Here is a 57,456-nt window from a genome sequence, read left to right on the forward strand (position 1 = left end):
ATAACAGGAATATCATTAATCACAAAGTGAAGTTCGATAATTTGTTCCTCTATAATATTATTACAGGGTAAGACCGATTACTTAATATTACTCTTTATACACTTGTAGCACTACTGATATTTTCCTATCAAGGATTGTTATAAGCAACTTACTTGGAATCTACTCTCGAATCAGCAGTAAGAGGAAAGTATTATACAGAGGCCGAAGCCGACAAGATAATTAGCTGTGCTCCCTCTTTCCTTGCCTCAAATTAGGTCTTTCAGAGAGTTTGTCATTGCTATCAGTAAAATTGGCCTCCTTATGAAACCTACTTATCGGTTGTATAAATTCATTTGAGCCTAAGAACATGGACCCTTGTCGAACCTGTACCTTCAAGCAACTGTGCACTCAACTCAATTCACTAGTGTAGATAGTTCAATCCTTTTCGCCTACTTGAAAGTCTAACCAGTCCTGTCCAGGAGCAAGCCGAGTATAGAGAATCAAGAGGCACAAGGAATCTCAGCAACAAGCGCGGATCAGAGAGTGAAGTCGAGTTTGGGGCAGAAGAGAAAGAACCAAGCTGAGGTGGAAGTTCGCGATCATGACAAACAAGCAACTTGTAACCCAGACTTGTTGGTAAAGCATGACTAGTTCAACCTGCATCAATCAAAGAACTTGGAAAGCATTTTCCTTATGATGCGATGTAAAAACAATAAACCAACGTCAAAAAGAAAACGAATCAGCTCCATAAGGGAGTACTTAAAATTGAAATTAGATGCGATTTCGAATAGCAAACATAGTTCAGGATAAACCAACAACATTGTACCGAATTCGATAAGCTTAGGAAACTAAATTGCGTAAACGAAACACTTGCATGAAAGCCTATATAATATAAGGCCGACTAGGGACGAGATAACTTAATCGACCTCCTCGATCTTTGGACCAGCGCCGCTGCCACCAGCAGGAGGAGCATCATCATCCATACCACCAGCCATGTCAGCACCTGCTCCCTGGTACATCTTGGCGATGATGGGATTGCATATGCTCTCCAGCTCCTTCATCTTGTCATCGAACTCGTCGGCTTCTGCCAACTGGTTGCCATCGAGCCATTGGATGGCCTGCTCGATCGCATCCTCGATCTTCTTCTTGTCAGCAGCAGCAAGCTTGGAGGCAATCTTGTCGTCGTTAATGGTGTTCCTCATGTTGTAAGCATAGTTTTCCAGAGCATTCTTCGATTCCACCTTCTTTTTATGCTCCTCATCTTCTGACTTGTACTTCTCCGCTTCCTGCACCATTTTCTCAATCTCCTCCTTGCTGAGCCTACCCTTGTCGTTGGTGATGGTGATCTTGTTCTTCTGTCCAGTGGTCTTGTCTTCAGCAGAGACATTCAAGATACCATTGGCGTCAATGTCGAAGCAAACCGTGATCTGAGGAACCCCCCTAGGCGCAGGTGGAATCCCAGAGAGCTCAAATTTTCCAAGCAGATTGTTGTCTCTGGTCCGGGTCCTCTCTCCCTCATAAACCTGGATCAAGACACCCGGTTGGTTGTCTGAATACGTAGAGAACACCTGTTCCTTCTTCGTGGGAATGGTAGTGTTCCTGGGAATTAAGACGGTCATAACTCCTCCAGCAGTCTCCAGACCAAGAGAAAGAGGAGTGACATCCAACAGAAGCAGGTCTTGCACCTTCTCGTTACCCTCACCGCTAAGAATAGCAGCCTGAACAGCAGCACCGTAGGCAACTGCCTCATCAGGATTGATGCTTTTGCAAAGCTCCTTCCCGTTGAAGAAGTCCTGCAACAACTGCTGAACCTTTGGGATTCTGGTAGATCCACCAACAAGAACCACATCATGGACAGTGCTCTTGTCCATCTTGGCATCCCTCAGACACTTCTCCACAGGCTCCATACACTTCCTAAACAGGTCCATGTTTAGCTCCTCAAACCTGGCTCTGGTAATGGTGGAGTAGAAATCAATTCCCTCGTACAAGGAATCAATCTCGATCGTGGTTTGTGCCGTGGAGGAGAGAGTCCTCTTTGCCCTCTCACATGCTGTCCTCAACCTCCTAAGAGCCCTAGGGTTCCCACTGATATCCTTCTTGTTCTTTCTCTTGAACTCTTGGACAAAATGGTTGACCATGCGGTTGTCAAAGTCCTCACCACCAAGATGGGTATCACCAGCAGTGGCCTTGACCTCAAAGATACCCTCCTCGATGGTAAGAAGGGAGACATCAAAAGTGCCACCACCGAGATCGAAGATGAGGACATTCTTCTCACCAACACTAGTAGCCTTCTTGTCAAGGCCATAAGCAATAGCAGCTGCTGTGGGCTCATTGATGATTCTCATTACATTGAGACCAGCAATGACACCAGCATCCTTTGTGGCCTGGCGCTGCGAGTCATTGAAGTAAGCGGGAACAGTGACGACGGCATTCTTGACAACAGACCCCAGGTAGGCTTCAGCAATTTCTTTCATCTTTATCAAAACCATCGAAGAAATCTCTTCAGCTGCAAACTGTTTATCCTCCCCTTTGTATTGGACAACAATCATGGGCTTGTCACCTGGACCAGGAATGACCTTGAAAGGCCAGAGCTTGATGTCACTCTGGACAGATGAATCACTGAATCGCCTACCAATTAAACGCTTTGCATCTGAAAGAGGGAAAAAGACATGAGACAAAAAGATCAAAACCTTGGAATTCAAACAAAATGCAAACAAAACAAAAAAAACCTAACAGATGAGCATTTAGAGAAACAAAATGGAAAACCATTTACTGGGATTAATCGAGTAATGAAACATTCGACAATTAGTAACTTATAGCAAGCACCAGTGCTTTCACCCTCGTAGACACACGAAGAAACCAATCAATCTCAATATAATTATAATTTGGAAAAGCTTGACTATAAGAGGAAGAAAACGAAAGGCCTAAGTGATTAAAGTTTTTGTTTTTTATTAAACCAGTATTGGCAAAATAATGAAAGTACACCAGACAAGAGTGACATGTATTGCAACCTCACATGCAGCAACTCACATTAGAATACCTTCATCCTTCTATTCTACTAAAGTGGGACTGTTACCAAATTTTTAACATGCAAAAAAAAAAAAGTCAGATCTAGGACACCCACAATACAATTTTTGTCCTGCCAGATATGCTTGAAACACAAAAATATATTTCAAAAGCTAAAAACGAGATGAGGCAAGCTTTAATGACAAATTTAGATACCCATGAGAAGTTACTCGCAAGAGGAACTGGTGCCTAAATTCGAGACCTCACCACTAAAGCATAACAAAGAACTAAATAAATGCACATTCAAGTCATAAAAACTCAACATTTACAAATAAGAGGATTGTCAAGATAATACAGTCAGAAAGCATGTGCCAACCAGATGGAAAAAAACTCTTCATCGATACAATTATCATTATCACATAAAGATTCAATTGTCCCAAACTGTTAGTTAGCCAGAACATCAAAGTTTGCTTCAAGCTTCAGAATCCATTCAAGTATCATGTTAAGCAAGCTGTATACCTTATATATTAAAATATTACAAGTACTGCTTCTGATTAGTAGCAAAAACAATGTTAATCGTTTTGGCAGTGGTAATATGTAAAACATCAGCACAACTTAATATATTTAATAATATAAAAGTGAAATTAATAAAATAACCTAGTTTTTTCTACCATAAGATCTAACCGAATCCATATGAAACTAACAAGTCTTAATCATCAAACTTAAAAGGAATTATGATTCTGGACTATCATTATCAGACTTAAGTCAAATAGGGTTCAGTAAAGCAATTGGAACCACTAATATAAAGGATGTGCAGAAAATATTGATGCAACGAAGAACATATCCGTACCCGCGATTCATAGAGTGACGTGATTCTAACCAAATGATAAAAGCGTGAAGTCATCAGAGAATATCGACTCAAAGCCACAAAAAGGATACTTTTTGACTAGCGGATTATTTGGTTACGAAAGTCAACTAACCACAAGATGCACAAAAAAAGGCAAATGAATGACAACACTCAGAAATACATGTTACCCGGACATGAAAGATCAAGTAGAATATATGTATAAATGGCCACGATTTATCAGATATAGCCAGATCTAACCAGATCTAATGCAACTATAACTAGTAGAGGTTCCAGAACCACACAGATCTTTCAAATACAGAACTATAATCATAGTGAGAATATAACACTGACCAAGATCTAGGAAGTAAGCGTAGATCCAAAGAGATATACTATAACTAAAACGTCAAGACATCAAACTTTTCAAAAGCATGCCAGATCTAAAGGGGAATACTCACCAAAGACGGTGTTGATGGGGTTCATGGCGACCTGGTTCTTGGCAGCGTCGCCGATAAGGCGCTCGGAGTCGGTGAAGGCGACATAGGAGGGGGTGGTACGATTCCCCTGATCGTTGGCGATGATCTCCACCCGGTCGTGCTGCCACACCCCGACGCACGAGTACGTGGTGCCGAGATCGATCCCGATCGCCGGCCCCTCGCCCTTTCCTGCCATATCTCAAGTAATCGAGGACGAGAGCCGCGATGCAGTAGAGAGAGAGCGAGATTGCCTTCTCCGCCGCTAGGGTTTGTGAGAGGGAAGATTGAGGGATGGAGGAGACGTTATATAACGATTCTAGAGTTCTAGAATGTTCCGGCCGCTTCGTGGGCACCGTCCGATGGAACTGGCACGGTAGAGATTGACTCGTTCTTTAGGCGGGAAAGAGGCGCTCCTGTTAGGTGTGAAGGCACCACCGTATGCAAAGCGGCGCATAAAATGGTTGTGAAGGATCCTCATTTAGTTTGATTCTAATTAATTCTTTGCAATTCTCTTCTCTGGGCGACAACTAATATGAAACCCAGATATCAACGATAGGATCCGAACATAAAAGTTCCAATAATTGGAGACTATCCAAGCACCCAGGGTTGAGCTCCGCGTCAACAGCCTATTCCACGTTCAAAATCCCAAGCGTTAATATGTTCCACCTCGTCGACCTACCCGCCACAGATACCCTTGCGTCGACTGGCAGATGGCAACGTGGCCCGGTTGTTGTCCACTGTTTAGATCCAGATGGGCGTAGACGCAATACCGCGACACGAAGAATCGGGTCGTCGGATCGAACCAGGCATTGCGGGGAAAGCATAGCAATCTGCTGTCGAGCCCAAACGACGAAACATCAATGTACCATATCCGCGTCGTCATCATCCATTAAATTTAAGAAATTATTATGTTGAATTATTGTTGCATTGCTCAAATTAATACACCCAATAAATTATGACATTGACTTTTTCATCAAAATTATGATTAAAAACCCACTTTGATCATATCATAAAATTTCAATTATCATAAAAATATAATTCAGCAAATCGATCTTTTATTTATTAAGTAATATCCAAACTCCAATGACGGACGTTAATTACTCTTTACATAATAACATAAGTTGGGAATGACGGTCTCGATCGGGTGCAGAAGACATATACGATATTAGTGTTGCGTAATTCCTAAGAAGCGCAACTACTGTTATCTCAAACATCAAGATTAGTATTACGTAACGTGATTCCTCGTGTAATTATTGTCAACTCTAACATCGATTTAGTTTTATGTCAGAAATAAGATGAAAAAGTAGACGTGTTTACTACATTAATTTGCATTTAATCATTTTAGGTAGTATGGGCATCAATTAATACTCTTATTAGCACATTCATCAACATAATTTTAAAATATATATAGAAATACACTTTATTTTATCCAACCAATTTTGTTCCCTAAGGCCTAATTTACTATTTTTCTCTAGGAAATAGTAAAATTACACACATAAACGTACATATAAAGTTAATGATTTGAAATCTATCTTCAATTTAAATTTGAACATACATATAAATTTATTTATAGGTGTAAATAAGTTATTTTAAATATTGGATCTAGTTGAATCTCATATTTTGATAATGAAATCAATTGATAAGTGTTTATGCTTTAATATGTGTTTTGAGTGACGTAGGATGCTTCGATCATGATGAGACAATTAAAATAGGAAGAATCACGTTATGTCGGGGGAAAACATGTCAGAAGATTGGACGTTGAGCTGATGGATTGGTTGACGTGTCGACAAAAGGCTTCGGGCCATGGATTCGGGCATCAGGCCAAGAAGAGCGGATATTACGCCAAGGATATCAGAGTTATGGAGTCAACTGACCGATTGGGCAATAGGCCGCAAGAGAGGACGATGCGCCGAAGAATCAGATGATGCGTCGAGGGACCAATGACATGCCGGACAACATGATTAATGCTTAGTATTAATTGTCTAGATCAAAATATATTTTATATGTGCAGGATTAACTGATAGTAAGGCATGAGGTAAAATAAAGTCCCGGAGTCAAGGATGTAATTTCATTCGAAGTTTGAGAGTTCATCGGAAGTCCGGACGTTCGTCAGAAGTTCTGTCGGAACCAACCGAGAAGTCTCGGAGCTTGCCAAAGAAGCTCGTCGGAACTCGCCAAGAAGATCGTTATGAAGTCCAAGAGCTTGTCGGGAGTCCGTCGGAACATCGCTAGAAGATCGCTAGAAGAAACCAAGACATAGGGACTTGTTTAGATTAGCAAATGTCTTAGGAATCGTAGTTAGCACTTAATTGGGTTTGGATTTGGACCAATCTAATTAGAGGCCAACTAGGCCCATGTAAAGACTCTATTGGGCCCAATGAGAGGCCCAAATAATGCCCCAAAAGTGGCATCGTCGTGGCACAATCTTTGAGACTATGTCAGGCGGTGGTATCGCCAGTCTGAGCGATTGTACCGCCCCTAGCAGGGTGCCAAGCGGTGGTACCACCCAACACAGCACCCTAGGCGATGGTATTGCCAAACTAGGTGGCGGTACCGTCCAGTGCAGTGTCAGTGTCAGACTAACACTAACGGTGGTATCGCCCGTGCCCGGGAAACCCAGGATGAGATGTTTTTAGGCTCAATGTTTGAATCAACTTGAAGCCTATAAATACCCCTCTCATCCCTGGTTAAAAGACACAAGTATAAAAAGATTAAAAGTGAGAAAATACTATTGCAATCATAAAAGAAATCCTCCTCTAAATTCTAAGTTTAGAATTATGTTTATAGAGGAGTGAGTGCTTGTAAGGGTTGTCTCCTAAACTCGGTAAAAGGAGAAGAAGGGTGTAAGAAGAAGGTTGATCTTTGCCTATCAAAGGAAGATCAATAGTGGATGCCAATGGCCTCGACGGAGGAGGAATCGGCAGAGTGGATGTAGGTCACAATGACCGAACTACTATAAAATTGAAGTGTTCTTTGATTTGCATTTACTTTCTGTCATTTACATACGACAAACTGAATCTTTACTTTCCTACTGCATTCACTTCGTAAACTTACGCTTTTAAAGTTATGTTTTCGAAATTGGTTTTCATCGAAACTGGTTTTAATCGAAACGAAAAATTTTGAAGACGTGATTTTACCGCTGCACTAATTCACCCCCTTTCTTAGTGCCGCTCTTGATCCTAACAGATCTTATATGTATGGTAAATTTATGAAAAAAAAACTCATATTTAAACAAATTCTTAATTAGTTATCCAACTTTCAATAATTTTCATAAAGTATTTTTTAAAAATAATGATATTATCCATTATCGATCATTGATTTTAGTTAACATTAACACTAACCTACCCTTGTGCACCTCACCCTCAACACAAGCAAGCATTGGCCCCACTACTCTAACTCCACTCCCTTTTATCTTGTGCAAGCTCCCCCTTGCCTTCGTAATCGCAACCATAGCCATATTCTTCCTTGCTTGTAATCCTCTCCATCATGATTTTGTCGTTTATCGCTTGTGTTATAAACAAGGACAACGAGGGTAGGATGCACAGGGGTAGGTCCAACGGGATAGAGATGAGATAGTGAGGACAATGAGGGCTAGTAGTTGCTTATGCCATAGGTAAGAACAATAAGAGCGAGACTCAAATGGGTGGGTTCAAGGTTTGTGGAGGCAAGGGCGATGTAGGGCAGAGGTGACAACGATGGATCTAATAAAAATAAAAATAAAATGATATTTTTATGTAAGAAGGGGCTCAATAAGAATTTCTAGAAGTTCGGGTGCTTTACACAAATTTCTCTAAAATATAAAATTTTTAATAAAATTATCTTTATATATAAAAATATAAGGTGAATACTAAAAAAATCCTCTAACTTTGAAAACTTTTCATATAGCACTGAAACTTTAAAAAATTCTCGTAGAAAACCTCTTATTTCTTAAATGATCTTTTTGCCCTTAGTTTTCGTCGGACTTATCATTACCTTCACCTTGTATCGCCTCTATGTCATTCTTATCATGCTTAGCCATGACCTTTATATAAGGGCAATCGTCATCGGGCATTGCTAATCTCACTAGATTGTATAAACCAAGTGACGACGGATAAGCACTCATCTTCGTCACTCAGGCTAAAGGCATACAAGGGTGGAGTTGATAGGGTCAATACAGATGATAATAAGTTTAACTGTCAAATTTTTTTAAAGTTAAGATACTCGGAGACCAGAGTTTGAATTTAATTTTAGAATTAACCCAAAAAATATTTTAAAGAAAATTATATATTGAGCTTAGGAAGGAGGCGAAAACGGCATTTAAAGCACAACAACCTCCTCGGCAGTTCATCCGCCTCACCTAAACCGCATCAATGCAAGCGAACCGGCCACCCATCGCCCCCTCCTAAGCTTCCCTTATTTAAGCCCTCCGATCTCACATCTCCGCTTCAATTCCTCCTCGCGACTCCACCTCTGGGAACCATGGCGGGCTTCCTCTCTACTCTCCGACGGATCTACCTCTCCCTCTACAACTGGACCGTCTTCGTCGGATGGTAAATCAAACTTCATTTTCTCGTTCCTTTGGTTGTTTTGGGGGGTGTGTTTGTGATTTATACTGGATGGGTTTGGATTGTTCTAGGTTTCAGGTCCTCTATTTCGCCGTGAAGGCTCTGAGAGAAGGCGGGCCTACGACGGTGTACGATTCGGTAGAGCGGCCGCTTCAGCTCGCGCAGACCGCTGCCGTCATGGAGGTTTTGCCATTTATCTTCGTAAAAAATTAATTTTTTTAGTGATTTTCTGTTCCTTCGTGTTGATCTAGCTCATCTTTTCCTACCCCTACAGATTCTTCATGGCCTCGTAGGTGAGAACTAATTCATTTCCTTTGCTTACATCTCATTTTGATTGTTCTTTAAGAAAACAAGAGTTAAAATCTCTTTCCTCTTCCTTTGCTGTAGGATTGGTTAGATCTCCGGTCTCAGCAACTTTGCCACAAATTGGATCAAGATTATTTCTTACCTGGGGCGTCTTGTGGAGTTTTCCTGAGGTAATTATGTAGCTCATCTCAAAATTTATTTTCAATGAGACAGTGGTAAGACAGCTTAGTTTTATGGTTTTGCTTTAAACTGAAATTTGTAATTGGATTGCAGACAAGGACACATGTTCTCGTTAGCTCCCTGGTTATCAGCTGGTCTATTACTGAGGTAGTGATTTCTTTTAGTGTTAGCAGGTTTAATTTGTTGCATGGTTATATGGAAACTAATGATGCTCTTACTTCGTTTTCACCATTCATGGAAGCATTACAACATGCGTGTTGATTGAAACCAGTAGTTAGAAGCTATGAAGTTTTGAAGGGATCATGTGACGGTTAAAACCCATGAGCAAAATTTTCTTCGACAATTGGCATAGAATTTAATGTAGAAAACATAGTTGCAATGTTGTACTATTAAGTTATGCAATGCACCAAAGAAATATTTTTGGCTATCTTTTATAGTGCATGTGACATGGTGGTACAAGATTTTTGAATGATTGTAAACAAAATAAGGAAATTGACCTTATGGCATCCTTTTTCATTACTTAGGAGAACAAGGAACTAGGGGTAAAATGTGTTTTGGTTGCTTTTAGCAAGGTTGATATGTTGAATGTAAAATGCATTTTAGATTTGAGGTAAATGAGAATAATAATTGATTCAAGTGATTATTCCTTGTCACATAGGGATTGAATCATTGATTCAAGTGATTATTCCTTGTCACATAGGGATTGATAATTCCTTCTGGACAGGGATTGGCCTTATTTTCTATGTTATGACTTGCCAAGCCAAACCAAAGGTGTGCATTTCAGTGCCAGTGTTGTTTTGCATGTTTGCACAAGCAGAGTGGATAGTGTAGTTTCGTTCGTTGTGACATTGTTCACAGAAGCTTGATTTATTCCATTGCTTTTTTGTTTACCTGCTTACCAGCTGAAGTTATCTATGTTTTATGCTTTTTAGAATAATCAGCTAGAAAATCTGATGGGTTTTGCACCTTGTATGTTATCCTGGTAATAAGAGTTGGTCCTTTAATATGGAGTGTCTGTCTGTTAGGGAACTTTGGAAGTTCATTTTGTAACAATCCTTCGGGATGGTAGAAGGGAGGCAGGATAAACCTAGGTTACCAGGCTAACTATAGTTTTAGTTATATATAATTTGCTTCTTTGGGTAAACAAGAGATCATTTGAAGGATAAGGTTAGCTTCTTGTATTTTCATCCTGATAACAGGTTTTGATCCTTCGAAATATGGAATATCCATGTCTTTTAGGGAACTTTGGAAAGTTCTTTAACAAATTTTCAGGGTGGCAGAAGGGAGGTAGGATAATACTAGGCCACCAGGCTAACTTTAGTTTGGCTTATATATAATTTTCTTCTTCGGGTAAACAAGAGAGCGTTTAGTCACGGACTTAGCTGGAATTGCCTAAGTTGTGAGGTACCCTTGCGGCAAAGTCACGTACTTAGCTGAAGTTGCTTAAGTCGTGAAGCACTCTTGTGTTAACTCCTCAGACTTAGCTACCTAAGTCATGAGGTGCCCTTGCGACATATGCGTCTGCAAAGGTTAAGCCTAGTTGTAATCTCGTACAGGTCTTGAAGGACTTGTAAAACAGAAAGTTGATTAGATTGAAAACGAGCGACGGACAAGTCCCGACGTCTCGCGAAGAGGGAAGCTTTACAAACAATTCAGCGAGCACCTTGATTGCAAGAGAGAAAAGAGAGGAAGGAGAAAACAAGGACTTTAGAAGGTAGAACGAACAATTCTATGTCTACAAACGATTGTTCACCAGGTGTCAGGCGCGAAAGCAAGTTCTCGTCAAGTTAACGTATGAACTTGTGAAGATTGTTTAACGCCCGATAATATACCGAAGCCCCATCCAGCGTTGTGCCACCTAGGGTTTCCGGAGTGCTGAGATGGCTGACATTTTGGGTGCAGTTGCGGTTTGCAGAAAATAAGTCGTGGCACGCGAAAACGGAGCCATTTTAGGCAGTTCGGCTCGGTGCGACGAGCGGTCGCACTGCAGCGTTGCAAACTGTCGTTGCTTACATTTTCCAAGCAAAAACATATAAAACCAAGGCAAAACATGCTGCCATGTCTCTGTACAAGCATGCAAAAACGATGAACAGTTCGTTGAACGAAGTTGTTGCGGGTGCGCAATGACCGTTCGTGATATTCTCCCGCACTTAAACTGTCAACGCCCTCGTCGATGCTTGTTGGTAGTTGTTGATGACTGCTTCTTCATGTCGTAGGGCGCCTTCGGGCTCCTAACTGACTTCGGTTCGGGGAAGCTTTCTCCACTTCACGAAATACTTGATCTACTATGCTCCATTAGGTAGATTTATCTTGCGATCTGCTAAAATGGTTTTAACTCGCTTCTCGTAGGATGCTCTGGTGGGGGGTAGCCGAGTTGGAACACTTCGGGAGGCATCTTGCGGATCTGAATGGTAGGCTTTCAAGTTGCTGGCGTGAAAAACATTATGAATTTTGAGCCATGTCGGCAGTTACAACTTGTAGGAGACGTTGCACACCTTATTAATAATTGAGAAGGACCCTTCATACTTGTGCACCAATCCTTTGTGTACTTTGTTCATAAAAAATTGGAGTGATGCTGGTTGGAGCTTTACCAATACCAAATCGTCGACTTTGAACTCTTGCGGTCGCCTTCCCAAGTCTACCCACTTCTTCATCTTTTTGGTTGCCTTCTTCAAGTAAGCCCGTGCAATATATGCATTTCGATGACAGACTACTCCCAGTATACCCAATAGCCAATGTGTGAGGAGTTGACGGTTGTTGTCCTGTAATGATCTCGAAGGGGCTCTTGTTGGATGTAGAACTCTGCTGCAAGTTGTAGGAGAATTGGGCTATGTCCAACAGCTTCACATAATCTCGTTGGTTGGTACTCACGTAGTGCTGAAGATATTGCTCAAGGAGCGAGTTTATCCTTTTGGTTTGACCATCCGTTTGAGGGTGGAGGCTTGTGGAGAAGTATAACTTATACTATAACAATTTGAATAACTCAGTCCAGAATCGTCTCAAGAACTGAGCGTCTCGATCACTGATGATATTGTACGGGATTCCTCAATACTTTACCACATTCTTCATCATCAGCTTGGTCGTCTCCTCCACTGAACAGTGTAGGGGTGCAACAATGAAAGTTGTATACTTTTAAAATCGATCGACCACCACGAGTATCGATCCGAGTCCCCCTACTGCCGGCAAGCTTGATATGAAGTCCAAGGAAATGCTCTCCTACGACCTTTCTGTTATGGGCAACGACTCCAAAAGTCCTACTGGCTTTCGCTGGTCCACCTTATCTAGTTGACAAATAAGGCACGTTTGAACATATTCCTCCACATCCGTCCACATCTTCGACTAGTAGAAGGCCCTCTCCACGGGAGCTAAGGTTTTGTGAATACCCAGATGTTCAGCCCAAAGGGAATCGTGACACTCTCGTAAGAGTTCACGCCTCAAATTGTCTACTCGAGGAACATATACTCTATTCCCTTTTGTGTAAACGAGTCTTTTCTGGACCTTAAAATCGTCGTGCCTTGTCTTCTTTGATGAGCTGCATCAAAGTTACTGCTTGGGGATCATTGTACAGTCCATCCCTGATCCTGGAAAGGAAGTTGGAGTGCAACTGACTTTCTTGGCCTCTGCTCTCCAACTGTATGACATTCACTCGCTCCACTTTCCGGCTCAATGCATCGACCACGACATTTGTTTTTCCGGGCTTGTACTTCATTGTCATATCAAACTCAGTCAGGAAGTCCTGCCATCGTGCTTGCTTTGGGGAGAGTTTCTTTTGAGTTTGAAAATAGCTCAAAGCAATGTTGTCTGTCCTCAGCACAAATCGCGATCCGAGAAGGTAGTGCCGCCAAACTCGTAGATAGTGGACCACCGCTGTCATCTCCTTCTCGTGCATCGGATACCGTCGCTCGGTCTCGTTGAGCTTGCGGCTCTTGTAGGCCACCGGGTGACCCTCCTGCATGAGTACTCCCCCAATAGCAAAATATGAAGCATCTGTGTGGACTTTGAAGGGCTCCCCATAGTTCGACAATTTGAGCACTGATTCTTCTAACACAGCAGCCTTTAGATCTTTGAATACAACTTCACATTTGTCGGACCATCTCCAAGGTTGCTCCTTCTTTAGCAACTTCGTTAGTGGAGTTGCGCGCTTCGAATATCGAGCTATGAAGCGCCGATAGTAGTTGATGAAACCAAAGAAGGATTTCAGCTCCGACACCTTCTTTGGAGTTCGTCATTCCGCAACTGCTTGCACTTTTGATTTGTCTATCCGAATGGAACCATCACTGATTCAATATCCCAAGAATAAGATTTTCGTTTGAGCAAAGTAGCACTTCTCTCTTTTTACGAACAAAGTGTTCTCCTTAAGAATCTTGAAAATTGTTCGAAGATGCTCGACATGCTCCTCGAGCGTTTGGTTGTAGATGACGATATCGTCCAAGTAGACGACCACAAACTTATCTAAATACTCATTGAATAGTTGGTTTATAAGAGTGCAGAACGTGGCCGGAGTGTTGGTTAAGCCGAAAGGCATCACCAAGAACTCAAACGCTCTATACTTGGTCATGTAGGCAGTCTTCGCTTCGTTGCCTTCAACAATGCGCACCTGCCAGTACCCCGACCGGAGGTCGAGTTTGGAGAAATACTTTGCTTTGCCCAATTGGTCAAACAAGTCCGCAATGAGTGGGATTAGATACTTGTTCTTCACCGTCACTTTGTTGAGGGCTCGATAATCGATGCATAGTCGGAGGCTCCCATCTTGTTTCTTTTGGAAGAGAACTGGAGCTCCGAATGGTGCTTTGGAACTACGGATGAGACCACCGCTTAGCAGTTCATCTAACTGCTTTTTGAGCTCTGCCAGCTCTAGAGGGGACATGCGATAGGGTGGTCTCGTTGGAGGCTTCACTCTTGGCTCCAGCTCGATATGATGATCCACGCCTCTGCGTGGCGGCAGAGTCTTCGGCAACTCAGGTGGCATAATGTCTGTGAACTCCTTCAGAACGTTTGCCACCACAGCAGGTTCATGAATGACCTCATCGTCGAGTGGCTCTAGCTTCACAGCAGCCACGAATGTTAATTCGCCTTTTCGTACCCCTTTCTTCAGTTGTAATGCCGATATCTATTGGTGGTCCCTGGTTTTTCTCCGAGAGACGAGAACCACACAGGGGTCGCCACCTCCCATCATATATAGGGAGTTTAGGAACGACATTGGCACCAACTTCGCTGCGTGCATAAACTCCATTCTAAGAATCACTTGGAAGTCATCCAATGGCCCCGCCATCATGTTCGTGCTCCCGCTCTATGTTCCGATCTTGATGGGGACTCCCTTTGTCAGCCCGAAGATCCGCTTGGCCTCCAAGTTCACCGCCTTCATCCGACTTGGGTTCTTCTCCAAGATCAGCCCAAGTCGCTTTGCTTCTCGATCGACAATAAAGTTGTCGGTACCGCCCGTGTCCACCATTGCACGGGTTGTTTGGTCATTGAGTTTAATGTCCACGTACATCAGCTCACTACTCCCTGCTTTGAATCGTGCCCTTGTGAGAGTTGTCACTCTAGAAGTGAGTTCCTCCACGACTTCGTGCAAATGTTGCACGGAGTCTTTAGTATCGTCTGTCAATCGATCGACTAGGGCCTCAACCTTGTCGATTCGGGATTCAACTTCTTCTTGCGAGCTCTTTACCTCAAGAAGCCTTCGTTGGCCTTGGTAGAGTTCCTTCAAGCTCGCTTCAAGAACATCCAAGCGGGTTTCGGTCGCTGTGAGTCTTTCCTTATGACTCTTCTTCTCGGTTGGCACTCCAGATTGCGTCTCCTCTGCTCACGGAGAGTAGCCAATTTCTTGCTCATCATGTTCGCTGCCACGATCCTTCAAAACGGCTCCAACAACATGAGAGCGAGTTTGCACTTGTAGCCCCCCACGGCTGCTTGGGGCAATGTTCCGGCTTGCCCCGTCTTGCTCGATTCGTCGCGATGCTTGGCCATGGCGAGATTGCGAAGTTTCTTCGCTGCTTGCTTGAATTGCTTGCCTGCTCTGATATCACAATGTCACTGACTTAGCTGGAATTGCGTAAGTCGTGAGGCACCCTTGCGACAAAGTCACGTACTTAGTTGAAGTTGCCTAAGTCGTGAAGCACCCTTGTGCCAACTCCTTGAACTTTGCTGGGATTGCCTAAGTCATGAGGCGCCCTTGCGACATATGCGTCTGTAAAGGTTCAGCCTAGTTGTAACCTCATATAGGTCCCGAAGGACTTGTAAAACAGAAAGTTGATTAGATTGAAAACGAACGACGGACAAGTCCCGACGTCTCGCGAAGAGAGAAGCTTTACAAACAATTCAGCGAGCACCTTGACTGTAGGAGAGGAAGGAGAAAACAATGACTTTAGAAGGTAGAACGAACAATTGCAAGTCCACAAACAACTACTCATCGGGTGCCGGGCGCGAAGGCAAGTTATCGTCAAGTTAATGTGCGAACTTGTGAAGATTGTTTAATGCCCGACAATATACCGAAGCCCCATCCAGCCCTGTGCCTCCTGGGGGGTTCCAGGGTGCTGAGATGGCTGACGTTTTGGGTGCAACTGCGGTTTGCAGAAAACAAGCCGTGACACGTGAAAACAGAGCCATTTTGGAGCAGTTCGGCCCGGCGTGGCGAGCGGTCGCACTGCAGCACTGCGAACTATCGTTGCTTACATTTTCCAAGCAAAAACACACAAAACCAAGGCAAAACATGCTGCCATGTCTCTGTACAAGCATGTAAAAGCGACGAATGGTTCATTGAACAAAGTTGTTGTGGGTGCGCAATGATCGTTCGTGACAGTTTGGAGGAAATGATGTGCTTCTTGTATTTTCATCCGGTAATGTGAGTTGGTTCTTCAATATGGAATATCTGTGTCTGTTAGGGAACTTTGGAAAGTCATTCTTTAACAATCCTTCAGGATGCCATAAGGAAGGAAGGATAATACTAAGCTACCAGACTAACTTTGGTTTTGCTTGTACATAATTTGCTTCTTTGGGTAAAGTGTAAACATGAGAACATTTGGAGGAAAAGGTCAACCAGTGGCAAATGTGACAAGAGGGATGAAAACTTCAGCAAGCTTTCTAATCTAAAATAACTTTGGTTTTGCTTGTATATAATTTGCTTCTTTGAGTAAACATGAGAGCATTTGGAGGAAAAGGCCAACCAGTTGTGAACGTGATGAGGGATGAAAACTTCAACAAGCTTTCTAATCTAAAAGTTTGAGATTCTAATAATCGAAAAGAATGGTGCACCAGAATGCATTTCTGCTTTCTTGGAGTTTCACATCTTGGTAGTTTGGATGGCTGCTTCTTCTGTCAGTTAGCAGTCATCACTAACATAGTCATTGCCTTTAATCCTCTTCTTTGGTATTTGGTTCATCTTCTATAACAAGAGTTTTTTGTAGTGTGTGAGCATGTTGCATTGTTATTCCTAAACCAACTATGGCTTCACAACCAATCCTTCTCGTTTGGCATTACATGAACGTCATCATTATTCAGGCTGTTGAAAATATTCCTCTTACGAACCATAGGAATACAACTATTAAGTCAGTCTCTGAAGCCTAGATATTTGATGCACTATTTTGTCTATGTTCTGTAATTTTGCAGATTATTAGGTACTCCTTTTTTGGTATGAAAGAAGCACTTGGCTTTGCACCTTCCTGGCTGCTATGGCTTAGGTAAAGGTCACTCCAGACAATAGAACAATTGTCTTTTCTCCTCATGAAATTAAAATAAAGGTATTTTCTGCCTTCACTGTTTTATTTGGTTGTCATTTATTTTTGGCAGATACAGCACCTTCTTGATATTGTATCCAACTGGAATCACCAGTGAGGTTGGCCTCATATACATTGCTTTGCCCTATATTAAGGTAATTCAAATCAAGCATGTGTCATATAATGTTGTCGGTAGATTTGAGCTCTTTGTGATTTTTATTATTTTCTTTTAAATGTGTCATCTTGTTGAACTCTGTGTGCAATTGTGCAGGCATCTGAGAAGTACTGCATTAGGATGCCCAACAAATGGAACTTCTCTTTTGATTATTTCTATGCATCGATTCTTGCCCTTGCAATCTATGTCCCAGGCATGTTCCTCTGCATTTCTGTGTATCCTAGTCAAACTACTCACAGGCACAAACTTTGCTTTTCTGACTGGATAAAAGTATCTACAGGAAGTCCACACATGTACCAATATATGCTTGGGCAGCGGAAGAAGGCTCTCTCCAAGTCAAAGACAGCATAAGCCTGATCAAGCAGGGATGTAATAGTGTCCTTTCACCGACTTTCGGTTCATTGTAGCTGCAGTCTTTCTTCATGACACAAATTGATCTCTGGAGAATTGCTACGGGAAGTGCTGTTGATCCTTTAAATAAATACATTACCTTTCTTCTCGGTAGTGAATTTTTTTTTTATGTGTCTAGGTTAATTGTAAGAACCATATCCTTCATAAACTCCTGTCTGTTATTGTTGTAATTGCGACATCAGTATAGTTGGCAATCTCAAAGAACTCGTACTCATATGGAAACCACTAAAACACTTTACCTAATTGTCCGGTGGTTTGATGGTTTGCAGATATTACTTGTTCCTGCAGAAGTGTACTTAAGAGTCTGTTTGTTTATCAGCAGAATTGTTTGGTGAACTTTAGACAATTAAAGGCCTACAAGATTGCATATAAAAAGCAAGAAATCGACTCATGTGTCTCCATGATGGCACTTGCTTGTCATGTTTGATGTGGTGGAATGAGATGTTCATGTGAAATCTGAACTAGTGTTATCCAAGCACGACTCACCATTTGAACAAGGATGACAACATGAGCTTCAGTAGCCTGCAGAGGAAGTGGCACAGTGGTATGTACTCTCTGTTGCTTGAATCAACACAAGCAAGTGAGGTGATGGAAGATGCCATAGATGATGCATGGACGTGGAGCAAGTAACCAGAAGAGCTGGTGAGCCAGGCTCTCTTGATGAAGCTGGTGGAGTTGCCATGAAGGAGTCCAAGACTCAAATATGACAGCGGACACATGATCAGCCAGAGAGATGCCGGTGTTGCTTGCAGAGGAGTCCTACGGCATTTGTTTAACAGCATTGAACTGGGAAACCTTGATACTAACATTTCCTCAAATAAAATGTACCATGTGCTTGCTATCTATCTCCTGGAGTTGGCCATTGGGGTTCCCATAGGTCATTGCCTCTGTCTTGGGAATAATATCTTTATGGTGTACTGCATGCATGCTACTGTGTGATGGAAGCTATTAACACTACCCCTTTCCTTTCTGTCTAATGGTCCCTTTGGCGCTTGAGAGGCTGGTCATTGGTCCTTTGATTGTACACAGCTTCCATTTTTTTCGAGCATGGTGTTGTGTTTGTGAACACTGCTAAAATAATGTTGGTAACATATAATATATTTAAATAACTTGTTCAAGTCATTGTGCACTGCTCATACAATATAGTTTGAGAAAAGCAGGACTTCTATTCTGTGGCATCTGCTGCTTGTGTCAGATTTTTACTGCAGACCAAAACATGTGCTGCCATTACAACATGTTGGAGGTTTTGTTTCTGCTACATTAGTTCCTGGGAAAGTTACTAACATGGACGGACCAGTTGCTGTCTCAGGGACTTGGATCAATCAGAAGAAAGGAGCAGTCGAATTGCCTTTTCGGTGGTTGCAGCATTAACATTCCAAAGCTGATTACCAGGACAAAAGAGGCATTACCACCCCAGTGTGGGGGGGGTGTTCTTGGAGTCTCAGGACTCATGGAGGATGGTGGTGAGGCCAAGCACCATGTTTATGGCCACTCTGTTCTGGTCCCTCCCAACAATGATCTAGTAAAGGAGACTTTGAGGTCATAACCTTTTTTGATTGAGACCTCAACTCAACAAAGTTTCAGATGGTTTATTTGTGAGTGCTCCACTGCAGGCACAGGTAAAGAAGCTAATCATGCAATTTGCCTGTTTACCTGCTCTACCCATTTGATCTCTACATGTGGAAGCTGTAGTTTCTGATTCTTGGTCCTTTTGTTCAGAAGAGATGCTGTTGGTGATTAGTCTGAAAAGAGTGCTAAAGATATATCTTTGAGAAGGAGAGAAGGAGGGTAACTATGTCACTGTCACCCCTCACCATCAACACACAAACGATTCATGTAAGAGTGAAGGATCGAAGACTATCAAGCATGACATCTGTCACCCAAATTGATGGTTTATTGTCTTATGCAGCTTCAGATTCAGACGAGCGAGAACACAGAGAGAGAGAGAGAGAGAGAGAGAGAGAGAGAGAGAGAGAGAGCGAACTCCAACCTGTATGATAATGAGAGAGCAAGTGGTCCATTTGCTGCATTTTGATGCCAACTTGTCCTCTTTCTAAAGATCAACACCCACCTTTACCTAAGACTGAATCTGGAGATGAACACAGTGAGTGTTTAACCTCACCATATGCAATGATGAGAGAGGTGGCATTCTTTACCCTGTGTTCTTGACTTGTTGCTTGTGAGCTTCCTGTGCATGAAGCTATGGAGGAGGTTGTTCACAGTGAGGAAATCCACCATCAGTTGTCAGAGAAGCATGAGACTCTCACAAATGTAAGGCTTAAAACACTGATGCTGCCCATCCTCTTTTATCTTATTCAACTTGTCTGTCTCTTATAGGAATGGTATCTTTATATATATATATATATATATTTTCTAATCGCAAAAGGTGAGTTAAAAGATGATGAACTATAAACAAAACGAACGACGATGAAATAGAGAGAAGCAACATCGATGCAATTAGGGTTTCGACGGATATAATAAGAGGATGTGAGAATAAGGATACGACGGATAATTAAAAGATTATAAATAGTAAAATTATATTTTATTATTTTTATAAAAAATATTAATAGTAAAAAATTGACAATAACAAATTAGGGTTGCCAATAGCAAACTTCTTCCTCATCTCACTTGTTTAAAGGAAGTAATTTAGCCTAGATTGCAGATAAAAAAACATTTTTATTATGGAAACTATGTTTTAGATGAAAGATTCACTTATCATTATGGAAACTATGCTTATGATACATGATTAGCTTTCATATATTGATTCCTAAGCAATATTAGATACAGGTAAGTGATTTATTAGGATTAATCATGACATAAATGGCTATGTTTCAACTGATGTAAATACCAGTATAAGTGGCATGGGAAATTGCGCTCTCTTATCGGATGTGGCTCAGCGGGATCCGATCCATTTAAGGGGGTCATCTCTGGACTGATGAAAGAGAGGGGCCTCTGACAACACAAAACAAAAACAAAAACAAAAACAAAAACAAAACACAAAAGCTTGATGTTACCGTCAACTAACGGCCAAATCGGGGCTCATCCGGTGGAGGCCGCGTCCGTCGCGACGGCTTCTTAAACGGCGCCCCGTCACCGTTTGGCGTTCTACCTCGCTGCTCCCTCGTCCACCTCTTTCTCGTCCTCTCGTTTGTCATCCCTCGCGGATTACACCGCCCGCATGAAGACGGCGATCGTCGTAGAAGCTCCAAGGCTGTGCTATTCTTCCATCGTTTTAACCCTCTTCGTCTCTTTCGAGCTCCGAAAGGTAATCCTCTGAAGGAGATCCCACCCCAATCCGTTCTTTTCGTGGGTTAGAACAACGTTCGTTTGATCCATCTCTTTCTTGTTTTTGTGGGAGGAATTGGTTAATGGGATCTTTCTGGGGAGGAAGGGAAGGGGAAGGAAGGAATTTGATTTGTTTGGTTGGGGGTTTGGCGGTGGGATTTATGGAATAGAATCGTGAGGGTGTTTTATGGGATGCTTCTGTTGGGTCTTGTGGATCTCCAACCACACCGGATAGATAGGAACGGAAGAGGCGAGGAGGTGATCAAGCGGAGGAAGAGACGGAGAGGGGCGAGGAAGACCATGCCATGGGCGAACCCATACTCACCACCCTGTCCATGGAAGATAATCACCACCGCCGCCACCACCCTCCCTCCACCCTCCTCTCCATGGACCCCGCTGGCTCGCTGGGGATCGCCGTCTCCGCCCGCGACGACTGCGACCATGAGCTCTCCATCATCCAGCAGCGCCAGCAGAGCGTCCTCTCCGGCCCGCCTGACATCAATCTCCCGCTCTCGGTCGACAGGTCCCCTCCGCAGCAGCCCTGGAACCCTGACGCTTTGGACATGTTGGACGTCGGTCTCGGGCCTCAGATCTATGACCCCGAACCGGTCCTCAACCTCCCCAAGGCCGGTGCCGTTGGTGGCGCCGCTGTGTCTCGCAAGTGCGCCAAACGAGGGGACAGCATATGGGGCGCGTGGTTCTTCTTCAACTTCTACTTCAAGCCCGTGCTTGCCGAGAAATCAAAGGGCAAGGTCGTCCGTGACGCAAATGGAGTCTCAGGATTCGACAAGTCCGACCTGCGGCTTGATGTGTTCCTTGTCCAGCATGACATGGAGAACATGTACATGTGGGCCTTCAAGGAGCGCCCGGAGAACGTGCTGGGGAAGATGCAGCTGCGGAGCTACATGAATGGGCACTCACGCCTAGGGGAGCCCCAGTTCCCTTTCAGTGTTGATAAGGGTTTTGTGCGTTCTCATCGGATGCAGAGGAAGCAATACAGGGGTCTGTCAAATCCACAGTGCGTCCATGGGATCGAAATTGTGAGGTTGCCGAACCTCTCTATGGTCTCAGAGGCCGATCGCAAGAAGTGGATGGAGCTCACTGGCAGAGACCAGAATTTCTTGATCCCACCTGAAGCCAGTGATTTTGAATCATGGAGGAATCTTCCAAGCACAGATTTTGAGCTGGAGAGACCTCCACCTCCTTCGAAGAGCGCATCACATCCCAGTTCAAGGAAATTGCCAAATGGGTCAGGTCTCAATCTGTCAACACAACCATCAAACCATGCAGGTGGAGATTGCATGGACCTTTCGCCCGTGTGCAGCAAACGCAGAAAGGATTTCTTTGCCCATGCGGTGAATGAGGATGGTTGTATGTCTGGCACTCCATATTTGGACAGACCTCAAGATATTGAAGTTCATCCAGCTGAACCATCATGGGTAAATGAGTTTACTGGTGTAATGAGGCATGCTTGTGGGCCAGTGACTGCTGCAAAGACAATATATGAGGATAAAGACGGATACTTGATCATGGTTAGCTTGCCTTTTTCTGATCAACAGCGGGTGAAGGTATCCTGGAAAAACAATCTCACACATGGGATAGTGAAGATATCATGTGTCAGTACTGCACGGATGCCTTACATAAAGCGACATGATAGAACATTCAAGCTGACTGATCGTTCTCCGGAGCATTGTCCTCCAGGGGAATTTGTGAGAGAAATACCACTAGCTACACGGATTCCCGAAGATGCTAAGCTGGAAGCTTACTATGACGAATCTGGAACTGTTTTGGAGATAATGGTCCCTAAACATAGCGTTGGACCCGAAGAACACGAGGTTCGTGTTTGTATGCGCCCTCCTCATCTCGGTGCTAATGAACTTTTGTTGACTTGATAGGCTGTGATTTTGTATGTATTGGTTGGTTGCCATGGTCAATTTTCCATTGATTACTAACTCTGAATCATAAAAAGGAAAATATGAAATGAAAGTTCATCCTTTCCATGTGTGCTTCTCATGGAACAATGAACTTTGTTTCATTGACTGACTGGTATTTTGTGATGTTCAGTCATGATATAAAGTGGGTTCAGTGGACGTTTGTTCACTTATGAAACACGGTAATGATTTTTTGGTACTTGTTTGATTTCTCCAGTTTATTTCGGTACAAGGATCAAAATTTTTTTCATATTGCCTGTGATGATTTTGTAGGCACAACTGCTGATTTGTAAAATTCATCAGTGTATTGGCATATCAGCCCCATCAATTGTAGCTCTTTCGACAAAACAAACAAAAGCATTTTTGTAGTACAAATTGTTAAGATCAGTTTATGTTGGATATTTTCTTCTTATGTTATGTTTGTATAATTTTATGCAGTCTTAAAATGATGACCTATTAAAATTTCTGCTACTTTATGTTTCATTAAATTGACTCTTCTATATGTATTTCACTGGGGTGATTCCACATTTAATTGGCTTATTTCCTGATACAATGCTGCATTTGGGGGCAAGGATTGATGATGTAGCACATCTTTGTGGCTCTTCTGTCTGGTAGTCTTCAAGATTTTGACAGCATTCTAGTCTCCCATTGTGGGCTTATCAATTGTGTTCATGTGGTAAAGCATTTAGTGACACAGTAAATCCCACAGAATTGGCTTGATCCAATTTTGTTATGATCTTAAACTTAGAATTGAGACATGGGGAACTCCTTGAATCATTTTGCACATTTCTGTGCCTCAACTGCCCCTGTGCTGTCTTCTTGTTCTACTTGCAAGGGGAAGAACTAGATTTTCTAAACCCTATTTAGCTGTTGTGTTTTGGAGATGGATTTGTTCCTTTGAACATGAAAGTTCTTGTATTATCAATAGGATCTAATCTGATAAGATAACTCTCCGATAATTTAATTATCATTGAGCCCGAGTCATTGATCTACAATACACTCATCTGATAATCTAAATCTTTATCAACCTATTCTTTGCTCCCTCTACCATGTTCTGTCTCCTCCTTGCCATTGGCGATGGTAGGGGAAGCTATATGATGCTTGCTAATTACAGGCTCATTTTAATCTTCCACTCCACTTAAAAACATATCTTGTTATGTTTGCGCTTAATCGATGACAAATTTGGTGAAACAATTTAGTTGGTAGTCCTAATTCAGTCTGTTCGGCCGGTGTTTAGGGTTCTAATCTGTCGAACGTTAAAAGGGATTTAATCTTTTCAGTCAAAAAAAAAAAAAAAATCCAAATAACCCATTAAAGTAAACGAGTCAAAAGAAATTCTCATATTTTCTTTACAATAACATCGTTTATTAAACAAAATAAGGGATTAAGAACAATTATAAAATCAGATAATTGACCGTTTTAGTTTATTAATTAGATAGTTTGACTCTTAAAAAGACTTAATACCATCATTTCTACTCTTTATCGATTAAAAGATGCTTAAGTTTTGTTAAAAGACAATTTAGATTTTTATTTAAAAATAAGAAAAAAAATATATATTTATTGATCTTTCATCCTCTCAACCTGTCTACCTCACTCCTAACGTTTCTTTTATTATTACTAAATATATGGTCCAATTAATTGATCCACCTGTTTCACCATTGACCTAGTCAAAATCAGATGATTATAATTATCAAATGGATTTTCTAAGATACATATTGCTAGTTGTTATGTACCTTTATGTCGTTTCTCGAGGGTTAGTATAGGCGTTCATGTGGGTCCCTAGGGTGAGGATGCCAGGGAGGCAAGGTCGGGTCGAGGACAGGCTCTTGTCATGTTCTTATGAACGACCCAAAGTAAGACTTGAGTTATCTTGCCTACATTGCGTTCCTACATGATAGGTCGAGGTTGGGAGGGATAATTTTTTACTCGACCTCTCAGATAAGTGATCTTTTGTGGTGTAAAAGGTTCAATTATCTTTCCCAGGTTAGAGAGTCAACATTTATACCTATGAAGATGACCCAAAGGTACGCAGGTCATTAATGTCCATTGTTATCTTGTTCGACATGACCATGTGAGTGGTCGACCTATACGTTCTTGATAGCATGAGTCAACTCATCCAGACCTCTGTGATGCAGCGTCCACTCGCACGATTCCAAATGACATGGAGTTAGTCGTGTGCCAGGTTGACTTCTCTCCCCCACTCAAACACATGTTGGATCATTCCACGTCGACTTCTTGTGGCCGCCAATTATTGCTATGCAGTTGGTATGAAAATATTTCCTATTAGATAGAATTAGATTATTCATTAATCTAAGTGGTTCAAGTCATATTTGTTGTCTTTTGAAAGTGTAAATTACCTTAGTTGGTAAATACCTTCATAGTTTATCGTAATATTTTGGTTCAAATTTCATCTACATTATTTATCTTTTATAATAAATAAATAAATAAGTAAATGGACGATACTAACCTATCACGATTTTGGTACTATTGGCATCACGAAGAAAGTTAAGAGCAACAAATGGAAAGCTGTGACAACGCTTGATCAGAATACAGTAAGCAATGAACCACGTTCGATCAAGATCTGACGGCCATCCCATCTCGTGCCTCTGCACGACGCTATATGCTCTTCCTTTTTCGGTCACACCTTCCCTCAATTACCAACACTCGCTATTCCCGTAAACCGTGACTACAACTTAATAATCCTGCACCTCGGCATGAATAACTACGATGACACTGGATCCGTCAATATGGACCGTATAATGAATGAAAACGCACCAGTCTAATGTTAGCCCGCGCAATACTGGACCGCGGCTCGGAAGCATAATAGAATAGGCGTAGAGAGCGCTCACTATCATCGGAGACGAAGAGCCGGAGGGAGCCCTCGTTCGGTGATCCGAGCTACGATGGATGCGGTGGATTCTGGAGAGGCCTTCGATCTCGAGGCCAAGCGCAGGGACGACGACTCTTGGCATCCCTGCCGCATCACCTTGAGGTCTCTCCAAGCCTTTCTCCGTATTTCGAGAATCGCTGTTCCTCCCATGGTTCTTCTAACAATGTGTTTTGTTCATGCCGCCGATTTGGTTACCCGAACGCACTGTGAAGAGTGTTTGGTGCTATGCGCTTGTTTGCCCTAAGTTAGAATGTGTATTGCTAGTTCCGTAGTTACTCGTAGAAACGTACTCTTCAAATGCATGTGCTGTTTTCACGATCTACGATGCCATAGTTATGGTTGTGGATCGGTGACAAGCATAAGAAGGTTGTCGAGGCGCTACAGGGCATATAATGAAATTGCTTAGAAGAAGAGAAAGTAATGCAGTAGATAGATGAAAATTTCATTGACTTGTATGTGTATGTATACGTGCACAATTTAGATACTAATATTGTAGTTCAAACATGGCTTGCTGGTGCAGTTCAAATAGTGCTGTCTTTCGTATTAGTTTGAACTTTGAAAGTTGTGATGAGGAAGATGTCATCTCAAGCAGAGAAGACTTGATGGGGCGTCTGCGATTTCGCTCCAACCCTGTACAGGATAACTGCTCTCATCTTAGGGGAGGAGAAAAAGTCCTTGTCATGAACATTGTGCAGTCTAAGTGCTTCTACTTTGATGCCGTTATAGAAAAGGTATTTGCTTCTTGTGAAAGAATTGCTTTTTATGAAGCTCATGTTTTGATGGCATCCATCTTTAGTTGATAAGTCAGATGATAAGAAAAATACAGGATTAGCTTTACTTATTGCAGGGTTGCCTTATTCTCTTGAACTGAGATAGAATTATTCTATGTGGCATGTCTTAATATTTGGTTCTCTTATGCAAGTTTTCTTACTCATGTAAATGTCTTTCAAGTACTTCATCTCCAACTTCATCCAAGTGCATGCAAGATGCTATATCACCAAATAAGAGAGCTACTGTTTCAGGCATTTCTTTCACTTTGGTCAAATATATTTTTTATTGGAACCTAGTAATTGATAAGTGTGTATACCTTGCTTAAACCTGGTCTTAGATAAATATTATGTTGACTAATAGAAATTTGTGATTAGTAAAATTAGGACTTTCGATCTTGATTGAAACATGACTATCATGCACTAGTTAAACTGAAGTATTTTCTCTTTTTTCATTTTATGGGCATCATGGATATAGAATATTATATACATGCCATGCTCTCATGTCAGTTGGAATTAGAAAGGCTGCTATGCTGGTACATGTTTGCCAGATGCATATAAGAAATATAAACTTAGATGGAGAAACTGAACAGGAAACTTCCATACCTGATCCTGACATTGAAGTCTCCAACCTCTCTTTAAACAATGGATCAGAATGTTGACATAGATGTTCAAATGCATTCTTGGCTTTCTGATAAGAAGTCTCTGATAAGACCTTAGGGTTTTATCATAGAAGAAGAGAAAGAAAAGAGATGATCACTTCGAGGGGATTGGCCTCCTTGATCATTTCGAGGGGATTGGCCTCCTAGGGTTTGTCAAAAGCTGGAATAATATTTCATAGATGATGAAATGAAATAGATATATCCATATTTATAGAGTTCCACCCTTGAGTCCATCAGGACTTGGATTCCTAATAAATAAATAAATCTCAAATAAGCTCATAACCGGCTCTTATTGGACTAGTCAAACTCAATAAAACATTATTCAAAGCTCAGAAAATAAAAGGGATCCTAACAATTCCTCTCCCTTCAAATTAGCCTTGTCCTCAAGGTTGAGCGACATCAAATTCTGGGAGCTTCTCTTTCAGCACTTCAGTCATAGGATATCTGCAGCGCATCACAACCTATTGATCAAGTAAGTAGGGTCTCCACTTTTTGATAGTGTAAGCAATGGGCCAGCCTCCGGTGTAGTAGTCATTGCAGTCTTCTGAAGAGCCATCTCCATCTGATGGCTAGTGGCAATTGTGACCTTACTTCAACGTCTTTCCTTTAGGATCACCTGCTTTCCATTAATAAAAAAACTTCACGATTAGTTTAGAAAATTTTCAAAAAACATTACCCAGGGTTGATAGCCATTCAATTCTAAGCACCACTTCGAAGTCTTCCAAGAGTAGTAAAAAGAAATCCACAAGCAACTTTTGTCCTTGTATAATCAATTTTATCTTCGAACACTTGTTATCACAAATTAAAATCCGTCCATTGATAGTGATCCTTTACACCGTTGTAGGGCGAGCAGGCACGGTTTGGTTCGGTCCCGGGTGCGCAAGATCGTCCACCTCTGGCGGGTCGGGTTTGAGCTCTGGCTTCTGAGTTGGAGGCTCCCTGGGGCTGACCGCTGGTTCCTCGGGCTCCGGTCCCTGCACACAGGTCGAGGTCGGGAAGGGGCTCCCGACTTCGACCCCTCCGAAGATCTTGTTAGTGTTGAATGGTCAGAAAGGAACCCCTCCGAAGAGGCGCCTTTAAGAGCTCACATGCTCCGAAAGGGCAAAACCGTGCGGGTACGTCCATCGCCCAAAGCGGACAATTCCTCGTGAGCCTACGAGCTGCACCAATGGTCGACCGACAATTTCACCTCGGTCTCCCTTACCCTCTTTGGTCGACCGACCTGGTGCCACTGATAAGGCCATTTAGTCCCACATTGGTTGAGGAGTATGAGAATCAAATGCTCATAAGTCTGCTAGGTCTCCCTTACCCTCAGAGGCGCCTTTTAGAGCTCACATGTTTCGAAAGGGCAAAATCGTGCAGGTACGCCCATCGCCCAAAGCGGACAATTCCTCGCGAGCCTATGGGCTACACCAATGGTCAGTCGACCAAATGGTCCCTTATCAGATTGGCGCTAGAAGGAGGGCCCAAGGCCTGCACCTTGGCCGAGCACACTCGCTCCCGAGCCGTGCACCTTGGCTATGAGCCCTTGGCTCTCTTACGGGAGGGAGCATTGATAAGGCCATTTAGTCACATTGGTTGAGGAGTATAGGAACCAAGGGCTCATAAGCCCGCCAGGTCTCCCTTACCCTCAGAGGCGCCTTTTAGAACTCACATGCTTCGAAAGGGCAAAACCGTGCGGGTGCGCCCATTGCCCAAAGCGGACAATTCCTCGTGAGCCTATGGGTCGCACCAATGGCCGGCCGATCAAATGGTCCCTTATCATCCATCAACGACCTTTACTTCGAATTTGTTATAGCCTTTAATGTGATAGGCCAATTGGTCATCAATCTTACTGTCAATAAAATTGTTACTGCTACCAATATCAATCAAAACTGTAACAGGCTGATGTTTCAAAGTTCCTCCAACTTTCATAGTTTGCAGGTTAGAGTAGTTGGCTAATGGTTCAATATCTTCATCATAATCCATACCTTATTGATCAGAGTCCACATTATTAGCTTTCAGTTCCTTCCCAATTGGTTCAATCATCAAAAATTGCCCTTGTCGTTGATCTTTCCTTGAGTTCTTCTCGGGTTAGTCTTTAGGTGTTAAGGTTTTGGCTCGGAATAGATAGGGCAGGTGCCCTGCAGATCATTTGTTTGTTGTCACCTCTGTTTCAACGATTCTCCCTACTAATTTTTTTCCTCATGCAAACATGCAAATGAGATTGCGATTGTTATAGTGTGGGGTTGGCGAGCTTTGACTTCACACCAGATATCTGGATTAAGTCCTTCGATAAATGTTCCCACCAGTTGTTGTTCGGACCAGTCTCTGGCTTGATTTGACAATCGTTCAAATCTGTTATGATATTCTAGTACTTTAGAAGTCTAATAAATTTTGGCCAGCTGCCCATCAACATTATCGTATTCAGATGGTTTAAAGCGAACAAGAAGTCCTTTCTTGAATTGCTCCCATGAGAGGACCCCGTTATAGGTTTTGTACCAATTATACTAATGGCATCTCCATCTAGTTAGATGAAAGTTATTTCCACCTTGGATTCTTCTGGAGTTCTGTGAAAACAAAATTTTTTTTTTGCCCTAGAGATCCAACTGGTTAGATCTCTATCTTCTCATCTTGGAAATTCTACTTTCATGCGGGGGTAGCTTATGTCCTGTTCTTGGTTCCTTTTTCCGGTGTCTCTAGGTCGGTTCAACATTAGTCTTGAATTTTCATCTTGTTGAAATTTTGCTGAAGCTCTCCAATAGGCTCTTTTTGAAATTATTAAGAGTTTCCTGTAGTCGATTCTCAATTCTGGCTTCTAAAGCTTCTAGTTGGACTTTCATCGAGTTATCGGTAGTCATTGCATAAGACTGCAGATTAGTAATTCTCAATTCCTGTTTCTGGTGTCTGGTCAAGGGCATCAACTCTACCTATTTGTGCGGCTGTGGTGATGTTGGCCTATGGTAGCGGTGAAGGCATGGAGTGCCGCTGCGAAATTATCTCCGAGGAAAACACCAAAACGGAGGATGATATTGCAGGGAAACGACTGGGAAGCAACGATGCCGAGGTAGCGGTTGTCTGCCTCTTTATCTCCTTCCTTTCTCGGCAACTGGGAGGTAGCGGCAGCGGTGCAGTTAGGAAGCGGCGGTGGCAATAGTGAGACTCTCTGTCTCTGCTCCTCTAGGTCACTGGTCTTGTTTGCGGCGGTGGAACAGGTGAAGAAGCTACGGAGGTTGGGGAGGAGAGGTTTTGGGACTCCTCGGTGGGGTCGTACCTACCTAATACGAGGGTCAGGTTGAGGTTCTTTGCGTGCAGTGCGATTGGGGTTGGCCGAAGTTGGTGGTCCGCAGGCTGGCGGAGAAGAAGAAGGTTGCGGGAGTGCCGAGGGTCCTTGTGAGAACCCTAGCCCTCTATGCAGTGGTGTTGGGAAGCCGCACCAATCGCTCGGCAGTAGCTGAGGAGAGAGATGGTAGTTGCGGCAGTTGGGGTGTAAGATGGCGACGGAGGGGGTTGCAGATGCCGATCGTGCGCGGTTGCTGCGTGCGCGGCTGGAGGCAATAGCGTCGCTGTGAGCGATTATGATTGCGGTTGCGGCTACTGCGACTTAAGGGGAGGCAGCGAGCGTCATGGGCGACGCAGGGCGCTATTGGCGGTGGCATCTTTGGCGGGAGAAATAGTCTCCTCCTTCGCACTGATCGCTCGATAGTAGCTGAGGAGATAGGTGGTGGTCGCGGCTGCTGTAGAGATGCGGAGAAGGACCGTGGCTGGGAAACAGAGGCGGTGGCCCTTTCTCGCTCGAGCGGGATGGGACGCGACTCCCGGCTATTATTTTCTTTTTAAGATGATGATGGCTACGACGACGAAATGATATGAGAAATTACAGCGGAACGTCGAGGATCGTTGCTTTGATACTAGATGATAAGACCCTAGGGTTTTATCATAGAAGAAGAGAAAGAAAAGGGATGATCACTTCAAGGGGATCGACCTCCTAGGGTTTGCTAAAAGCTAGAATAATATTTCATAAATGATGAAAAGAAACAGATACATCTATATTTACATAGTTCCACCCCTGAGTCCATCAGGACTTGGACTCCTAATAAATAAATAAATCTTAAATAAGTCTCTATTTGATTCTTACTGGACTAGACAAACTCAGTAAAACATTATTCAAAGTTCAGAAAATAAAAGGGATCTTAACAGTCTAACCTCTCCTTAAAAGTTTCATAATCTTCTTATCTTTTCATGAACAAATGCATTCAGCAAACTGAACTTCAAAATTTTGTATGTAGAAGTATGCTCTCTTGGTTGCATTGGAGTCCAGTGAAAGCTTCTTACTGTAGTTTCTTTTTGTCAATTTTCCCTTTATAAATGGTTCTTCAGTTAATCTGTTCTGACATTCTCAACCGTTAAATTTGAAGGCATACAGGGTGAGACACTCACGCAGGTTGCACTGCAGATGCACTTTTGTGGTCAAATGGCTTGTACCTAAGCTGAAGGGGATAACAATAAATGTTCCATCTAAGTCAATTATGAAGCTTTCAGATAAAAAAATTGATAGCCACCCAGTAGTAGCTGCATTCTTGGCTGCTTTGAAACCTATACCTGATGTGAAAGTTCTTCCATTCCTTAATTCTTTAGAGGAAGCTACCTGTGAGGCTAACCTCCCTCAAGATCTGGAAAAGCAAGTAGAGATGATTAGCAAATTGGCTGATGGATCTGAGCCCTCAAAAGATGTACTGTCGAAATGTAAACAAGGTATTGCTCTCTTTGTCCCATTATTTTGCTACTCAAACATATTGTTATTACCTGATGGTTTTGTTGACAGGCAAAGAAATTTATATTAGTCATTGAGCAAGCATTCAAGAAGCAGGTGTTAAAATAAAGCAAATAGGGTTTCATAGTTGGAACCATTGATCTAAAATATTGCTGACTCAATAATTCCTAATGATTAACTTGTATGGTGTGTTACGGATCTTGTGCTAATTTAGTATTAGTGACATGGAGTTCTTATAAATGCACTAAGTTGTGATGCATCTCATGTTAACATAATGCAATGCACATGTACTTTTCAATTACAGAAGAAAATATCTACATTTTTTACATAGAATTCATATGGACAAGATTTTCAGAGGTGTTCTCACCAGTTACTTCTAGATCAATGTTATACTGCTGAAAACAATTTTCTGTTTGCAGCTAATTCTGTGAGACGAAGAAGGAGCACTATTACGTCAGATACAGTTTCACTCATAAATCAAGGTAACTCTAGAAGAATCACCAGGAGCCAGACCAAAGTCAATGCAGAACTTGTGAAGCATTGCGATAATGCTCCTCTACTCAATCCTCTTGCTGCTCAAGCAGCACTTGCTTCCTTAGTGCATGGACAGCTAGCAGATAAGCAAGAATCTTCCATCTTTAGGTTACAAGATTGCCTATCAGACCTACCCTTAAATGTTGAAAAGAAGCAAGACGATCATCTGTATCTGGAGGTAGAAGCTACTGCTATCCAATCCATTGCCTGCACCATGGATGATGTTATTGAACTTCCAAATATTGTCCAAGAAGTGACCAAACAAAGACTAATCAAAGACTTGAAGTTGAATAGCTCAATCGCTATCAGTAGAGGGGATGTTGTTAAGTTTTTTCCTGATGAATCTCCATACTCAGTCACTTTGAACAAAAAATCAGGCAGAGAATCTAATGAATCAGAAATTGGGTGCCTAGTTTCCTCTGCTACCAAGGACCATCCAACGAAGTTAGCAATAAAAGGGAAGTTGAATGGTGGCGGAGTTTCGACACGATTAACTCGTTCAGGTGTAAAGAGACGAATATTTGAATCAACTGAGAAAGAGTCTTCAAATGAGAAGTTCCCCAGTCTAGTAAGCACAAAATTGTCATGTTCTGGCCCACAAATATTGACAAAAATCATAAACCAATACCAGGGTTCTGGAGAGAGAAACGAGATAATAGAGATAGTAGATCTTGATGCATCCGAGGATGATGAAAGCAGCAAGAGGGAATTGGTCTTCACATCTATGGAAACAATTATTGATAGGACACAAGAAAGGAAGAAAAGACCCAGAAGATCAAGTGTCAAATTTATTGAAGTAGATCAAGGTAAATAAATGTGTAAGCTGTGGACAATTTTACAGTCACATTTCACAATTTAAGGTATTAAATTTTTTACAGCTGTGGTTTTTATAGGTGGAGAAATATCTCAACCTAAGAAAAAGAGAGAATCTTCAAAGAAGCCTATCCCGAGATTTTCACGACGGCTTAGACTCCTTCCTGGATCTCGCTCGCAGAGTTAAGCAGCCTGCTGAAGAACTCATTGGTGAGTTTGAACAAATAATTCTATTATTGGGGTTTCGTTTAATTATTTATGTTTTATGTAGAAATGATACCTGATATAGTCAACCATAGACGTTCATAATCTATATGAGTTTTTCCGATGATCAGATATATTTGGCTTGAGAAAGTTAAGAGAAAAAATTATTTGGGTATTAAACTAGTGATTTCTTGAAGTAGTTGTTTTTGCTAATATGTGCTTTTTGTTGCTATTTTGCAGATGGTCGATATGTAAGACTCAAACAAAAGTTTGAAACCCCACAACTGCAGCTCTAACATGTGGATGAAGGAATTACTTGTATCTTTGATACCTTCACCGGAAATTAACTAAGATTATGTTTAATGCAGTCCATGTTTTAGATACCTTCTCAACTGGTTATACATGTTCTTGATATCAAAGTTTGATTCTTCCATATTTTGCATTGTGCATTTAGATCCAATTGGAAGATGGAAGACACAGCCTTCATGAGACTTGCCACTAGACAGAAGACAGGTAAGAACTCTCCTTTTATTTGCACACACCATAACTGCAAGAACTTATGGTAGTAAAATTTCTTCACTCCATGTCTAATATAAATTGTTGCGATTTAATTTGGTGAGATAACTGATCCAATAAAAAGGGCTAAGAGACGCTGACGATCGCAGTGGGATTCGAACCCACGACCTTTAGATCCGGAGTCTAACGCGATATCCACTCCGCTATGCGACCGGTGTCTTGAAGGTTCGATCTGAAATCTCCCTTCAACAGTGTCTATTCTCGACATCTCACACCTCACTGGCTGTCATGCATCAGATTGGTAGCTTTCAGCAAGTAGAAACAGAACGCTTTCGAATCAACGTGAGTACAGAACAAGTAAATTCGACTTCTTCCAACCAGTAGCATTGCATCGGATTAAGGTCGATCGTTTCGCCTTTGATCAACCAACCAGATAGATAGCCCGATCGAAATCTCGATCGATCTTAAATTGGCCTCTAATGAAGGGAGAGTGATAGAGAGAAAACGAGAACGGCATCAACCCTCCGGTTTCGCACCGCCGAAGCGAAGCGCGGCCGATTAGGGTCGGCAACGGACATTAGGAGGGTTCGCAATGCCGGTTACACGCGGCATGGCGGAGAAGAGATCCTGGGCCCACATGTGGGTCCCGTTACTGCAAGCTTTTTCATTAGGGGCACTCGGTTGATTCCCATCTAAACAAGCTTTATCATTATGTGGCACCCGCATATCTCGGCCAATGAGGAGACGGCCTTCCACGGTGGGTCGCTCGACCGTGACAGGCGAGACGAGCAGCTTCTCAGGCCGGTGCCTCGTTGGCCAAACGGTCCCATCTGGCACCAGCTCAGCCTCGGTAAGCCTACCCAATCCCTCAGGAACAAAAGCTCGAATCTTCTAGTGGCTGAAACGGTGATTTCAGATCCCGATCTGGTAGGGCTTCCGTGCGCCCTTTTTTGCTTTTAAATCGCTAGTGTCGTTTCTTTTCCTCCGAATTCCGTGCATTGATTGCATCACCCGTGGTTTGGTGATCTTCGATTCCGCTTCATCTTTTTATATAGGCCTCTCTGATCCGACTGTTTCTCTCACCGCTTAGTTTCTAGGCGCTTCTTTGCAGCAATTTTCAGTTGTTTTTGTTTATTCGTTTGGTTCGGCATTCGTCATCTTTTCGCCTCTTTTGTTGATGCTTTTGGTGAGATCTGATGTGGTTGGCGCTCTTAAACCATTGTTGCAGATCAGTTGTTTGAGGCGAGGTCCGAGCAATGGCAAAGGAGCTCGCCAATGGCGATCAGCACACCATCACGAGGCCACCTCCCATTCCTTCACCGCTCCGGTTTTCCAAATTTTTTCAGGTAATTTTTCTCTTTTTTTTAAATATTTTACAGGGATCAATTATCTATTCTTTCATGTTTATGATCATTTATTTTTGTTCGTTATTATGTGTAAAGGATATATTGGACATCACTCGGAACTAATAATAACATCAGTCGACGTTTGGTAGGAGAGTTGGCATTTCTTTTAGTTCATTATAGACAGTAATTTTTCCCGCATTGCTTAGATCTAGTGATTTCCATTGAGATTTGGTCGAAGAGTGGCCATTTCCTCCAATTCATTATTACGCATTACTCGGATCTAGTAATGAGCTTTGGTCTCATTTGATCTCTATTTTAGAAACTTAACTGATAGATATTGTTTTGTTACGATGCTCCTGCTGCAGTCCAATTTGAGAATTTTGGTTACTGGAGGGGCTGGTTTCATTGGATCTCATCTTGTTGACAAGTTGATGGAAAACGAGAAGAATGAGGTATGGATCAGTTATGTTAAGAATTCATGCTAATAGCATGTGATCATTTACTATAATATAGGTTCCTATGTTCATATTTTGGATGTCGCTACCTTTTTAACTTGTTGTTGTTGCCTTCATGAATCTGAAATTGGATGATTCTTATTGACTAAGATCGGGATTTAGCGTGACACTTGGCCTTCTTTGAAAGCATATGCTATTCGGCATGATCTGCGTTAAATTTTTGAATGTAATCTACTTGAATCTGTCGTCAATATCTGCTATTATATGTGGTCCGGGATACATTGCTATCTGAATGATAATACATAACTGCAGAGTTCTTGACAATGTTATCAACTTCTTTGATTTCTTCACAATGCTTTTGGCACTAGGCATCTGCAATGCCTGATTATCGGCCTTCACAAGTTGTGGAAGATTACTTTTTCTGTAACTTCGTTTTAGCAACAAAAAGTTGGTCAAATTGACTTTCTTGAATAACGAAAAAGGGAATGTATGCGAGTATTATTCATGTATAAGGCTGCTACTTATATTATGTCTCTTGAGCTAATTAACCGATGCTGATCATATGAATAATTATTTATGGGCGCCCTCATGATTTGCAATATGTGTTACGTTATATTTGGTATCTGCAGGTTATTGTTGTGGATAACTATTTCACTGGATCGAAAGACAACCTTAAGAAGTGGTTTGGGCATCCAAGATTTGAGCTTATTAGACATGGTATCTTTTTTGTGCTTATTCAGTAAATGTCAATGTTTAGACTTTGGTCATTGGTAAAGTACTTTCTTTTTCTATATTGAATTGAAATCTTTAACTGCTCATGAATATCTCAAGTATGCTTCATGCTATAAGATACAGAGCACTTAAGGATGATACATCTTTGATATTCAGAATACTAAATCGCAGTAGGATTATGATGTGTGATAAAAATTGATATATCTGCATAAAATGATTCCGAGCTAGTCATCTTACGAGGCATTTGTGAGCCATCATGCTATTTCTTTTGTTTATACTCTGAACAACAAATTATATGATAACAAATAGCAAGATAGAGGTGAATATATGACTTTATAGAATGAAAGGAAAGCTTTAGTAACTTTTCTCGTATCGTTTTATTTTTTGGTCTAATAGTTACATATCGCTTGGATATGTTAGTGAATACATTATCTTGTTTGTGCTCCTAGAACATTGTATTTAAGGTTCTTAATTTGTTATGGACTTGAAATATATCAATAAGGCTACTCATATATTAAGAATGGTGTATGCAAGACATGGGGCTGCCGCCAATGTTGGACAGGATCAATGTACGTGGCTTTAACATGTTGTTCCATGAGTTCCATGACTCGAACCGTAGTCTGTCGCAAAGGAGCAACATTACTATTGTACCAAGCCCTGTTCTTATACCACCCACAAATTCTGATAGAAAATTGCTTATTATCTCTAATGATACAAGAAATTTGGTAGACCTAATAATGGAAGCATCTCTTGGTAGGGATAAGCCTAACCCCGGTTTGAGTTGGACTTGAACCGAATCGGTTCGAAATCAAATCGGGTTGACTGTTCGATGGTTTTGAACCAAACAAGAACTGAGGCCATACAATTCAGTTCTAGGTTCTAGAAATTGGAACTGGAACCATATTCGGAATCGGAATCGGTGGTTTTGGTTCGATTTTGAACCGACTATAAATGAAAGAAGTAAGAATAAAATGTAAATAGGTTCCATGGTGTAGTGGTTAGCATTTTAAGCTTAAGGATTTGGATTCGAATCTTGGTGGGGTAATCCAATTTTTTTTTATCAGTTAAAATCGACGGTTCTAATCAGAACATCGGAGCCGTGGTCAAGGCTAGCTGGGGAGATTATTTTTAAATCTAACATCTTACTGATGTTGAAAAGTATCATAGGTTTGTCTCATATCAGATTCATACGTCCTAATATTCACAAAAAGGAGAAGATGGATTAATAAATGAAATTTCTTGCAGTATTGGGAGCTTATCACCCATCTGTTTCTCATGTTCCCTTTATATCTTTCTAGTTCAGTGCATGGTTGTCATCAACAGTAATAAGATCTTATAATGTGTTTGATATATATCTTTGTGTGTCATCCATGATGTTCATTAGTTGCTAAGTGTTCTCACTACTTTAGATGTTACCGAGACATTGTTGGTGGAAGTCGATCAGATTTACCATCTTGCTTGCCCTGCTTCTCCAATTTTCTACAAGTACAATCCTGTTAAGGTGTGTGTCTTTGTTATTTAAAATTTGGAATATCATTTTCGGGGGACAACAAAATAGCCTTTTCAGAGCATGCTTGATAGCTTGTTTGTTCATACATCGTGCATAGCTATCTTCAACGTGATAACATCATAATTTGATGTTTACCAGACAATAAAGACAAATGTCATTGGCACCTTAAACATGTTGGGGCTTGCAAAGAGGGTCGGGGCAAGGTAAGCTATGCTCTGGTGTTTGTTTTATTTTATTATTATTATTATTATTTTTCACATTTCATGCTTTTTATCTGCAATAACAAATCTACTATTCCATGTATGTTTTTTCCTACAGGATCTTACTAACTTCAACCTCAGAGGTTTATGGTGATCCTCTCGAGCATCCTCAGAAGGAAGAGTACTGGGGCAATGTTAACCCAATAGGTGTGACATATTCATATATGTATTCAAATCAGAATTTCCTTCTTTTTTTATGGAAAAAAAGGATACCCTCTTTTTGATGTTTCTGGTAATAATTCTTCATTATAACTTGTCTCCTACAGTTATCCAATGTATCATATTTTCTTAGATGGAATACCTTCAACTTCCTCAAATTAGCATATGATTCATAATTACTCTTGTAACTTAATTTGCTCTCTTTTGGTAAATCTGGATTTTAATTAACTTTAAGGTGTACAAGTGCAAGAATGAGTACAATTAGCAGGGATGCACTTGGACTTCCTTTCTCTAATTTAGGTCCATCATAGGTGGCAAAGGAAGATATTTTCTTCAGCTAATCTATCTTGCCATTGGTGTTGTGTTCCTTTGTTGATATCTTATTTGCCATGACAACAGATACAGAATCAAAGGCATGAGTAAATATTTATGTAGTGTTGATTATTTCAACAGATTAACCTGTAGTATTTGCCTCCCCGCTTTCTAATAGGATTTAACTTCTTTTTTCCTCATAAGATGCTCATGCACTGGCTGTAAAATACATGAATGCAAATATAGATTTGAAGACTGGAGAACCCAGCTTTGAAATTATGCTTCTAATCAATTTATGACTGTTAGCTTTAATTTTTAGGAGTAAGGAGTTGTTACGATGAAGGAAAGCGTGTCGCAGAGACGTTGATGTTTGATTATCACAGGCAGCACGGCCTAGGTGTGTCGGTTGTTAACTTTTCTTCCTGTGGTTTATTAAGTTGGCCAAGTAGAATTGTATTTATGTTAATGTTTTCGATGTATTCTCTTATCAGAAATACGAATTGCAAGAATTTTCAATACATACGGACCACGCATGAATATTGATGATGGCCGTGTAGTCAGTAACTTCATCGCTCAGGCAATTCGGTAATACTGTAGCAATTTTGCTACTTATATATGTCACCACGGATCCTTTTCTATTAATTTGTCATCATCACATTTTTAGTTGTTGTCCTTGATCTTTGATCACTTAAGTCTCTTTTCTATGCTTTCTTCGCTCTACAGAGGTGAGCCACTAACAGTTCAAGCACCGGGAACACAAACTCGAAGCTTCTGTTATGTTTCTGACATGGTGGATATATGCTCTACTTAGAATTATGCTTGTAATGTTATAGAATTACTACTGGTTGTTTGATCATATAGCTTCTTGAAACATTGAAGGTTGATGGTCTTATTCGACTAATGGAAGGAGACAACACTGGGCCTATCAACATTGGGAATCCAGGTAATCCTTAGATTTGCTATTTGAGCCTTTATGTTGCTCATTGTAGTATTGTGTTCTGAGTTGAAGGTGTTCGGGCATGGCTATGTGATGTTTGGTAGATGAGGACGTCGGAATGTTATGCTTCTACTTTCTCTAATGCCAAAGTTGCATGCTGTAGGTGAATTTACAATGATGGAACTTGCTGAAACCGTAAAAGAGGTAAAGTTTCACTCCTTGAGAAGTCATCTCCAACGATTTCGTCTTGCCAAATGCCATAGACAATGCTCATTTTGAAATATCTCCGAAAGTCTAATAGTGATGTGTCAAATTCACTTACCAAAGGTTTTATCATTAAATTCTTTACATGATTGATTTAGTTTGAAAACTCATTGGATAAATTTTTACACCTTCACAGAGAGTTTAAAATCTCATTTGATAAATTAGTACAATGATGATGATGTAACACTGATCTCCGTCTGATGTTTCAGTTGATCAACCCAGCAGTGCCTCTAAAGAATGTGGAGAATACTCCCGATGATCCGCGCCAGAGGAAGCCAGACATCACAAAGGCAAAGGAACTGCTTGGTTGGGAGCCAAAGATTACTCTACGTGAAGGCTTACCTTTCATGGAGGAAGACTTCCGGCAGCGGTTGGGTGTGCCGAAGCAGCACATCGATTAGTTATTTGCATATTTATCCGAATAAGCCATTTTGTAATGCCTATGAATAATGCAACAACTTATATATATTTCCTATAAATATTTTGGACTCAGGTGCAGGTCTACTTCATTGCCTGTCTTTGTTCTGGTTTGTCTTCTGGTTGACTGTCATTGTTATAAAGGAAGAAAACATGCAGGCATTACTTACTCTATGTAGCACTTGCCATGCATTTAAGTCATGGGTATGAGCCAAAACAGAGTTTTCAGCGTTTGGAAAACCAAATGTGATATGATTTCAGGACTCTTTATCTCGGCAACATTAAATGCAAATATAATCCAGATCTTATATCCATGGATGTAGCATGTCATGCGCACAAACTTATAATAATAGGTTCGGCTGATCTGATATCAATTGCATCAAGTTCTGCATAAATGAATGATGATTCAAACTTTCACACAAACTTATAATAATAGGTTCGGCCGATCTGATATCAATTGCATCAAGTTCTGCATAAATGAATGATGATTCAAACTTTCACAAAATTGTCGATGAACACTTTGCATGGAAGGATTAGTAAAGCAAGCGTCAAAAGATGATGCAAGTAAATAAGGGTATGGAACCAATCTTGACGTTAGAAATACTTTTGTAGATCGAGAAGTAAATGTTGAAGCGAAGATGGGATTCAATCCTAAGACCTTAAGATTAGAAATAATTAATAGATCGAGCAAAAGGAAAAATGATAAAGATGAGATTCGATCCCAGTCAAAGATCAAACGAAAAATTTGTTAGATGAGATCTTGAGACAGTCTTAATTCTTAGTAGGTGGAGAATAAATGTCAATGCTGGCTGATGCAAAAGACTACTGCACATCCATAAGTGCTACTATGACACAGCTGAAGACAACACAAACTCATTTATACAAAGCATTAGCAGAAATATAAGTTTCAGAGTACAAGTATGCATGGTGACAAAGCAGATAATGTTTAAGGATCCAATTATAGAACCAAAGCTAAGTTATTACCTAACCGATCTCCCAGCAATTTTCTAAAACAAAAAAAAAACAAATATTTAATAAGGAATTTGGGATGATGGCATGAAGATCTACCAGCGCAAGACATCATCAGTGGAGCTGCATGATATATTTAGTGAAAGAAACAGAACCATCCTTGAGAAAATTTCAAATGGTATACGATCCACAAACATGATTATCTGCTATTCTTGCAAATATAGAAGACAGCACACAGAAGAAGATCACTGTTTATTGCAACTAAAATGGGGCAGACCCCAAGCTAACAACAATATAAATTAGTACTGACACAAGCATCTTACCATGCTATAGGAAAATGATATAAAAAATAGACCAGCATCAGAGGAAGCCACCATCTGTCCATGTGGAACCAGATTTCCTGTTCTGATTAGTAGTGTTGCCAGATGGGGTGCTATGATTGTAGGTGCCGTAGCCATCATCATCTTTCACATCATCCCAACCAGCCCAGCTTTCACTACCACTCTGTGTCCCCTTTCCGGGTTCTTTCTTCCTTTCGTTCTCATTCCAATCATCCCAGGAGCTCACAGAATTATGATGTCTGTCCGAGTTCGATTCAAAAGAATTCCAGCCCTTGTTGTTCTGCCCAAACTCTTGATCAGTACCATTTGTCCCCTTTACAGGCTCTTTCTTCCTTGCTTTCTCATCCCAATCATCCCAGGAGCTCACAGAATTCTGATGTCTCTCTGAGCTCTCTTCGAAAGAATTCCAGTCCTTGTTGTTTTGCCCAAACTTTTGATAAGGACCATTTTTCTCACTCTCCTTCCATGACCAATCATCCTCGTTCCAGTTGATCCCTTCTTTGGCATATTCTTCAACCTTTTGAGATGCCATTGCCATAACACCTCTCATGATCCCCCATGTCTTCTGCCCAATCTCAGTGGTTTTGGTGGCAACGACATTCACAGTTTCATTGACTTTCTGATCATAACCTCCCTCTATCATCTGGATTAATAAAGTGCAAATGAAGGGCTTTAACGATACAAGCTAATCATGAAAGGACATTTAATTAGCTGGGCAACCATAAAAACTCCAGTACAAAAGGTCCTTCTTGGTACATAAAAGTAAAATAAGATGCAGGAAATAGAAGTTCTATGTGCGTCAGAGCAAGTACTCAGGTCTTGTCTGTTTGACTCGAGGATAGTGTTGTCCTGGCACCACCTAGTCCACTTTGGTGATCTGCCTGGGTCATTTTGCAACCAAAATTACCCAAGAATCTGACACTTCTCGAGTTTCAGGCAAAGCAACAATCCAAACTTCTAGATGGGATCTGGGGAGCTACCTAGGTTCCTAAAGGTTTCTTCTTCTCTCAAGTTATCCCTTGTTACAAAAACATTATTTCTAAACTGAGAATTGCAATTAAATGCCAATAGTTAACATAACAGGTGCATTCAGTAGTATCATTCATCAAAACACTTGCAAAGAGACATCAAAGCGAAAATTAAAAACTCTTAGAATTATAATCAGAATTTCCAATACAAATAGTAAATATTAAGAATTCCATCGTCTGTGAATTACATTGAAATATTAATGCAAGATAAATTCATATAAATCATATGTTTTATGGGAACCTAAAAATTGCTAAAACAGTATGAACTTAACTTCTGTATACATATATTAATCTGCATTATTAAATAATAATTCCCTACATGACACCTGTGCATTCAGGTCATTTGCCTAGGCCTCTCAAAAGGTTACCTAGGCAAGTTTGCTTAGAATGGACAGATGAACCTCTCACCTATCAGATATCCATTTCCCAAAACCTTGGAGCTGGATTACTTTGGATTCCTTTAGAACAGAAATGGCTGCATGTCCAATCTGAGTGCTTCAAAGTAGATACAGAATTTTTGTTGATTGATCTGCGAATGGAAGATTCAGGGTGACTGAGTTAAAAGTTATCAGCCTTGAGTCATCCAACATAGGTTTATCTGATTCTAAGTGGTCCTGAATCTGTTCTTCTATCAGGCGTGGATTGAATCAAATATCTCTTACAAAGACACCATTGCCAACTCTCTTATGCTTCTTAAGATCTAAAGTAAAGAAGAAAATTGCCAATTTAAACATAAGATTAAGGTTAATATAGGAGATAATTTTAGGTTCAGAGTAATTCCAGCCACAGAGGTACATTAATGAATGCACTCGACTAATACATTATATGGGCTATTTATATCTTTGACATGCTAGGGTGCTAAGCCATACATGGTAGGGTCATAAGCAGGAGACTTTAGGTCAGTATCTAAAATCTACTTAACAGAAGTAGTGTCTTTCCGTTTCCCATCTGTCTAATAAAACAATTGAAAGACCTATGCACATCAATTATATAGTGTAAAACAACTAGTAGACCATCTTCTTCAACATTGCAACTGGATTTGAGATATATGAATCACATAGATACACATGTTATTGAAATAATTTTGAACCAAGATTGAGGATCCTGATTATATATCCTTTTGCATTAGTACAAGGTTCCACAATTCACTTAGAAACAAGTTCTGCTTAAAAGAAAATCACAAGGCTTTAAACAAAAAAGCAATGTGTCAATAATAAAACAAATGGGAAATTTGTGGGATGCCAAATTAAAAGTTTACTCTTTCTGTAGAGCACAAACTTAAACATGATTTCTTTTGCCATCACTATATAAATCATCACAGAAGGGAAATTAAAACAGTCAAGAATGGACAGAATGCCAGCTTATGCCAGCAAATTTTGCAGAAAAAAATGAAGAGTACCTTTGATGTCAGCTCCTTTGTGCCAGCTTGAACAACATTAGCAGCTGACTGTGCAGCAGAGGTAGCCATAAAAGAAAGCCGGCCCAGACCCTAAAAGATCAGCAAAAACATGGTGTACTTTAACAAGCCGATTAGTTAAATGCGTAAATGTAAAACTTTACTCTCAAGAAAAGAAGCTTGATGATCTCCAAAAAGGCACATATAATTCTTCCAGTGGGGAAACCAAAAGCATAAATTGATGATTTATGTTCATATACACATATGACCCATATGGACATGAACAGACATAGAATAGGTGTTGCAATTTGAGGCTTGAACACTAATGTTAGTAGTTGAAAATAAAATTAATTTGTCTCATAAATCAGGAATGTTGGTCAATGATACAACAATAACAACAAAGTTGTAAGTCCCAACTATTTAGGATCAGTTATATGGATCTTTTGTCATCATTGAGATATGTAAGAAATCAGATATTTAATTGATTTCATAGTACTTAAATCTTTATTTATAGTTTATATTAAAATATTTTTAGGTCTTCCTCTGTCTCTTCTTCTACCATTAAAATTAATTATTTCACCTCATATGACTACTATATCCAGTAGGTCTTCTCAGCACATGCTCATACCATCTTGAATGATTTTATTTAATTGTATCCTTCATTGAAACGATACTTAATTGTTCATGAATAAAAATATTTTCTTTTCTATCTTTCCTAGTAACTCCACACATCCATCTCAATATTTTCATCTCGATAACATAAACTTTTTGTATATATTTTTTCTTAACTGCCCAACACTCAGATCCATAAAGCATTGTTGGTCTTATAACTATCTTATAAAATTTTTCTTTGAATCTTAAAGAAAATATCTATTTTTTCTTAACCATTTTATTTTTGCTTTATAAATAATATCTTCATCGATCTATCCATTTTGTTGAATAATTGATCCAAGATACATAGAGGCTTTTATTGAAGAGGATTTCTTGTCCATCCAATTTAACTATGTTCTCTTATCTATTTCTAGAATCACTAAAATAGTATTTTATATATTCAACTTTAGTCTTACTTAATCTAAAACATTTAGTATCGAATGCTTGCTTCCATAGCTCAAGTTTATAATTAATTCCACTTAAGTTTTCATCAACTAAGACAATATCACAAGCAAATAATATATACCAAGGAGATCTATCATGTAAGTGACTAGTAAGTTTATCCATTATCAATGTGAAAAGATAGGAACTTAATGCGGATCCTTGGTGTATCATATGCTAATAAAAAACTTACTAGACATATTCCGTCTAGTTTTAACACTAATAGATACATTATCATACATATCTTTAATAACATCAATATAATTAGTGGATACACCTTCTTTTTCTAAAACTCACCATGATAAATCACTAGAAACCTTATCATAGGCTTTTTCTAAATCAATAAATATTATATGCAAATCTTTCTTTTTCCTCTATACTTTTTTATTAATTATCTTAATAAATAAATAGTCTTTATGATTGATCTTCAAGGCATAAAAACAATTTGATTTTCAGAGATATTTGTTTGACTTATTCTACTTTCGATCTCTCTTTCCTAACGTTTCATAGCATGATTCATGATTTTAATTCCTCTATAATTTAAACAATTTTATATGTCACCCTTATTTTTGTAAAGTAGCACTAAAAACCTCTTTCTCTATTCATCAGCTAGTTAACCAAGGTACTCCCTTTTCCCTTAAACTTTCTCATACCTCAACAGGAATTCCATCAAGCCTCATACTCTTTGCTATTTTCATATTCTTTAATGCATATTTTACTTTATTAGCTCTAATCTTATAAATAAATATATGATCATTAAATTTAAGTCCTGTGTCGAATATTTACTAGATAATTTATAAAATAAATTTTTATTTTTCTTTAATCTCGTTATCATTAACGAGTATTCTTTGATCTTCATCTTTAATATATCAAATATTGCTTAAATCCTTATAATTTCTTTCTCTGGCTTTAACAATTCAATATATGTCTTTTTCACTATCTTTAGTACCTAATTCATTATAAAAGTTATCATAAGCTTTATATCTTGCTATACTAATTATATCTTGCCATACTAACTATTTTTTTAGCCTCTTTTTTAAATTATTTATATCTTTTAATTTTTTTTCTTATTTTTATAATTTTGCCAATCTTTAAAATATGATGTTTTAGTAAAAATTATTTTTTGAACTTCCTCACACCATCAACTCTCTCTTAAGGTTACACTTCTACTTTTAGTTTCACTAGGAATCTTCGTTGTTAGACTTCTAATATTATTAACCATTGTAGTCCAAATAATATTAATGTTATCCTCATCTAAGTTCCAAATTGTCTTTTTTTCCATCTTATTCTTAAAAGTGTTTATATTATCATCTTTAAAATTCTACCATCTAGTTCTAGCAATTTTTTCTACAATCTTTTTCTTCTTTCATTGTCTACAATAAATATTTAATATCATCACTGTTGATTCATCAAACTTTTGCCAAGTATAATTTTACAATTCTTACATATTACTTTATCTCCCTTTCTAGGGAGAAAAAAGTATATTTATCTACAGTTGTAACCAAGGTTCGCAATACCGTACCGTACCGGTATTTCGACCTGGGCTCGGTACCGGTACGATACGATATACCGAGCGGTACACTTGGGTGTACCGAGTACTGTAGCACTGCTACAGTGTTACAGTACACTGCTACAGTCGGTCCGCGTACCGAAAACCTGTCAGACCGGTACGTACTGCCCATACCGGGCGGTACGGCTCGGTACGGCAGACCCTGATTGTAACTACTCTTATAAGTAATTAATGTTCACCTCTCTTCTTAAAGTGAGTATTTACAATTATAAGATCATACGAGGTTGTAAAATCCAAAATCATGCTACCAGCTTCATTTCTCTCCCCATAACCAAAGCCTCCATACACCCCTTTATATTCACCATATGTTTTCCCTACATGACCATTTAAATCTCCTCCAATTATAACTTTTTCAGTTATAAACATTCCTTGAATGATATCATCCAAAATTCTATTTTGGTTTGATCATCCAATCCGACTAAGGAGCATAAGCGCTAATGACATTCAAACCATCTTATCCTTTCATAAATTTTAGAACTATAATTCTATCTCCAAATCTTTTTACATCTACAACATGTTCTTAAGATCCTTATCAACAATAATTCCTACACCATTTTTGTGTTTAACTTTTCAAGTATACCAAATTTTAAATCTAGTACTATCAATCTCTAAAGATTTTTTTCCTACCCACTTAGTCTCTTGTAAGCAAATAATATTTATTCTTCTTCTGATCAAACCGTCTATCTATCAATTCTGATCCCTTCCCTAACAGTGTTCCCATATTTCAAGTAGCTAACATAATCTTTTGTTCTTGAACTAACTTCTTTATTCCCATTAGTCCAAAACAATATGATGGGCCACTTCCGGGCGATCTTCTAACTTACCGTTTGCAATTTGGGACACCTAGGTAGTGAAGGTGTCTTGTGTCACTTCCGGGTGACGATCTAGATCTATACTGAAATCGATTAAGATCCATGCTCATGAGATCTGACATTGTTTTACATTTATTGTCAGTGACCTAATGCAACCCTTCACCTTTTCATGGGATTCAATATTGGTCAATGATCCACAAGGTTTTTTATAGAGTATAAAAACAATAAACTTATTGAGATGCCTTAGTAGTCTAGGCTATTACCTAAACTTCTTTGTGCAAATCTCAATTAATTAGGTGTGCTAATTTCCAAAGTGACCATTACTTCAGTGTGAAAGAGACATCTAAGAAACTGTTTGATTGAAGTACGAATGCAAAGCCTGCTGACTACTGGACCAAAAACATCTTTAATACTATTAAGATTTTGTTTACCACCATAGACAAAGAATATGCTGCTTAACAAGTTACCCAGTTACTAAAATAGTTTAAATTACCATGATTATAGTATTTCCAAGGACACTTAAAAATGATGGAACATTCAAAGTATTTCAGTATGTAGCCTAAACACTTACATGCTTTCGGTAAGTTCTGATGCTCAAAAGTTGCAAAAGTTAAGGTTTCAAGAAAGAAAACTTGCAGAAAACAAATGGTCCTTTCCATCGTGCCAATTAAATCATTGAATAAATAATATTAAGTTTTCTTGAGTTAACTAAGCGAATAGCAGAAATCTAGTAGGCTTGTACTTTGACTGAACACCTTTAAGCTTACAAAACATAAATGCATAACAAACGATCAGTTATCTATGTATGACAAATGTACTAATCTCTTCACCTGAGAAACAATGGAAAACGTATCCTGGAGAACATCAGTCTGAGGGTTGTTCCTCTGAGCAGAGGGTGGTGGAGTCGATCCGAAACCAACATACTTTCCGCCCTGAGATGGTGGAATTCCCTCAGGCCGAGAAGCATTTTCTGCCATCTTCGTCGAGAAAAAGCCCTCCTTGTTGGCGGCGGATGCCTCCAGCTGAGCCCTAGTGTATATATCAACCGTCGATCTGGATCTGGAGGGCGGATTCACCCCTCTTCCTCCTCCGCTCCCCGCCCTAAAATCGCCCACCGACTGATTCCTCCTGATATCGGAAGACGATGTGACGTCGTCGCCGTCCCAACTATCCCAACTACCATTACCCGCCAAGTTACCACCTTTCCCGGCGCTCCGCCCCGACGGCGGCTTCCTTGCCCCGGAACCGAGCGTTTCCTTGACGACGGGCGGGTCGCGCCAGGGTCGGCCATCGGCGACGGCCGCGATCTGATCGCGGTAGACGGCAGCGGCCTGGGTGTTGTACTTGACGACGATGTCGGTCTCCTTGGGTACGCCGCACTGGGCAAGGAACCCATTGAGGCGATCGTTGCCACCGGCCTCCATCTTCTTAAGCTGGGCCTCGGACCACGAGTCCATGGTGACGGACCGGACGAAGCTGATGTGAACCCCGAGGCCCCGGTGCTTCCCGGAGCACTCGAGGCACATGAAGACGCCGTAGGAGACGGAGGCCCACTGCGGGTTCTTCTGGGCGCAGTCGACGCATGTCCTGTTCCCCGTCCGCGACTGGATCTCGCGCAGGCGGCGCGTCGCGGAGCCGTCCGCCATCGACCCCCGATCCCCGGTTCCAAGAAAGGAAGATGGGATTCAGATCGAAAAGCTAGGGATCAGGAGATCGCGACAATCGATCGAGGAGGAGGAGGGAGAGATGAAGCCGCCTCGGCCTCTTCCTCTCTCTTTCCTTCCTCCCTCTTCGCTCCGCGTGGGATCCGTTTACTTTTTGTTTTGGTATCGTTTATACCGTGGAAAACTGGGGGTAATTTCCATATACATCCCTTGGAAGCTAATTATTTACTTGCTCTCGACTTGAAGTTTTAGCATCTAAATCCTACAACATGTATAAATCTACATTTAACTAACATTAAATTGTTACTTGAACTATAATAAATACTAATCATTTAAAACAGTATCATATTTAGTATATTAGGATTATTTGAGTACTTTTTATTTTATATATTTAAATTATCAGTCTCAATATTTGAAGGACATATATGTTATAACAAAATCTACGAGGGCAAATAATATAGATATGTAAAAACTGGTTGGGCCTCACGAAGCGGAAGGAAACTTTTTGATAAGTATATATATATATATATATATATATATATATATTCATAGAGTTTTATATAAGATGATATCTTTGATTAAATCAAAAGTATGTAATCTTTATACTATTTTTATTGATAGTATATGCACGTTGCTCATAAATAATCAACAAAATTATTTGTTTATTAAGAAAATCAAATGTTGTTAGGGAAAATTATTGTTGATCATCTCAAGTGGAAACTCAAAGCTTTCGAGGTATCATCTATACGAATACTGTGGTCTGGAGAGATTTTCGGACCCGATCTCTCCGACACATAAGTTAGTAATATGAGATTCTCAAATTCGGGTTCAATTAATTCAAAAGAAGTCTCTTGCATTGGGTTTAAGATGTCTTTTTATACTTTATAGGATGAGAATGAAGTTTGTGATTGTTTTTCTCGTCATAATATATAAGAAAAAAGCTTGTGATTATCTTCCTTGATATAATGGATGAGAAGAAAACTTATGTTTACTTGCTTTGAATCTTCATCCACGTAGATAGATGGGTGGAGAGTGACTCGAATCCCACATGACGATCATGTATTAGTCGACATTATATTTCTTATCATTTGTCTCCCCTAGAAGGCGTGTTTCGAGGTCTTTATGAGAGGGGCTCGAAGTATGTCGTTTAGTTCATTAGTCAAGGGAGCGTTCAGGATTTCCTCTTATGGGTCGAGCTTTTTAGACTCACACATCTTAGGTACATTCACCTTACGCTTCCGCTGTAGCAAATTTCTACTAACGTAGTGTGACGAACGGTCGTCGCACACTCACAAAAACTTAGTTCAACGAACTGTTCATCGCTTTTGCATGCTTATACAGATACATAACAACATGTTTTGCATGGGTTTTATGTGTTTTTGCTTGAAAAATATAAAAATGACAGTTTGCAGCACTATAGTGCGATCGCTTGTCGAATCGGACTAAACTGCCCCAAAATAGTTTCGTTTTCAAATGCTACGACCTATTTTTTTAGCCCATAGTCTTATGCAAAATGTCAACCATTTCAACACCTTGGAACCCCCTGATGGGGTTTTGGAGTAGTGTTTGGTGTTGAATAATCTTCACAAGTTCGCACATTAACTTGATGGGAACTTGCCTTCACGCCCAACACCCAGTGAGTAGTTGTTTGCGGACTTACAACTGTTCATTCAACATTCTAAAGTCCTTATTTTCTCCTTCCTCTCTTTTCTATCTTACACTCAGGGTGCTTATTGAATTGCTTGTAAAGCTTCCCTCTTCACGAGACATCAGGACTTGTTCGTCGCTCATTTTTAAACTAATGAACTTCTATTTTAGAGGTCATTCAAGACTTGTACAAGGTTACAACTAGGTTGACCCTTTGTGGACGCATAGGCGTATTATGATTTATGTAATCTCAACTAAATCCAAGGAGTTGGCGCAAGGGTACTTCATGACGTAGGCAACTTTAGCTAAGTCCGTGACTTTGCTGCAAGGGTGCCTCAAAACTTAGGAAATTCCAACTAAGTCTGTGACATTGTGGTATCAAAGCGGGCAAGCAATTTGAGCAAGTAACAAAGAAACTTCGTAATCTCGCCATGGCAAAGCATCGTGATGAATCGAGTAAGACGAGGCAAACTAGACCATTGCCCCAAGCAACCATAGGTGGTCTGCAAGTGTAAACTCACTCTCATACTGTTAGAGCCACTCTGGAGGAGCGTAGCAGCAAACATGATGAGCGAGAAGTTGGCTACTCTCCGCAACTGGAAGAGGCACAATCTGGAGTGCCAACCAGGAAAAAGGCCAAAGAAGGCTTCTTGGGGTAGAGAGCTTGGAGGAACTCTACCAAGGCCAAAGAAGGCTTCTTAGGGTAGAGAGCTTGCAAAAGCAGAATTTCAAATCGACAAGGTTGAGTCCCTAATCGATCGGTTGACGGAAGACACCAAAGACTTTATGCAACATCTACATGAAGTCGTGGCGGAACTCACTTCCAAAGTGACAATACTCACAAGAGTACTAAATACGGGAGGAAGCAACACCCATGTTGCGCTACCACAAAACTTAAGGGCACCTGAGCCTCATTGCTACGGAGGTGGCTAGGGACGCAAAGGAGCTCAAGAACTTCTTGTTTGATATGAAATAGTACTTTCGAGATATAAGGCCCGATTATAAAGATATCAAAGTTTCAATAGCAATCATGTATCTAAATGGGGATAGTGGCGAACCCGTTGGAGGAAATCCAATAAGGTCAATGTCGAGTGGACACATGGGAGGACTTGAAATAGGAGTTGAGAACTCAATTCCTACCCAAGAATATAGAGTTCATCACAAGCAGAAAGCTAGACAACTCCCCAAAGTACTTCTATTCGAGACTACATGAAGTAATTTTCTATACTAATGTTAGATATACAAGACATGTCTGAGAAGGATAGGCTGTTCAGCTTCCTTAATGGTATGAAGCCAGTGGCTCAACAAAAACTACATCGAAAGAATATCACCAATGTGATTAGGGCAATTGTGGTCATAGAAAGGCTCACCGACTTTGTTTCCTCGGAGGTCTCAAGGAAAAAAAAATAATCTTCAGGAAATCGCCCTCCAAAATATTCTTGAGGGAAGGAACCCAGGGGCAAGCAAAGGAAAATGAGTTCTCATAAATGGCCAAGCTCAAAAGGCAAGGCCCCAAAACATGATGGATGCTTTTTGTATGGAGGGCGACATATTATGAGGGAGTGCCCATAGAAATATACACTCAATACCTTAACAGCTTCAATACATTCCCCTAAATCAGACAAGGGCAAGACCATCGCCCTCAGTTCAAGTAGATCGGAATCCAACAGCAACAATGAGGAGTCGTAAGGTCCTCGGATGAGAGCTACATTACGGGATCAAGTGGAGGAGAACATAAAGGCAAAGCCAAAAAAAGTAGAGAGTAGCGAGCTGATGTACATGGACATTAAGCTCAATGGCCAAACAACCTATGCAATAGTGGATACGGGCGCTACCCATAACTTTATTACCAACTGAGAAGCAAAGCGACTTAGGCTGATCTTGGAGAAAAGCCTAAGTCAGATGAAGACAGTGAACTCGGAGGCTAAGTGGATCTTCGGGCAAGCAAAGAGAGTCCCTATCAAGATTGGAACATGGAGCGGGAGCATAAACATGATGGCAGTGCCATTGGACGACTTCCAAGTGATTCTCAGAATGGAGTTCATGCATGCAGCGAAGTAGGTGCCAATGTCATTTATAAACTCTCTATGTATAATGGGAGGTGATGACCCCTGTGTGGTTCGCATCTCTTGGAGAAGAACTAAGGACCCTTAACAAATATCGGCATTACAATTGAAGAAAGGGATATAAAAAGGAGAATTAACCTTCGTGGCTACTATAAAGCTAGAGCCACTCGACGGGGAGGCCATCCATGAACTTACTGTGGTGGCAAATATTCTAAAGGAGTTTATAGATGTTATGCCACCCGAGTTGCTGAAAACTCTACCGCCATGTAGAGGCGTGGATCATCATATTGAGTTAGAGTTGAGAATAAAGCCTCTAGCGAGACCACCATATCGCATGTCCCCTCCAGAGTTGGTAGAGCTCAGAAAGCAATTAGATGAACCGCTAAGTAGTGGTCTCATCTGTAGTTCCAAAGCACTATTCGGAGCTCTAGTGCTCTTCCAAAAGAAACAAGATGGGAGCGTCCGACTATATGTCAATTATCGAGCCCTCAACAAGGTGATGGTGAAGAACAAATATCCCATTCTACTTATCGTAGACTTATTCGACCAACTGGGTAAAGCAAAGTATTTCTCCAAACTTGACCTCTGGTCAGGGTATTGGTAGGTGTGCATTAATGAAGGCGACAAAGCGAAGATTATCTACGTGACCAGGTATGGAGTGTTTGAGTTCTTGGTGATGCCTTTCGGCTTAATCAATGCTCCATTCACATTATGCACTATTAGAAACCAACTATTTAAGAAGTATTTGGATAAGTTTGTGGTCGTCTACTTAGATGATATCATCATCTATAGCCGAACACTCGACGAGCATACTAAGCACCTTCGGACAATTTTGAAGGTTCTTAGGGAGAATACTTTGTTCGTGAAAATGGAGAAGTGCTACTTTGCTCATATGAAGATCTTATTCTTAGGGCATCGAATCGGTGATGATTCCATTCAAATGGACAAATTAAAGGTACAAGTTGTTATAGAATGATGAACTCTAAAGAAGGTACTGGAGCTGAGATCGTTTCTTGATTTTGTCAACTACTATGAGCACTTCATAGTTGGGTACTCGAAGCGTGTAGCTCCACTAATGGAGTTGCTGAAGGAGCTGGAGCTGGTTTACCAAATATGAATTTGCATTCCAAGATCTAAATGTTGTTGTGTTGGAAGAATCGATGCTCAAATTGTTAGACTATGGGGAGCCCTTCGAAGTCCATATAGATGCTTCAGACTTTACTATTGGGGGACTACTCATGCTGGAGGGTCACCCGGTGGCCTACGAAAGTTGCAAACTCAATGAGACTGAGTGACGGTATCTGGTGCATAAGAAAGAGATGACAATAGTGGTCAATTGTCTATGAGTTTAGCGGCACTACCTTCTCGGATCATGATTTATGCTGAGGATGGATAACATTGCTTTAAGTTACTTTTAAACTTAAAAGAAACTCTCTCTAAAGTAAGCTTTGATATGGTAATAAAGTACATGCCTGGAAGAGTAAAAGTCATGGTCGATGCATTGAGCCGAAAAGTAGAGTGGGTGAATGCCATATAATTGGAGGGCGGAGGCCAAGCAAATCAATTGCACTCCAACTTCCTTTCCAGGATCAGGGATGAATTGTACATTGATCCCTATACAGTAACCCTGATGCAACTAATCAAAAAAGGTAAGACACGATGATTTTAGGTTCACGAGGGACTTGTCTACATAAAAGGGAATATAGTTTATATTCTTCGAATGGATAATTTGAGGTATGAATTCTTAAGAGAGTGTCATGATTCCCTTTGGGCAAAACATTTGGGTATTCATTGAACATTAACTCTCGTAGGGAGGGCCTTCTACTGGCCAACGATAGGGACTGATATAGAGGAATATGTTCAAACGTGCCTTACTTGCCAACAAGATAAGGTGGAGCAGCGGAAGTTAGTGGGACTTTTGGAGCCATTGGCCATACGAGAAAGGTCGTGGAAGAGCATTTTCTTAGACTTTATATCAAGCTTGTCGGTAGTAGGGGGAATCAGATTGATACTCATGGTGGTTGATCGATTTTCAAAGTATGCAACTTTCATTACTGCACCCCTACACTGTTTAGCAGAAGAAGCAACTAAGCTGATGAAAAAGAATGTGGTGAAGTATTGGGGAGTCCCGCACAATATAATCAATGATCGAGAAGCTCGGTTCCTGGGACGATTCTGGATCGAGCTATTTAAATTGTTAGGTCTAAGTTATACTTCTCCACAAGCCTCCACCCCGAGACGGATGATCAAACTAAAAGGATAAACTCACTCCTCGAGCAATATCTTTGGCACTATATGAGTGACAATAACAAGGTTGAGTGAAGCTGTTGGACATAGTCCAATTCTCCTACAACTTGTAGTAGAGTTCTGCATCTAACAAAAGGCCCTTCGAGATCATTACAGGACAACAACTGTTGACTCATCACACCTTGGCTATAGGTTATACAGGGAGTAGTCCGTTAGCATATCACTTTACAAAAGAATGACACTGAAATACAGACATTACGCAGGTTTATTTGGAGAAGGCGATCAAAAATATGAAAAAATGGGCAGATTTGGGAGGGTGACCATAGGAGTTCAAAGTCGATGATTTGGTATTGGTGAAACTCCAACAAACATCACTCTAGTTCTTTAGGCACAAAATGCATAAAAGGTTGATGCGTAAGTACGAAAGGACCTTATTAATTATCAATAAGGTGGATAATGTCTCCTACAAGTTGCAACTATCGATGTGGCTCAAAATTCATATTGTTTTTTATGCCAGCAACTTGAAAGCCTATCATTCAGATCCGCAAAATGCTTCTTGAAGTCTTCCAACTTAGCTACCTCCCACCAGAGTCTCCTACAAGAAGTGAGTTGAAATCATTTTAGCGGATCGCAAGATGAAGCTATCCAATGGAGCTAAGCAGATCGAGTACTTAGTGAAGTGGCAAACATCCCTAGACCAAAGCCAGTTGGGAGCTTAAAAATACCCTATGACATGAAAAAGCAGCCATTAAAGCCTTCCAACATGCGTCGACGAGGGCGTCAATAGTTTAAGTGGGAGAGAATGTCACGAACAGTCATCGTGCACCTGCAACAACTTCGTTCAATAAATCATTCATCGCTTTTGCATACTTGTACAGATACATGGAAGTATGTTTTGCCTTGGTTTTATGTGTTTTTACTTGACGAAAACTTACCTTTGCACTTGACACCCGATGAGCAGTTGTTTGCAGACTTACAAGTGTTCATTCAATCTTCTAAAGTCCTTATTTTCTCCTTCCTCTCTTTTATCTCTTATACTCAATATGCTTACTGAATTGCTTATAAAGCTTCCCTCTTCACAAGATGTCGGAACTTGTTTATCGCTTGTTTTCAAACTAATCAACTTTCTGTTTTTCAGGTCCTTCGGAACCCGTACGAGGTTGCAACTAGGCTGACTCTTTGCGAATACATATGTCGTAAGTGCGCCTCATGACTTAGGCAATCCCAACTAAGTTTGAAGAGTTGGCACAAAGGTGTTTCATGACTTAGGCAACTTCAGCTAAATCCGTAACTTTGCCATAAGGGTGCCTTATGATTTAAACAATTCCAGCTAAGTCTATAACAATATGTCGATATTAAGTATATAATCTCTATAATACTTTGATTAAATCAAAAGTATGTAATATTTATACTATTTTTATTAATAGTATATGCATATTTACTCATGAATAATGAACAAAAGTATTTTTTATTAAGAAAATCAAATATTGTTAGGGGAAAATATTGTTGACATCTTGGTCAGCTTGACATGGTTTGAACCTCTATATATAGGGTTGTCCGAGGTGCGTCTTAGGTGGAAATGCAAAGCTCTCGAGTTACCATCTACATGAAGATTGAGGTCAGGAGAGGTTTCCTGATCCAATCCTCCGACTCTCAAGTTAGTAATCTAAGGTCCCTAAATGCAGGTTTGAGTAGTTCAAAAGGAGTCTCTTGTATTGGGTTTAAGATGTCATTTTTATACTTTGTAGGATGAGAAGAGAGTTTGTAATTGCCTTCCTTATCATAATAGATGAGAAGAAAGCTTGTGATTGACTTCCTTATCATAAAGGATGAGAAGGAAGCTTGTGATTACCTTCCTTGTCATAATGAATGAGAAGAAAACTTATGTTTGCTTGCTTTGAATCTTTGTTCACATAAGTAGATGGGTGGAGAGTGACTCAGATACCACGTGGCGACCATGTGTTAGTTGACATTATATTTCGTATCATTTGTCCCCACCAGATGGCATGTTTCGATGTCCTTGCGAGAGGGGCTCGAAGTGCGTCATTTAGTTCATTAGTCAAGGGAGCATTTGGGATCTCCTCTTGCGAGTCAGGCTTTTTCAACCCACACATTTTAGGCAAATTTTGCCCTACCCTTTCAGATTTCTATTGGTGTAGGTCAAGTTTTCCCAACTCACATGCTTTGAGCATATTTCATCTTGTATCTCCACCATAGCGAATTTCTTCACGTGGGTTAGGT

General features: G+C 40.5%; 6 protein-coding genes and 1 non-coding gene across 14 annotated transcripts; 4 read left to right on the forward strand and 3 right to left on the reverse strand.

Moving 5' to 3' along the window:
* Positions 1–723: 723 nt before the first annotated feature.
* Positions 724–4,588, reverse strand: LOC103991714 (heat shock cognate 70 kDa protein 2). Its single transcript, XM_009411245.3, has 2 exons — positions 4,288–4,588; positions 724–2,629 (listed from the first exon to the last, which is right to left on the reverse strand). The coding sequence occupies exons 1-2, from the start codon at positions 4,499–4,501 to the stop codon at positions 897–899; spliced, it is 1,947 nt and encodes a 648-aa protein (XP_009409520.1). The 5' UTR covers positions 4,502–4,588; the 3' UTR covers positions 724–896.
* Positions 4,589–8,622: 4,034 nt separating this feature from the next.
* On the forward strand, positions 8,623–17,850 carry LOC135617241 (very-long-chain (3R)-3-hydroxyacyl-CoA dehydratase PASTICCINO 2A-like). The gene is made up of 9 exons (XM_065117267.1): positions 8,623–8,834; positions 8,921–9,032; positions 9,124–9,142; positions 9,237–9,325; positions 9,429–9,482; positions 16,944–17,014; positions 17,124–17,205; positions 17,322–17,422; positions 17,510–17,850. Exons 1-9 carry the CDS (start codon positions 8,764–8,766, stop codon positions 17,574–17,576), a joined length of 666 nt encoding a protein of 221 aa, XP_064973339.1. The 5' UTR covers positions 8,623–8,763; the 3' UTR covers positions 17,577–17,850.
* A 2,893-nt stretch (positions 17,851–20,743) lies between these two features.
* On the forward strand, positions 20,744–23,102 carry LOC135617242 (uncharacterized). The gene has a single exon (XM_065117268.1). The coding sequence runs from the start codon at positions 21,227–21,229 to the stop codon at positions 22,811–22,813; it is 1,587 nt and encodes a 528-aa protein (XP_064973340.1). The 5' UTR covers positions 20,744–21,226; the 3' UTR covers positions 22,814–23,102.
* Positions 23,103–25,715: 2,613 nt separating this feature from the next.
* On the forward strand, positions 25,716–33,908 carry LOC103991717 (uncharacterized). Of its 3 annotated transcripts, none has more exons than XM_018828654.2 (6): positions 25,716–25,844; positions 26,263–26,473; positions 31,569–31,905; positions 32,344–33,264; positions 33,337–33,481; positions 33,716–33,908. In XM_018828654.2, the coding sequence occupies exons 1-5, from the start codon at positions 25,756–25,758 to the stop codon at positions 33,456–33,458; spliced, it is 1,680 nt and encodes a 559-aa protein (XP_018684199.2). In that variant the 5' UTR covers positions 25,716–25,755; the 3' UTR covers positions 33,459–33,481; positions 33,716–33,908. The 3 variants fall into 3 exon arrangements, with proteins under 3 accessions (XP_018684199.2, XP_064973341.1, XP_064973342.1); XM_065117269.1 differs by having other exon boundaries at positions 33,352–33,481; XM_065117270.1 differs by having other exon boundaries at positions 25,721–25,844; positions 26,335–26,473.
* Positions 33,909–34,131: 223 nt separating this feature from the next.
* On the reverse strand, positions 34,132–34,204 carry TRNAR-CCG (transfer RNA arginine (anticodon CCG)). Its single transcript has one exon. It is a non-coding gene; the product is annotated as a tRNA-Arg (tRNA).
* Positions 34,205–34,807: 603 nt separating this feature from the next.
* LOC103991718 (UDP-glucuronic acid decarboxylase 5) lies at positions 34,808–40,458 on the forward strand. 5 transcript variants are annotated; one of them, XM_009411251.3, is made up of 13 exons: positions 34,808–34,918; positions 35,220–35,337; positions 35,703–35,789; positions 36,422–36,509; positions 37,934–38,025; positions 38,173–38,237; positions 38,353–38,441; positions 39,085–39,162; positions 39,257–39,350; positions 39,489–39,555; positions 39,645–39,708; positions 39,866–39,906; positions 40,176–40,458. In XM_009411251.3, the coding sequence occupies exons 2-13, from the start codon at positions 35,248–35,250 to the stop codon at positions 40,365–40,367; spliced, it is 1,047 nt and encodes a 348-aa protein (XP_009409526.1). In that variant the 5' UTR covers positions 34,808–34,918; positions 35,220–35,247; the 3' UTR covers positions 40,368–40,458. The 5 variants fall into 5 exon arrangements, with proteins under 5 accessions (XP_009409526.1, XP_064973347.1, XP_009409525.1 ...); XM_065117275.1 differs by having other exon boundaries at positions 34,817–34,841; XM_009411250.3 differs by having other exon boundaries at positions 34,912–35,012.
* Positions 40,459–41,512: 1,054 nt separating this feature from the next.
* LOC135617243 (ADP-ribosylation factor GTPase-activating protein AGD7-like) lies at positions 41,513–49,403 on the reverse strand. 2 transcript variants are annotated; one of them, XM_065117271.1, is made up of 3 exons: positions 48,422–49,403; positions 44,121–44,210; positions 41,513–42,378 (listed from the first exon to the last, which is right to left on the reverse strand). In XM_065117271.1, the coding sequence occupies exons 1-3, from the start codon at positions 49,235–49,237 to the stop codon at positions 41,713–41,715; spliced, it is 1,572 nt and encodes a 523-aa protein (XP_064973343.1). In that variant the 5' UTR covers positions 49,238–49,403; the 3' UTR covers positions 41,513–41,712. The 2 variants fall into 2 exon arrangements, with proteins under 2 accessions (XP_064973343.1, XP_064973344.1); XM_065117272.1 differs by having other exon boundaries at positions 41,513–42,336; positions 48,422–49,402.
* Between the last annotated feature and the right edge of the window lie 8,053 nt (positions 49,404–57,456).

This window comes from Musa acuminata, chromosome BXJ2-7 (genome assembly GCF_036884655.1).
Source record: "Musa acuminata AAA Group cultivar baxijiao chromosome BXJ2-7, Cavendish_Baxijiao_AAA, whole genome shotgun sequence".
Lineage (NCBI taxonomy): Eukaryota > Viridiplantae > Streptophyta > Magnoliopsida > Zingiberales > Musaceae > Musa > Musa acuminata.

Coding starts and splice junctions, on each gene's coding strand:
- LOC135617242 (XM_065117268.1), top strand. CDS start 21,227: ATGGGCGAACCCATACTCACCACCCTGTCCATGGAAGATAATCACCAC.
- LOC135617241 (XM_065117267.1), top strand. CDS start 8,764: ATGGCGGGCTTCCTCTCTACTCTCCGACGGATCTACCTCTCCCTCTAC. Junction 9,326..9,428: donor TCTTGTGGAGTTTTCCTGAG/GTAATTATGTAG, acceptor ATTGGATTGCAG/ACAAGGACACATGTTCTCGT. Junction 9,483..16,943: donor TCAGCTGGTCTATTACTGAG/GTAGTGATTTCT, acceptor GTAATTTTGCAG/ATTATTAGGTACTCCTTTTT.
- LOC103991717 (XM_018828654.2), top strand. CDS start 25,756: ATGGATGCGGTGGATTCTGGAGAGGCCTTCGATCTCGAGGCCAAGCGC. Junction 25,845..26,262: donor CCCTGCCGCATCACCTTGAG/GTCTCTCCAAGC, acceptor TTGCTGGTGCAG/TTCAAATAGTGCTGTCTTTC. Junction 26,474..31,568: donor TTGATGCCGTTATAGAAAAG/GTATTTGCTTCT, acceptor TTAAATTTGAAG/GCATACAGGGTGAGACACTC.
- LOC135617243 (XM_065117271.1), bottom strand. CDS start 49,237: ATGGCGGACGGCTCCGCGACGCGCCGCCTGCGCGAGATCCAGTCGCGG. Junction 44,211..48,421: donor CGTTTTCCATTGTTTCTCAG/GTGAAGAGATTA, acceptor CTGATCTTTTAG/GGTCTGGGCCGGCTTTCTTT. Junction 42,379..44,120: donor CAAAGGAGCTGACATCAAAG/GTACTCTTCATT, acceptor TTTCATGATTAG/CTTGTATCGTTAAAGCCCTT.
- LOC103991714 (XM_009411245.3), bottom strand. CDS start 4,501: ATGGCAGGAAAGGGCGAGGGGCCGGCGATCGGGATCGATCTCGGCACC. Junction 2,630..4,287: donor CCCCATCAACACCGTCTTTG/GTGAGTATTCCC, acceptor TCCCTCTTTCAG/ATGCAAAGCGTTTAATTGGT.
- LOC103991718 (XM_009411251.3), top strand. CDS start 35,248: ATGGCAAAGGAGCTCGCCAATGGCGATCAGCACACCATCACGAGGCCA. Junction 39,163..39,256: donor TCACAGGCAGCACGGCCTAG/GTGTGTCGGTTG, acceptor TTCTCTTATCAG/AAATACGAATTGCAAGAATT. Junction 39,351..39,488: donor TTCATCGCTCAGGCAATTCG/GTAATACTGTAG, acceptor TTCGCTCTACAG/AGGTGAGCCACTAACAGTTC.